Source organism: Pristis pectinata, chromosome 10 (genome assembly GCF_009764475.1).
Source record: "Pristis pectinata isolate sPriPec2 chromosome 10, sPriPec2.1.pri, whole genome shotgun sequence".
NCBI lineage: Eukaryota > Metazoa > Chordata > Chondrichthyes > Rhinopristiformes > Pristidae > Pristis > Pristis pectinata.
In genome coordinates, this window is record NC_067414.1 from 377,922 (window position 1) to 450,010 (window position 72,089).

Sequence of the window (72,089 nt, forward strand, 5' to 3'; positions counted from 1 at the left end):
GGTAAATTTTTATGGCTTTATGTCTTGCACTGTACTGCTGCCGCAAAACAACAAATTTCATGACATATGTCAATGATAATAAACCTGATTCTGATTCTTATCTGTGGGCAAGCCAATTCCAAATTCATGCAGCCAAGTTTCTATGTATCTCATTCCTCATTACTTTCTGGATGCGCCCACCATGGGGAACTGTGACAAACACTTTACTAAAATCCATGTACACTTCATCCACTGCTCTACCTTCATCAATTTTATTTTGTCACCTCCTTGAAAAACTCAATTAGGCTTGTGAGGTACGACCTGCCCCTCACAAAGCCATGCTGACTATCCCTAATAAGACTATGCTTCTCCAAGCGCTTGTAAATCTTGTCCCTAAGAATCCTTTCCAATAGCTTGCCCACCACAGACGTAAGACTCACTGGTCTATAATTCCCAGGATCATCCCCATTACCTTTCTTGAACAGGGGAACCTTTGCCATCCTCCAATCCTTTGGTACCTCTCCTCTGGCCAGATTATCGTCAACACCCCAGCAGTCTCTTCCCTCGCTTCCTGTAGTAACCTGGGGTATATTGCGTCTGGCCCCGGGGATTTATTTATCCTCATGTTTTTTAGAAGCTCCAACACTGCTTCATTCTTAACCTCAATGCTCCAGCACATTAGCCTGTTTTACGCTGACCTACATTCATCTGAGTCCCTCTCCCTGGTGAACATTGGAGCAAAATATTCATTAAAGACCTCCCCTACCTCCTCTGCCTCCAGGACATTGTTTCCCCCTTTATCCCTGAGTGGTCCTACCTTCACTCTTGTCATCTTTCTGTTCCTCACATACCTGTAGAACATCTTGGGGGTTTTCCTAGTCCTACTCATCAAGGGCTTTTCACTTCCCCTTCTAGCTCTCCTAAGTCCCTTCTTAATGCTCCTTCCTCAAGAGCCCTGCCTGAGTTTTGCTTCCTAAACCTGAAGTCTGCTTCCTTCTTCCTCTTGACTGACTGTTCCATCTCTCGTCAACCACAGTTCCTTCGCCCCACCATCCTTTCCCCGTCTCAGTGGGACAAACCGATCCAGAACCCCATGCAAATGGTCCCTAAACAACCTCCACATTTCTGCTGTGCATTTCTCTGAGAACATCTGTTCCCAATTTACGCTCCCAAGATCCTGCCTAATGCCAGTGTAATTAGCCCTCCCCCAATTAAATACTTTCCCATATCATCTGCGCCTATCCTTGTCCATGGCTGTGCTAAAGGTCAGGGAGTTATGGTCACTATCCCACGATGTCTTGTACTCTTGACATGTGCTACCCCACTCCTTTTGAAGAAGGGTCAGTTATCCACACAGAAGGTATACAGTACTGTGTCTTCCATTATATTCAATGACATTTCCACTTGCATGGTGGCCCTCATTAACTTATGGATGCACAGTTATAAGCTGATTCATCTGTTTTCAATTGATCCTACTTTCCACAGTGTAGTGTGGAATAACAGTGTTCCCACAATGTTCTCAATGTGCATACTGAATTTGATCTTCACAAGGACTTCAAGTGTCCTCTGCGTCTCCAAAGAGGACTCCGTTTCTTTATCCACTGCTGCCAAGCACAATCACACCTGTGACGGGTGGATTATTTCTTCATCTTAAGTGCTTGCTGCAGCCCAGACTGACACATTGGCTGAGGATGCAGCAATATGTAACAGTGACAGACTTTGAGAACTTCCATTCTGTACTTGTGCAGTGGTCAAACTGGAGAAATGTCCTTATTCATCAGGTGAAGGAGTGCATTAGATGGTAGTCAGCATGTGGTTTCATTGTCTATGTTGGTCCTGATGTCATGAAAAGCCATGGGATTGGAGTTTGATGTTTTTATGGCCACTCCATTTGGATTTATAGTCATGAAGTCACAGAGTCATGAAGGCCCTTTGGCACAACTGGTCTATGCATTCATGCTATCTATGTTCCTCATGATTTTACACACCTGTAAGATCACCCCTGATTCTCCTGTGCTCCAATGAATAAAGTCTCAATCCCCAACCTCTCTCCATAGCTCAGTCCCAGCAACATACTGGCAAATCTCCTCTGCATTCCCTCCAGCTTAATGGCATCTTACAATGTGATTGTATTCTCCTGTGGACATCCCCTTGAATGATTACAGAGTAATTGAGTCATAGAGTACTACAGCACAGAAACAGGTTCTTCAGCCCATCTAGTTCATGCCAGTCTGGTTTTCTGCCTAGTCCCATCTACCTGCACCCAGACCATAACCCTCCAAACCCCTCCCATCCATGTACCTATCCAAACCTCCCTTAAATATTACAATTGAACCCGCATCCTCCACTTCTGCTGGCAGCTCGTTCCACACTCACACCACCCTCTGAGTGAAGTAGTTTCCCCTCAGATTCCCCTTAAATACTTCACCTTTCACCCAAAACCTATGACCTCTAGTTCTAGTCTCACCCAACCGGGGGGGGAAGCCTACATGCATACACCCTATCTATAACCCTCATAATTTTGTATACCTCTGTAAGATCTCCCTCCATAAGGTTATAGTTCCATAAGGTTATAACCTCTATAAGGTTACAGACAAATGAGCACAGAGACAGACCCTTCGGTCCACTGAGTTGGCACAGATCATCAACCACCCGTTCACGCTTATCCTACATTAATCCTATTTTTAATTCTCCCCACATTCCCATCAATTCCCTCCAGATTCTACCCCTCACCTACATACTAGAGGCAATTTACTGTGGCCAATTAACCTACTGACCTGTGCATCCTTGGGATGTGGGAAGAAACTGGAGCTTAAAGACAATCTCTTGATTGTTGGGCAGAAACCTAATGCAAATTCTATTGGGCCAGATGTGAATTTTGTTGCACAATGATTTGATGCCTGTTACATCACCTGTAATGTGCTGTTATGTTCTATGTGCTATGTTCAAATTGTCTATAAAGTTTGACTCTTGCTTTCCTTGCTGGTGAATCGGTAGCCTAATTCCGTGGGTTCGGTCGAGTTGGTAAATGACTGGAGGCACATACGGGCTGGACAGTGCAAGGATGTCAGGTGTCCTTCCCCTATAGGGCATGACTGATCCTCCTTTGTCTTTATGAAACCAGAGTAGACCTTCTGGCCCTCAAACCCTTTCCAATGTTCAGTGACACTGTGTCTGATCTTTTACCTTTGTGTTATGTCCCTTTATTACCATATCTATAACCCCTGGATCCCCATAATATCTAAAAATCTGTCAATATCTGTCTTTAATATTGGCAACAAAAAAATCCCCTGCAATATTTTTGGGCAAAGAATGTCAGATTGACCAGCCACTTTTGTCTCAGTTTTGTCCCAGATGGCCAGCCCATTGCTTTGAGACGGTGACACTTGGTACTCAACGCTCCAGCCAGAACAAACACTAATGCCGCATCTATCCTATCAAACCCCACGTGGCCTGACTGTTCCACGGCCACTTGATACTGCTATTTCTAGAGATCACCAGATTTCCTTCCCAACTGTATACAAAGTTCCAAGCTACATTAATGAAATCTGCACTCCCATCCCTTGGATTAATGTAAACATGAGAAGGACTGGAGTTGCTGGAAATCTGGAACAACACACAAAATACTGGAGAACCATAGAACCATAGAACAATACAGCACAATACAGGCCCTTCGGCCCACCATGTTGTGCCCCCTTCAAACCACACCTAAGACTATCTAGCCCCTTCCTCCCACATATCCTTCTATCTTAAATTCCTCCATATGCTTATCTAACAATCTCTTGAACTTGACCAACGTATCAGCCTCCACCACCACCCCAGACAGCACATTCCATGCACCAACCACTCTCTGGGTGAAAAACCTCCCTCTGACATCTCCCTTGAACTTCCCACCCATTACCTTAAAGCCATGTCCTCTTGTTCTGAGTATTGGTGCCCTGGGAAAGAGGCGCTGGCTGTCCACTCTATCTATTCCTCTTAATATTTTGTACATCTCTATCATGTCTCCCCTCATTCTCCTTCCCTCCAATGAGTAAAGCCTGAGCTCCCTTAGTCTCTCCTCATAATCCATACTCTCTCAACCAGGCAGCATCCTGGTAAGTCTCCTCTGCACCCTTTCTAATGCCTCCACATCCTTCCTAGAATGAAGTGACCAGAACTGGACACAGTACTCCAAGTGTGGTCTAACCAGAGTTTTGTAAAGCTGCATCATTACTTCTCAGCTCTTAAACTCGATCCCACAACTTATGAAAGCTAACATCCCATAACCTGTTAGGCAACTTTCAGGGATCCGTGGATATGAACCCCGAGATCCCCCTGCTCCTCCACACTACCCAGAATCCTGACATTAACCTTGTGCTCCGCCTTGGAGTTTGTCCTTCCAAAGTGTACCACCTCACACTTCTCTGGATTGAACTCCATCTGCCACTTCTCAGCCCAGCTCTGCATCCTATCAATATCCCTCTGTAAGCTTCGACAACCCTCCACACTATCCACAACATCAATGATCTTTGTGTCATCCGCAAACTTGCTAATCCACCCATCTACATTTCATTCCAAATCATTGATATATGTATGTCACAAACAACAGAGATCCCAGCATCAAACCTTGCGGGACACCATTGGTCACGGACCTCCATCAAGAATAACATCCTTCCACCCCTACTCTCTGTCTTCTATGGCCTGCCAGTTCTGAATCCAAACTTGCAACTCACTCTGGATCCCATGCATCTTTATCTTCTGAATCAGCCTACCTTTGTAAATGCCTTACTAAAGTGCACCGAGATAATGTCCTCTGCCTTACCCTCATCAAGCACCTTACTAAAGCCCACGTAAATAACGTCCACTACCTTATCCTTATCACCTCCTCAAAAAACTCAATCAAGATTTGTAAATTATTTTTGGAATCGTTTCCAACTCTCTTTTGGTAGTTGGGTGGGAACTTGGGTTATTATTGACTTTTGGCAACTTAGAATATTAAAAACAATCGAAATAGCAACAAAACTGCTCTGGCAAGATTAGTGAAAGGAGGTTTCTTCAAAACACTCAAACTGGATCCGAAGTTTTTTCTAACCAGCCAACCCTAATAACTGGTCTCCATGGTCCAATGCAAAAATTTGGCTCAGTGGGCTGCCTGGCATAAAACTTGTCAAGATCCCTCTGGCGAGTCTTGTCCTTCTTGAACTGCTGTTGGGGAAGCAATATTTCAGAATCCACAAACAAAAAAAGTCCTTTTAATGAGCCAATAGCATCACATTTGCTTTGTTCTGTTGCCAAAATGTTATTAGTCACCTGAACAGAGCAAAGTTCCTTGCCGTTGGGTGTAATTATTTTTGTTTCACTGTTACTTGTTTTATACGTTTGTGAATCCAACTCTTACCTGCCAGATGGTATTACTGCACTTGTGTTTGTCAGCTGGGCTGTAAAAATGATATATTTCTTTTCCAATTGATAATCTACACAACAGCTTTTGTTTAAACTCTACTAGCATGTGGAATTTTGATCTTAAATTAGAAACACCGTCAATAACATCCATGTTTAAATATTTTTTAATGCATTTCACTGCAGACCAGAACTGAAAGTACACTTTGGCTTGATAATGACTTGTTTTCAACCTGCTTTTATTGCACATATTATTCAACAGTCTATGTTTTCTGGCTCAGCAATTTTAAGTCAATAGATGGGAGAATTTTGTGGGACATTATCATTACTATTTCCTTGTAGGTTATTACCTGGAACCTTTCCTTATGCGTTTAACGCAACAGGAAGCCTGACCAGCAATTGTGCCAAATATCACATAATTTTCCTGATTTAACTTCGTGCTCATGTTTTCATTCGATCTCATTTAAATAATGCAAAACATAAAAACTGAACAACAATTTGGAACAACACACAAAATGCTGGAGGAACTCAGCAGGTCAGGCAGCATCTGTGGAAGGAAACTGACAGTAAATATTTCAAGTTGAGGACCCTTCATCTGAACTGAAATATAGAGGGGAGATAGTATAAAGAGGTGAGGGGGAAGGGGTGGAGGAAGAGCTGGCAGGTGATAGGTGGATACAGGTGAGGGGGATGATAGGCAGGTGAGGTAGGGGGAGAATGGGAATGGTGTAAGAAGCTGGGAGATGATAAGTGGAAGTGACAAAGGGCTGAAGAAGAGAATCTGATAGGAGAGGACAGTGGACCATGGACTAAAGGGAAGGAGGTGGGGAGGAGAACTAGAGGGAGGAGTGTGTGGGTGATGGGCAGATTGAGAGAGTGGGGGAGGGGAAAGATAAGGGGTAACATGGCATTTGGAATTTTTGTTCTTGTATTCCATGGCACACTTGAATGTAGTAACCTGGTGCCATTGATACAGCTGTAAAGATTTATCGTAAGACTGTTGAATTCACCAACTGTGAGTGACCCATTTTTAGGAAATTGTACAGGATTTTAAGAGAACCATTTAGACCCATTTGCTCATTTCACTTGCTTTTGAAACAGTTTCTCAGTAAGTTTGTTTTTAATATTTAAGAGCTTCTAAAATAAACTTATTCGTGTCCTTACACTTAAACTAGAAGCTTCATTGAAAAGCTATTTTGAAGCAGTTGATTGACACTGGTGATTAATTGCTGAAGGAGATGTGGCCTGTTTGGGCCTGCCTTCCAGCAGATTTGCTTTAAAGTAGTGAAGGGGTTTGCAGAAATGTTGTTTGCACTGGTTGTGATTCATCCTTTAAATTTCCCAACGTTTTGCATTTGTCTGGATGTCACATAGAAACATAGAAAACCTACAGCACAATTCAGGTCCTTCGGCCCACAAAGCTGTGCCGAACATGTCCCTACCTCAGACATTACTAGGCTTACCCATAGCCCTCTATTTTTCTTAGCTCCATGTACCTATCCAACAGTCTCTTAAAAGACCCTACCGTATCCGCCTCCACCACCGTTGCAGGCAGCCCATTCCATGCACTCACCACTCTCTGAGTAGAAAAACTTACCCCTGACATCTCCTCTGTACCTAGTCCCCAGCACCTTAAACCTATGTCCTCTTATGGCAACCATTTCAGCCCTGGGAAAAAGCCTCTGACCATTCACATGCTTAATGCATCTCATTATCTTATACACCTCTATCAGGTCACCTCTCATCCTCTGTCACTCCAAGGAGGAAAGGCCGAGAACCCTCAACCTGTTTTCATAAGGCATGCTCCCCAATCCAGGCAGCATCCTTGTAAATCTCCTCTGCACCCTTTCTATGGCTTCCACATCCTTTCTGTAGTGAGGTGACCAGAACTGAGCACAGTACTCCAAGTGGGGTCTGACCAGGGTCCTATATAGCTGCAACATTACCTCTCGGCTCCTAAATTCAATTCCCCGATTGATGAAGAACAATACGCCAAATGTCTTCTTAACCACAGAGTCAACCTGTGTAGCTGCTTTGAGCGTCCAAGCCACATTTTGCTAGAAAGCACCATAAGAAACAGACTCATAGAGTCACACAGCATGGAAACGGGCCTTTGGCCCAACTCGACCGTGGCAACCATGGTGGCTACTTGAGCTCATCCCATTTGCCTGCGTTTGGCCCATATCCCTCCGAACCTTTCCTATCCATGTACCCGCCTGGGTGTCTTTTAAGAACAGTCCAAGGATACTCAATCTCTATTCACAGGACAAACTAGCCATTCCTGGAAAAAGTCTGGTGAACCTTCACCACACTCCCTCTTGGAGATGTCCATCCTCTCTTAGGTAAGGAGATCAAACTGTCCATATTACTCCAGGTGTGATCTCGCCAAGGCACAGAGTCGTTTACCCTTGTGTTCAAATCCTCCTGTAATGATGGCCAAGCTGCCATTCGCCATTCCAACCATGTGGTGCAGCGATAGGATAACTTTCAGTGATTGACACATTAAGGAGTTTGCCATTCATCCCTTTGTGTTTGCTTTCCCATTTATGAAAGTCATGGTTAACCTTTTACCTCAGCAATACTTCCATCATAATTCCTTATTCCTTGATTCAAAAAATCTTTATTTTGAATATGCTCTGTGATTAAGCCTCCACTTCGTCTTGGGTAGAGTATTTCAAAGATTCACTGCTGCCCTGAAAAGAATTCCTTCTCATCTCAGAGCTGAATGACCAATCCCTTACTCGAGATCATGATGCCTGGTTCTTGACATCCCAGTCAGTGGAAACTAGGCCAGGCTCCTCATGAACATTGTATGTGTCAATGAGGTGATGATTCATTCTTCTAAACTCCAGAAAGTACAGGCTGACCCTGCTTAATGTCTCCACATACAGCACTTCTGCCATCCCAGGAAACATCCCTGCATTCCCTTCATCCTCTCCGAGCAGGAGCAAGCCATTGGATAAAGCAGTAGCCAGCAAGAGAAAGTTCAGTAATCAGGATAGCTTGGGGCACAATAATGTCAGGGAAAGGAATACTTGGTTAAACTGAATGAAACACCCAATGATGCTGGAGGAACTCAGCAGGCCAGGCAGCATCCGTGGAGAAAAGCAGGCGGTCAACGTTTCGGGTCAGGACCCTTCTTCAGGACTGGAGATAGGAAAAGGGGAAGCCCAATACATAGGAGGGAAAAGCAGACCAGTGATAGGTGGACAAAAGAGGGGAGGCAGGGTGGGCAAAAGGTAGTGATAGGTAGATGCAGGTAAGAGACAGTGATAGGCAGGTGCGGGGGAGGAGGGGAGAGCAGATCTGCATCTCCCCATAGCAAGTCACTTCAACTCCCCCTCCCACTCCATCACTGATATGTCAGTCCTCGGCCTCTCCCACTGCCAGGAGAATTCCAAGCGCAAACTGGAGGAACAGCACCTCATTTTCCATCTTGGAACCTTGCAGCCTAATGGCATGAACCATAGAACCATAGAACACTACAGTACAGAAAACAGGCCATTCGGACCTTCTAGTCTGTGCTGAAACGGTCTTACGCTAGTCCCATTTACCTGCACCCAGTCCATAACCCTCCAGACCTCTCCCGTCCATGTATCTATCCAATTTGTTCTTAAAATTCAAGAGTGAGCACGCATTTACCACATCAGATGGCAGCCCATTCCATACTCCCACCACTCTTTGAGTGAGGAAGTTCCCCCTAATGTTCCCCCTAAACTATTCCCCTTTCACCCTAAAGCCATGTCCTCTCGTACTTATCTCTCCTAATCTGGGTGGAAATTGCCTACTCGCCTCGACTCTGTCTATACCCCAATAATTTTGTAAACCTCTATCAAATCTCCCCTCATTCTTCTGCGCTCCAAAGAATAAAGTCCTAACCTGTTCAAACTTTCCCTGTAACTCGACTCCTGAAGACCCGGCAACATTCTAGTAAATCTCCTCTGCACTCTTTCAATCTTACAAATATCCTTCCTATAGTTAGGTGACCAGAACTGCACACAATACTCCAAATTTGGCCTCACCAATGTCTGATACAACCTCACCATAACATCCCAACTCCTATACTCAATATTTTGATTTATGAATGCCAGGATGCCAAAAGCCCTCTTTACAATCCTGTCTACCTGTGACGCCACTTTCAGGGAATTATGTATCTGAACTCCCAGATCCCTTTGTTCCTCCGCACTCCTCAGTGCCCTACCATTTACTGTGTATGTCCTCCCTTGATTTGTCCTTCCAACATGCAACACCTCATACTTGTCTGCATTAAATTCCATCTGCCATTTCCTGGCCCATTCTTCCAGTTGGTTCAGATCCCTCTGCAAGCTTTGAAAGCCTTCCTCGCTGTCCACAACGCCTCCAATCATAGTATCATCAGCAAACTTGCTGATCCAATTTACCACATTATCATCTAGATCTTTGATATAGACAACAAACAACAATGGCCCCAGCACAGATCCCTGAGGCACACCACTAGTCACAGGCCTCCAGTCTGAGAAACAATCGTCCACTACCACTTTCTGTCTTCTCCCACACAGCCAATTTCGAATCCAGTTCACAACCTTTCCATGGATACCTAGTGTCTGAACCTTCTGAACTAACCTTCTATGTGGGACCTTGTCAAAGGCCCTACTAAAGTCCATGTAGACAACATCCACAGCCGTTCTTTCATCTACTTTCTTGGTAACCTCCTCAAAAAACTCTACAAGATTCGTTAAACACGATCTACCACGCACAAAGCCATGCTGACTATCCTTAATCAGCCCTTGGCTATCCAAATACTTGTATATCCGATCTCTCAGAACACCTTCCAATTTGTGACTCAGAACATTGAATTCTCCCACTTTAAGTAAGCCCCATCCCCTCCCCACCCACTATACCTCTTCTTTTCTAGCCTATCTCGCTTTTTTTTACCCCCCTTTTTTCCTCCTTACCTTTGACCCATCCCTCGGTGGATCTGCTCTCCTCTCCTCCCCTGCACCTGTCTATCACTGTCTTTTACCTGTATCTACCTATCATCACCTTGTACCCACCCCCCTCTCCTCTTTTGTCCATCTATCACTGCTCTGTTCTTCCCTCCTATATATTGAGCTTCTCCTTTTCCTATCTTCAGTCCTGCGGAAGGGTCCTGACCTGAAACGTTGACCACCTGCTTTTCTCCACGGATGCTGCCTGACCTGCTGAGTTCCTCCAGCATCATCACGCTTTTCTTCTGGAGTCCAGCATCTGCAGTCCTTTGTTTTTCTTTGTTAAACTACATTTATCTCAATGCACGAGGTTTAACAGGTAAGGCGGATGAACTCAGAGTGTGGATTGTCTCTGAGGACTGGGAGGTTATAGCCATAACAGAAACGTGGCTGAGAGAAGGGCAGGACAGTTGGCTCAATGTTCCAGGATACAGATGCCACAGGTGTGGCAGGAGGTACAGGTAAGCGAGGAGGTGTGCCTTTTTGATTAGGGAGGAAGTAACAGCAGAACTTAGAGATGACATCCTTGTGGGATCATCCAGTGAGGATATATGGGTAGAACTTCGAAACAAGAAGGGGAAGGTCACTTGTGTAGCCATTAGTGTAACGCTTTACAGTGCCAGCGACACGGGTTCAATTCTGGCCAATGTCTGTAAAGAGTTTGTTCATTCTCCCCGTGACTGCGTGGGTTTCCTCCGGATGCTCTGGTTTCCTCCCTCATTCCAAAGACGTACAGGTTAGTAAGTTGTGGGCATGCTATGTTGGCGCCGGAAGCGTGGCGACACTTGTGGGCTGCCCCAGAACACTCTACGCAAAAGATGCATTTCACTGTGTGTTTCGATGTACATGTGACTAATAGAGATATCTTATCTTATCATATCTGAGTGGGGCTGTATTATAGACCCCTCAATAATCAGCAGGAACTTGAGGGGCAGGTGTGTAGAGAAATTGCTCAGAGTTGTAAGAATAATAAAGTTGCATTGGTGGGAGACTTTAATTTCCCAGGCATTGGCTGGACTACCCAGAGTGTTAAAGGGCTGGATGGGGTGGAATTTGTGAAATGTGTCCAGGAAGGTTTCCTGAATGAATATAGAGAGGGCCCTCCTCGGGAGGGTGCAATACTTAACCTTCTCCTAGGGAATGAGGCAGGGCAGGTAACAGAAGTGGCAGTTAGGGAGCACTTTGGCTCCAGTGACCATAATACTGTTAGTTTTAAGACAGTGTTGGAAAAGGACAGGACAGGGACACAGGTTAGGGTCCTACACAGGAACAGGGCTAATTTTGGGGGAATTAGGCAGGATCTAGCAGAGGTCGATTGAGTGAGCCTGTTTGAAGGGAAAGGAATGAATAATGAGCGGGAGGCTTTTAAAAGTGTGATATCAAGAGTCCAGGAGCAACATGTTCCTGTCAGGGTGAAGGGTAAACCTAGCAAGTTTAGGGAACCCTGGCTGATGAGAGATAGTGAGGCTTTGGTCAAGAAAAAGAAGGAAGCATAGGTTTAGGAGATCGGGGACGAGTGAATCCCTTGAAAACTGAGAAGATTAAGAATACTCTTGAGAGGGAAATCAGGAGGGCAAGGAGAGGGTATGAGATGGATCTGGCAGATAAGGTTAAAGAAAATCCCAAGAGGTTCTACAGTGATATAAAGAGCAAAAGAGAGGCCAGGGACAGAGTAGGTTCCCTTAGAGATCAGCAGGGCCGCCTGTGTCTCGAGCCACAGGAGATGGGTGGGATTTTTAACAAATATTTCTCCTCAGTGTTTACTGAGGAGAAAATCATGGTTGCTCAAGAGATAAGGGAAACAAATGGTGATGTTTTGGAGGACACTTGTATTACCAGGGAGGAGGTATTTTCAGCCTTATAGAGCATTAATCATAGAATCATAGAACAGTACAGCACAATACAGGCCCTTCGGTCCACAATGTTGTGTCAACCTTTAAACCTCGCCTTAGTCTATCTAATCCCTCCCTCCCACATATCCCTCTATTTTAAATTCCTCCATGTGCTTATCTAGCAACCTCTTGAATTTGACCAATGTCAAGAGATTCTTCAGAAAGCTATCAGGGATGATAAGAGGCAACACCGACTCAAAATAGAGTCCCTGACCAGCCATCAGTTATGGCAGGGCTTACATGCCATAACAGACTACAAGACGAAGTCGGGCTGCATAGCTAACAATAGCACATCCCTTCCAGATGAACTTAACGCATTCTATGTGCGTTTTGAACAGAAGGGAAGTGGATTGTCACCATCCACCCTGACAGCCACCAGTAAAGAACACTACAGCACAGAAAACAGGCCATTTGGCCCTGTCATCACAGATGAACCTGTCATCACAGTGGAGGACGTAAGGTCAGTCTTCCGGAGAGTGAACACAAGGAAAGCATCTGGCCCAGATGATGCCCCTGGCCGTGTGCTCAGATCTTGTGCTGATCAGCTGGCAGAAGTATTTGCGGACATATTCAACCTCTCCCTGCTTCAATCTCAGGTTCCCTCCTGTATTGAGAAGACCACCATCATCCCAGTACCAAAGAAAAGCAAGGTAACATGCCTCAATGACTACCGACCAATGGCTCTGACATCCACCATTATGAAGTGCTTTGAGAGGTTGGTCATGGCACACATCAACTCCAGCCTACCAGATAGCCTGGACCCATTGCAATTTACCTATCGCCGAAACTGGTCTACAGCGGATGCCATCTCCCTGGCCCTACACTCAGCTCTGGAGCATCTGGACAGTAAAGATATCTACGTTAGAATATTGTTTATTGACTACAGCTCTGCTTTCAATACAATAATTCCAAGCAAGCTTGTCACCAAACTCCGAGACCTAGGACTCAACAACTCCCTCTGTAACTGGATCCTTGACTTTCTATCCAACAGACCGCAATCAGTGAAGATAGGCAGCAATACCTCCAGCATGATTATTCTCAACACTGGTGTCCCACAAAGCTGTGTCCTCAGCCCTTTACTCTACTCCCTATACACTCCTGACTGTGTGTCCAGATTCTGCTCTAACTCCATCTACAAGCTTGCAGATGATACCACTGTTGTAGGCCGTATCTCAAATAGCGATGAGTCGGAGTACAGGAAGGAGATAGATAGCTTAGTGGAATGGTGTCATGACAACAACCTTGCCCTCAATGTCAACAAAACTAAAGAGCTGGTCATTGACTTCAGGAAAGGGGGCGGTGTACATGTACCTGTCCACATCAATGGTGCTGAGGTCGAGAAGCTTCAGGTTCCTGGGAGTGAACATCACCAACAGCCTGTCCTGGACAAACCATGTAGGAGCCACGGCCAAGAAAGCTCACCAGCGCCTCTACTTCCTCAGGAGGCTAAAGAAATTTGGTTTGTCCCCTCTGACTCTCACCAACTTTTACAGATGCAGCATAGAAAGCATCCTATCTGGATGTATCACGGCTTGGTACGGCAACTGCTCTGCCCAGGACCGCAAGAAACTGCAGAGAGTTGTGGATGCTGCCCAGCGCATTACAGACACCAGCCTCCCCTCCTTTAACTCTCACTGTCTTGGTGTAGCAGCCAGCATAATTAAAGACTCCACCCACCCGGGTCATTCTCTCTTCTGTCCTCTTCCATCGGGTAGAAGATACAGGAGCCTGAAGGCACGAATCACCAGACTTAAGGAAAGATTCTACCCCACTGTGATAAGACTATTGAACGGTTCCCTTATACAATGAGATGGACTATGACCTCATGATCTACCTTGCTGTGACCTCGCACCTTATTGCACTGCACTTTCTCTGTTGCTGTGACACTTTACTCTGTACTGTTATTGTTTTTACCTGTACTACATCAATGCACTCTGTACTGACTCAATGTAACTGCACTGTGACATGAATTGACCTGTACAATCAGTTTGTAAGACAAGCTTTTCACTGTACCTCGGTACAAGTGACAATAATAAACCAATACCAATACCAATGTACCTGCCTCCACCACCGCCCCAGGCAGCGCATACCATGTCCCAACCACTCTCTGGGTAAAAAACTTCCCTCTGATATCTCGCTTGAACTTACCACCCATTATTTTAAAGCCATGCCCTCTCTGTATTGAGCATTGGTGCCCTGGGAAAGAGGCGCTGGCTGTCCACCCTATCTATTCCTCTTAATATTTTGTACACCTCTATCATGTCTCCCCTCATCCTCCTTCCCTCCAAAGAGTAAAGCCTGAGTTCCCTTAGTCTCTCCTCATAATCCATACTCTCTAAACCAGGCAGCATCCTGGTAAATCTCCTCTGCACCCTTTCCAACGCTTCCACATCCTTCCTATAATGAGGCTACCAGAACTGGACACAGTACTCTAAGTGTGATCTAACCAGAGTTTTGTGGAGCTGCATCATTGCTGCGTGGCTCTTAAACTCGATGCTACGACTTATGTATGCTAACATCCCATAAACTTTCTTAACTACCCTATCCACTTGTGAGGCAACTTTCAGGGATCTGTGGATATTAACCCCCAGATCCCTCTGCTCCTCCACACTGCCCAGAATTCTGCCATTAACTTTGTACTCTGCCTTGGAGTTTGTCCTTCCAAAGTGTACTACCTCACACTTCTTTGGATTGAACTCTGTCTGTCACTTGTCAGCCCAGCTCTGCATCCTATCAATGTCCCTCTGCAATCTTCAACAGCCCTCCACACTATCCACAACATCACCAACCTTTGTGTCATCTGCAAACTTGCCAACCCACCCTTCTACCCCCTCATCCAAGTCATTAATAAAAATCACGAAAAGTGGAGGTCCCAGAACGGATCCCTTTGGGACACCACTGCTCACAGCCCTCCAGTCTGAATGTACTCCCTCCACGACAACCCTCTGCTTTCTACAGGCAACCCAATTCTGAATCCACACGGCCAAGCCTCCCTGGATCCCATGATCTCTGTCCTTCTGAAGAAGCCTTCCATGTGCCTTACTAAAATCCATAAAGACCACATCTACTACACTACCCCCATCAATCTTCCTGGTCACATCCTCAAAGAAAGTGGATAAATTCCCAGGGCCTGACCAAGTGCATCCTTGGACTTTGTGTGAGGCTAAAGTGGAAATTTTTGGGGTCCTTTTGGAGATTTTTGCTTCATCATTAGCCACTGGTAAAGTTCCAGAAGACTGAAATTTGGATTCTGTTGTTTAAGGAAGGGAGCAAGGAAAAGCCAGGGAACTATAGGCTGGTCAGCCTGTCATCAGCAGTGGGGAAGTTACTGGAGGGAATTCTGAGGGACAGGATCTACCAGCATTTGGATAGACAGTCTTATTAGGACATTTCAACAAGGCTTTGTGCATAGAAAGTTGTGCTTGACGAACTTTTTAGAGTATTTGAAGAGATAACCAAAAGGTAGATGAGGGTAGGGTGGTGGACGTTGTCTATTTGGACTTTAGTAAGGCCTTTGACAAGGTCCTGCAATGGTAGGCTGGTCTGGTAGATGAGGTCCAATGGAATCCAGGGAGAGCTAGTTAGGTGGATTCAAAATTGGCTCAGAGGTAGGAAGCAGAGGGTGGTGGTTGAAGATCATTTCTCAGAATGGAGGTCAGTGGCTAGTGGTGTGCCGCAGGGGTCAGTGTTGCGATCCATGTTATTCATTATTCATATAAATGATTTGGATGCAAATGGACAAGACTTGATCAGTAGGTTTGCAGATGACACAAAATTAGGAGGTGTTGTTGATAGTGAAGAAGGTTATCGCAGATTACGGGGGGGTCTTGATCAGTTAGGGAAGTGGACCGAGGAGCGGCAAATGGATTTCAATACAGATAAGTGTGAGGTGATGCATTTTGGAAAGTCAAACCAGCGTAGTACTTATACTATGAATGGTAGGGCACCAGGGAGTGTAATGGAACAGAGGGACCTCGGAGTACAAGTGCATAGTTTGTTGAAAGCAGCATCACAGGTGTTTAGCACAGTGGCCTTCATCAGTCAAGGCATTGAGTGTAGGAGTTGGGACATTATGTTGCAGTTGTATAAGTTGTTGGTGAGGCAGCACTTGGAGCACTGTGTACAGTTTTGGTCACCCTGTTATAGGAAAGACGCGGTTAAACTGGAAAGAATGCAGAAAGGATGTTACCAGAACTAGAGGGCCTGAGTTATAGGGAGAGGTTGGCCAGGCTAGGTCTTTATTTCTTGGAACGTAGGAGAATGAGGGGCGACCTTATGGAAGTTTAGAAAATCATGAGGAGCATAGATAAGGTGGACGGTAACAATCTTTTCCCCAGAGTAGGGGAGACCAAACCTAGGAAGCATAGGTTTAGGGTGAGAGGGGAAATATTTAAAAGGGATCTGAGGGGCAACTTTTACACGCAGAGGGTGGTAAGTATATGGAACGAGCTGCCAGAGGAAGTGGTTGAGGCGGGTACAATGGTATCATTTAAGAAGCACTGGGATAGGTACATGGAGGGGAGGGGTTTCACAAGATCACAAGACAAGGGAGCAGAAGCAGGCCATTCGGCCCATTGAGTCTGCTCCAAGGAAAAGGGAAAAAAAGAAATGAGAAATGGGGAATGGGGAAAAACAAAACCTATTCTAATCCCAGTTTCCGGTCTTATCCCCATATCCCTTGATACCCTGACTATTTACCATAGAACCATAGAACCACACAGCACAAAACAGGCCCTTCGGCCCACCATGTTGTGCCGTCCATCAAACCACCCTCACACTATCTAAACCTTTCCTCCCACATATCCCTCTATCTCACATTCCTCCATGTGCCTATCCAACAAACTCTTGAACCTGTCCAATGTATCTGCCTCCACCACCACCCCAGGCAGTGCATTCCATGCACCAACCACTCTCTGGGTGAAAAACCTCCCCTGACATCTCCCCTGAACCTGCCACCCATAAGCTTAAAGCCATGCCCTCTCGTCTTGAGCATTGGCACCCTGGGAAGGAGGCACTGACTGTCTACTCTATCTATTCCTCTAAATATTTTATATACCTCTATCATGTCTCCTCTCATCCTCCTCCTTTCCAGTGAATAAAGCCCTAGCACCTTAAGCCTGTGCTCATATTCCATACGCTCTAATCCAGGCAGCATCCTGGTAAATCTCCTCTGCACCCTCTCCAACGCTTCCACATCCTTCCTATGATGCGGCGACCGAAACTGAACACAGTACTCTAAGTGTGGTCTAACTAGAGTTTTGTAAAGCTGCATCATCACTTCGTGGATCTTAAACTCAATCCCACGACTTATGAAAGCTAACATAGGCCTTCTTAACTGCTCTATCCACCTGTGAGACAACTTTCAGTGAACTGTGAATATGAACCCCCAGATCCCTCTGCTCCTCTACACTGCCAAGTACCTTGCCATTTACCTTGTACTCTGCCCTGGAGTTTGTCCTTCCAAAGTGTACCACCTCACACTTCTCTGGATTGAACTCCATCTGCCACTTCTCAGCCCAGCTCTGCATCCTATCAATATCCCTCTGTAAGCTCCGACAGCCCTCCACACTATCCACAACACCACCGATCTTAGTGTCGTCCGCAAACTTACTAACCCAGCCTTCCACCCCCTCATCTTAGTCATCTATAAATATCACAAAAAGTAGAGGTCCCAGAACCGATCCCTGAGGGACACCACTAGTCACTGCCCTCCAATCCGAGGGCACTCCTTCCACCACAACCCTCTGCTTTCTACAGGCAAGCCAATTCCTAATCCACACAGCCAAGCTTCCCTGGATCCCTTGGCCTCTGACCTTCTGAAGAAGCCTACCATGAGGTACCTTATCAAACGCCTTACTAAAATCCATATAGACCACATCCACCGCACTACCCTCATCAATCTTCCTGGTCACCTCCTCAAAGAACTCTATCAGGCTTGTGAGGCAAGATCTTCCCTTCACAAAGCCATGCTGGCTGTCCCTAATCAGTCCATTATTCTCCAGGTGTTCATAGATCCTATCCCTTAGAATCCTTTCTAACAGCTTACCCACCACAAACGTAAGGCTCACCGGTCTGTAGTTCCCTGGACTATCCCTACTACCTTTTTTGAACAAGGGACAACATTCGCCAGATATCTATCTATCTCCTCCTTGAATGCCCCCACTGATCTGGCCTCCACTGCTGTATGTGGCAAGCAGTTCCACAAATTCACCACCCTCTGGCTAAAGAAATTTCTCCTCGTCTCTGTTTTGAAACTGTACCCTCTAATTCTAAGATTGTGCCCTCTGGTCCTGGACTCACCCACCAAGGGAAACAACCTAGCCACATCGACTCTATCCTTTCCTATCAACATTTTAAATGTCGCTATGAGGTCCCCTCTCATTCTTCTGTACTCCAGTGAGTACAGTCCAAGAGAGAGGGATATGGGCCGAATGCAGGAAATTGGGACTAGATGGGTGGGCCACATGGTTGGCATGGACTGGTTGGGCCGAAGGGCGTGTATCAGTGCTGTATTGCTCAATGACTCTGTGACTCTTTGAGATTTATACACACAATTCCAGATGCAGTCTTACTGGTGTCCTTCAATCTTTCAATCCTTTCCGTACAATTGTGTGCAGTTGTGGTCACCCCCTTACAGGAAGGATGTGGAGAGGGAGCAGAAGAGGTTCACCAGAATGCTGCCCAGATAACATGGCAGGTGCTATAAGGAGAGGTTGGACAAACTTGGGTTATTTTCTTTGGAGCCTCAGAGGTAGAGGGGAGACCTAACAGAGGTTTATAAAATTATGAGAGATGTAGATGGAGTAGACAATACGTATCATTTTCCCAGTATTCCCAAATACTGGAGGACATGCATTTAAGCTGAGAGGGGAAAAGTTTAAAGGAGATGCGTGGGGCAAGATTTTTACACGAAGGGTGGTGGGTGCCTGGAGCAGGCTGCCAGGGGTGGTAATGGAGGCAGATCTGATAATGGTGTTTAAGAGGCTGTTGGACAGACACATGAACAGGCAGGGAGTGGAGGGATATGGACCATGAAAAGGCAGAAACGATTTGTTTAATTTGACATTGTGTTCAGCACAGAGATCTTGGGTTGAAGGGCCTGTTCTTGTCCTGTACTGTTCTATGCCGGGTCCTGTATAAAAGGAGCAAACTATTTCACTTTTGCAATAAAGGTCAATGTACCATTTGCCTTCCTCATTGTTTCGTGTATCAGGGCAACTAGGTCTTCTCAACACCAAACCCTTCAGCCTTTCACCTTTTCAAATATACTCTGTCTTTCTAATTTTTGTCTAGCAGTGGACGATCTTACATTTCCCACATTAATTTCCACCTGCCATGCTTTAGGGTAAGGATTAGGGTCGCCCACTCCTGCAGATACTTCTCTGTTTCGCCCAAGAACCCATGTTGTCATCCAGCTATGAGATAATGCAAATTTCCCTCACCCAAATCGTCAGGGTAGATTGTGAACAGCTGGGTTTCCAGCACTGATTCCTGCTGTGGTCACTACCTCCCAGCCCAAAACTGACCAATTTATTTGATCCTCTGTTTTCTCTCTGTTATCTCTGCTAGTACATTAGCATTGGTACCACATGCTCTAATTTTGTTGAATAATCTTCTCCTAAATTATTTGGACATACAGAAGGCATTTAATAAAGGCACCTTATTAAATGCTTTGTTTACATCCAAATGCACCATATTCACTGATTCTCCCACATCTGTTCTGCTAGTTACAATCTCACAAAATTGTAACAGAGCTGATAAATATCATTTTCCTTTGATAAATTCAAGTTGACTCGACCCTATCCTATTATTATTTTCCAAGTGCCTTTTCACTATTTCCTTAATCATAGATTCCCAATAAACTGAGTGGAAATTCAACTACTTTTATTTTGTAAATAGAAACTGTGACATTCCTAAATAGGTAAATTGGTTTATTATTTTCAAATGTAGTGAGGCACAGCGAAAATCTTTGTTTTGCATGCCATCCATCCACACCATTTCATCACATCAGTACATTGAGGTAGTACAAAGGAAAACAAAAAAAGCATGCAGAATAAAGTGTTACAGTTACAGAGAAAGTGCAGTGCAGGCAGACAATAAAGTGCAAGGGCCATGACAAGGTAGATTGTGAGGTCGAGAGTCCATCTTATCGTACAAGGGAACCGTTCAATAGTCTGATAACAGCGGGGCAGAAGCTGTCCTTGAGCCTGGTGGGACGTGTTTCAGGGTCTTGTATCCTTCTACATCAACAAGATGCACTGCAGCAACTTGCCTAGACTTCTTCGACAACAGCTCCCAAACCTGCAAGCTCTATCACCCACAATAACACAGCCTCCAAGTGGAAGGATAAACCTCCTGAACCACATGGCATTCAGATTTGGAAATATATTGTCATAAACTTCGCCATCATCATGTCAAAGTTCTAGTGTTCTACAGTTAATTGTGTTGTCAGAATACCACAAACACACAGACTGGAATGGCTCAAAGAAAACACTTTATCACTATGTTTAAGGCACAAGGGATGGCCTTTCTAGTAACACCACAATTTCTAAATTAATAATGAAAATATGTCCTGCTCAAGTATATCACAATTTTTCTTCAGACCTAATTGCTTATGACAAAATGGGAACCCCTACCTTTCCATTTCAGTTTTTTGTCTCATCAGACTCCCAATCTCATCACTTTTGTGGACCATAAATATAAGACTGGGAGGAGAAATTTTGAGATTTATGAGTTATGTAGAGGGGACCAATCCTAAAATATTTTGCACACACCAGCTTCTGTGTTGTCCAAGAGGCCTGCAAAATGAGGTGCAAATGGGAAACTAGTTTAAAATTCACTGTTGCATCTCAGGCTTCCCAATGGGATGGGAAACTTGATAATGGAATCACCTTGAACTATCATAGTTATGTATGTTGTTCAGCATTCTTGTTTTGTCCAATACTGCAGCAGTTCGACTCTGTTCTCTAGAAAGTCTTCACCCTCTTGCTGGCCCAATTTATGATGTCTCCCTTCTGTCTTGAATGTAGATTGTCACTGACCTTTCTAATTTTGTGAACCTCATCTCCATCCCAAATGTCCGAGTCTGCCTCCAAGAAGTCTTGATCTGGTTGGAGTTTTCATCCATGTTCGGTTTCCCTGCTTTCCAGAAAGGAGCATATTTGAGAACCAAGTTCAAGTTCAAACTTATTGTCATGGGCATACTTACCCAGGGTATAAATTCTGTGAAAATTAACTTTTTGCAGCATCATAACAGTATGATACAAACATGACAAACACAAATTAACATGAACCTGAATTAACATAAACTATACATAACTTACATGACAAAGTAAACATAACAACACCAGTGCAAGTTGAGGGAAATCCAGTCTGAGGTAATGTTGGGTTTTTTCAGGTGGGTTCAGGAACCTGACGGCAGTGGGGAAGAAGTTGTTGTTGAACCTTGAGGTGTGGGTCTTCAGGCTCCTGTACCTCCTGCCTGATGGCAGCATCGAGAAGAGGGCACGGCCCGGATGGTGGGGGTCCCTGATGATGGATGTTGCCTTCCTGAGACAATGCTTCTTATTGCTCTCCGTAACCTCTTGCGTTCCTGTGCATTGGAGTGTCCACACCAGATCGTGATGCAACCTGTCAGAAGGCTTTCCACTGACCTGCCCGAAACTCCTAAACTTCTAAAAATGTCTGCATTGTGCAGCCAACTAAGTTGGATGCTTAGCTTTAGCTACTGAGGACTAACATGGTGATTGTCAAGGAATCTGAATGGTGATAGTAAATGCCATGATGTTGATGGTAGATGGATAAGGAGGAGAGCTGATTCCAAAAGAATGGACTTATTTTAGTGATATTTTTCTGGTGGTGAAGAAGAATATTTTTTCATCATCCTACGAGGAGCTCTGAAAATTTTCCAGATCATTATCTAATAATTAGTGAGAGAAAACTGAATATTTGGGGTAGAAATATTTACATGTAATATCTGGTACAATAATTTGTCATCATATGATCATGCTTAACAAGAAAAAATTCATTATAAATTTAATTCGAATGTGTCAAGTATAATGCAAACAAATGTTTCATTCTGTGTCAACACACAGCACCGATTATAATCTAAGTAATCATAAGGGCTTTGAATGAATTCAGCAATCAATAATTGACCTAGATTGTGACATGATGTATGCTTATGTTACACACACAGCAGAACGTTAATGGGTCATATCCACACATATTTATGTGATGGCTGCTCTGCTTGATTTAAACCTTTCAGCTGTTTATTGCATTTGAAGATTTCCTTTCTATGAGACTCTCATATTCAGGAAGAATCTTGCATCTGCCAGAACCTGCCTATTTTGTGTGTCGTATATTTTCAAAGAAGCAGCAATATGTCAACATGTCACAATGGAAAAGACCCAATGGAAAACTTTGTGAGAGTTCGGAAAGCAGGACACTAACATTGTACTGTCAGTTTATTGAAGGATCACCCAAAATGGTTTCAACAAAATTTGCTTCCATTTTTTCTCAGGAAATGAAATGTGTAACATTAAAGAATAGACTAAACTGCCTAATAGTTCAGTACTTAATTTGCAGAGGGCCTAGCAACCAGAGGGCCTGAGTTACAGGGAGAGGTTGGCCAGGCAAGGTCTTTATTCCTTGAAACATAGGAGAATTAGGGGTGATCTTAAAGAAATACTTAAAATTATAAGAGGCATAGATAAGGTGGGCCGTAACAGTCTTTGACCCAGGGTAGGGGAGTCCAAAACTAGAGGGTATAGGTTCAGGGTGAGAGGGGAAAGGTTTAAAAGGAACCTGAGGGTCAACTTTTTCACAGAAGATGGTGAGTATATGGAACAAGCTGCCAGAGGAAGTGGGTGAGGCAGGTACAATAGTATCATTTAAGAAACGCTTGGATAGGTACATGGAGGGGTGGGCTTGGATGGATATGGGGGGAACAGAGGAAATTGGGACTAGCTGGGTGGGCACCGTTGTCGGAATGGACTGGTTGGCCCGAAGGGCCTGTATCTATGCTGTATTGCTCTGTGACCCTATGTTATAACATAATTTATTCATTAAACTGTACCTTCTGTGTGCCATCAGTCATGTTTTTAAGGGGCAGGCATGGTAGTGTAGCGGTTAGCGTAACATTATTACAGCACCAGCGACCCGGGTTCAATTTGCTGCTGTCTGCAAAGAGTTTGTACATTCTCCCTGTCACAGCGTGGGTTTCCTCGGGTGCTCCTGTTTCATCTCAAGTTCCAAAGATGTAGGGGTTAGGAAGTTTCTGCGGCATGCTATGTTGTGCCGGAAGCGTGGCAACACTTGAGGGCTGTCCCCAGAACACTCTACGCAAAAGATGTCCTTAAGTCTGGTGTATGTGTCCTCAGGCTCCTTTATCTTCTACCCGATTAGAAGAGGAGGGAAGAGAGAATGTCCTGGGTGGGTGGGGTCTTTGATTATGCTCGCTGCTACACCAAGACAGCAAGAGGTAAAGACAGTGTGTTTGATGCACATGTGACTAATAAAGAATTCTTATCTTATCCTTTTTAATTGAAGGCCTAAGCTAGCCCCATAGCTGAGAATAATGTAGGATGTTTTACTCAGTGATCTCACTGTGTTGTGAAGACAGATACATAACCTGACTTCAACAGCGATGAGTCGGAGTACAGGAAGGAGATAGGAGCTTAGTGGAATGGTGTCATGACAACAACCTTGCCCTCAATGTCAACAAGACAAAGAGCTGGTCATTGATTTCAGGAAAGGGGGCGGTGTACATGCACCTGTCAACATCAATGGTTCTGAGGTCAAGAGGGTTGAGAGCTTCAAGTTCCTCGAAGTGAACATCACCAACAGCCTGTCCTGGTCAAATCACATAGATGCCAGGGCCAAGAAAGCTCACCAGTGCCTCTACTTCCTCAGGAGGCTAAAGAAATTTGGTTTGTCCCCTTTGACTCTCACCAACTTTTACCGATGCACCATAGAAAACATCCTATCTGGATGTATCATGGCTTGGTACGGCAACAGATCTGCCCAGGACTGCAAGAAACTGCAGAGAAGAGAGTTGTGGACACAGCCCAGCGCATCACAGACATCAGCCTCCCCCCCTTGGACTCTGTCTTTACCTCTTGCTGTCTTGGTGTAGCAGCGAGCATAATCAAAGACCCTACCTTCCCGGGACATTCTCTCTTCCCTCCTCTTCTATCGGGTAGAAGATAAAGGAGCCTGAGGACACATACCACCAGACTTAAGGACAGCTTCTATCCCACTGTGATAAGACTATTGAATGGTTCCCTTATACAATGAGATGGACTATGACCCCATGATCTATCTTGTTGTGACTTTGCACCTTATTACACTGCACTCTGTAGCTGTGACACTTTATTCCGTACTGTTATTGTTCTTACATGTACTACATCAATGGACTGTGTACTAACTCGGTGTAACTGCATTGTGTAATGAATTGACCTGTACGATCAGTATGCAAGACAAGCTTTTCACTGTACCTCGGTACAAGTGACAACAATAAACCAATTCCAATACTAAGCATGCAATTTCTTGGGCTGCATCACAAACTTAAGGCAAGCCAAATTTTGTAATAACCACAATCGTCTGGAGGACCTCAACAGGTCGATCAGCATCTGTGGGAGGAATGGAATTGTGATGTTCTGGGTCGAGACCCCCACATAACTCGAGTTTCACCTTGCAGAGACAGGAGTTGGAGCTGGATTTGGAGTGGGACCTATGAAAAGAGGTGAGTCTCTCAGTGTGAGCTTGTGAGTTTCACCTTGCAGGAATCTTCATGAGGCACATTTGCAAATTGTTACCAGTTGATTGGCTGATTAACAGCAGCAAATAAAAGGAAGGGGGCGGTGGTTGTAAATAGAGTAGCCATTGTGTGAGGGTGGTGTTGTTATTATTATAATAATAATAATAATAATAATAATAATAATAATAATAATAGTGGTGGTGTTAACTGAGACTTTGGCTCAAGAGGCATTGGTGACAAGAGGTGAAAGTAAGTCTCTGGTGATTTTCTTTCTTGCTTTTGTGTTCCTTTAGTGCCAGGCCAGAGTGGTTAGAATGGCTCCAGGGCCTGTGGTGTGTTCAGCTTGTGGGATTTCTGTGAGACATCTAGTCTCCCTAATAACTATATCTGCATGAGATGCATCCAGCTGCAGCTCCTTGCAGACTGTGTTAGGGAACTGGAGCTGCAGCTGGATGACCTTTGTGTGGCTTCTATGGGAGAATGTGTCCTGTATAGATGAGAACAACAGGAAGGCAGTCACTCTGAAGCTGCAAGAGGCAGGTAGCTGGGTGACTGTCAGGAGAAGGATGGTGAATAAGCAAATACCTTAGAGTACCCCTGTGGCTGTTCCCCTCAATAACAGGTATATTGCTTTAGGTACTGTTGGGGGGATGACTTACTAGAAGAAAGCTGCAGTGACCAGGTCTCTAGCACTGAGCCTGGTTGTGTGGTGCAGAAGGGGAGAGGAGGAGTGTGGTAGTGATAGGGGATTCCATAGTATGGGGGGGCAGACAGGAGATTCTGTGGATGTGATGGAGATTCCTGGATGGTATGTTGCTTCTTGGTGCTGGGGTTGGGATGTCTCTATTGGGTCCATAACATTCTGAAGGGGGAGGGTGAACAGACAGAGGTCATAATACATTCCTACCAATGATGTGAGTAGGAAGTTAGATGAGGTGCTGAAGAAGGAATATAGGGAGCTAGGTAGGAAACTGAAAAGCTGGACCTCAAGGGTAGTAATCTCTGGATTGCTGCCTGTGCCATGTGCCAGGGAGGGTAAGAATAGGATGACTTGGCAGATGAATGTGTGGCTGAGGAGTTGGTGCAGGAATGGTTTACACCTGAATTGGAGGGGGACCAATATTCTTGTGGCCAGGTTTGCTGGAAACTGTTGGGGATGGTTTTAAACTTTCCTAAGGGGATAGGATCCTGAGTGATGGGTCAAAATTTGGTTCATTTAGTGTACAAGTAGATGCAGAGTGTAGGAAGACTGAGGAAGGATAGGCAGTTGAAAGGGCAAAATTGTAATTAGTTGGATGGGCTAAAGTGTGTCTACTTTAATGTGAAAAGTATCAGGAACAAGGGTGATGAACTTAGAGCATGGGCAAGTATGTGGAACTATGATGTGGTGGCCATTATAAAGACTTGGTTGTCACAAGGGCAGGAGTAGCTGCTGGATATTCTGGGGTTTAGATGCTTCAAAAGGGACAGGGGTGGAGGTAAGAGGTGGGGGAGCAGCTTTGCTGATCAGGGACAGTATCATTCCCTGTAGAAAGGGAGGATGTCCTGGAGGGATTGTTTACTGAGTCAGTGTTTGGAAGTCAGAAACAGGAAGAGAGCGATCACTCTATTGGGAGTATTCTACAGACCACTCCGGCCCCCACCCTCCATGTCAGAAGAGACACTGAGGAGAAGATAAGGAGGCAGATTTTGGGAAGGTGCAAAAATAATAGGGCTGTTAGGGGTGATTTTTTTTTAACTTCCCTAATATTGATTTGCACCTCCTTAGTGTAAAAGGGAGAGTTGGGATGGAGCTTGTTTGGTGTGTACTGGAAGGATTCCTGACACAGTATGTGGACAGGCTAACTAGAGGAGAGGATGTACTGGACCTTTGACTGCACAATGAGCCTGATTAGGTTTCAGACCTTTCAGTGGGAGAGCATTCTGGAAATAGTGACCATAACTCCTTGACCTTTACCATAGCCTTTGAGAGGGATAGGAGCTTATGATATGGAAAGTGTTTAATTTAGTGAGGGGTCATTATGATCCTATTAGGAAGGAACTTAGGAGTGCAAATTGGGAACAGATGTTCTTGAAGTGCACAGCAGAAATAGAAGTTGTTTAGGAAGCACTTGCATGGGGTTCTGGACAAGCTTGTCCCACTGAGGTAGGATAAGGATGGTAGAGTGAAGGAACCATCTTTTACAAGAGGTGTAGAATATCTTGTCAAGAAGAAAAGCTTAGCTAGGTTTAGAAATCATGGATCAAACAGGGTTCTGGAGAGTTACAATGTTGCCAGGAGGGAGCTTAAGAATGGACTTGAGAACTAGAAGGGGGCACGAGAAGGCCTTGGCAAGTAGGATTAAGGAAAACCCCAAGGTCTTCTACACCTATGTGAAGAATAGGAGGATGATGAGAGTAAGGGTGGGACCAACCAGGGATAAGAGGGAACATGTACCTGGAGTCAGAAGAGGGAGGGTGGGTCCTTAATGAATACTTTGCTTTGGTATTCACCAGAGAGTGACCTTGACATCTGAGGATGGTGTACAACAGGCTGATGTGCCAGGGCATCTTGACATGAGGAAAGAGGATGTGCTGGAACTTCTGAAAAACATTAGGATAGATAAGTCACTGGGGCTGGATGGGAGAAATCTGAGGTTAATATGGGAAGTGAGGGAAGAGATTGCTGCACCTTTGGTGATGATATTTGTCTTTACTGGCCACAGGAGTAGTGCCAGATGATTGCAGGGTGGCAAATGTCCTTCCTTTCTATGTAAGAAAGTAAGTAGGGATAACCCTGGAATTGCAGACTAGTGAGTCTTCAGTGGTGGGTAAATTACTGGAGAAGATTCTTAGAGACAGGAGTTATGGGCATTTGGAGAAGCATAGGCTGATCAGGGATGGTCAGTGTGGCTTTGTGACAAAGCACATTGATGAAGGGAGAGCAGTGGATGTGGTGTACATGGATTTTAGTAAGGCATTTGATGAGGTGTATTCAGAGTCAGGAGGCATGGGATCCAGGGCAACTTGACTGTGGATTCTGAATTGGCTTACCCATAGAAAACAGTGGTGGTAGATGGAGCATATTCTGCCTGGAGGTCAGTGACCAGTGGTGTTTCACAGGGATCTGTTCTGGGACCCCTGCTCTTTCATTATAAATGACTTGAATGAGGATGTGGAAGGGTGGGTTAGAAAGTTTGCTCATGATACAAAGGTTGGTGGTGGTGTGGATAGTGTAGGAGGTTGCTGTAGATTACAAGACATTGGTAGGATGCAGAGCTGGGCTGAGAAGTAGCAGATGGAGTTCAACCTGGAAAAGTGTGAAGTGATACACTTCAGGAGATTGAATTTGAAGGCAGAATACAAGTTTGATGGCAGGACTCTTAGCAGTGTGGAGGAACAGGGATCTTGGGGACCATGTCCATAGATCCCTCAAGTTGCCACACAGGTCAACAGGGTTGTTAAGAAGGCATATGGTGTGTTGGCCTTCATTAGTCAGGGTATTGAGTTCAAGAGCCGTGAGGTGATGTTGCAGCTCTATAGCACTCTGGTTAGACCACACTTGGAGTATTGTTCTGTTCTGGTCGCCTCACTATAGGAAGGATGTGGAAGCTTTAGGGAGGGTGCAGAGATTTACCAGGATGCTCCCTGGATTAGAGAATGTCTTGAGGATACAGTAGGATGAGCAAGTGAGGGCTTATTACTTTAGAGAGGAGGATGAGAGGTGACTTGATAGAGATGCACAAGATCACAGCATAGATCAAGTGGATAGTCAGACTTTTCCCAGGGTGACAATGGCTAACATGAGGGAGCATAATTTTAAGATGATTGGAGGAAGGTATAAGGGGGATGTTGGGTGTAAGTATTTGAGTGGTGGGTGTGTGGAATGCACTGCTGGCAGAGGTGGGGGCAGATACATTAGGGACACTTTAGAGACTCTTAGATAGACACATAAATGATAGAGAAATGGAGGGCTATGTGGGAGGGAAGGGTTAGATAGATAATGGAGCAGGATAAAATGTTGATGCAACATTGTGGGCTGAAGGGCCTGTACTGTGCTCTAATGTTCTACAAGATTTTGTTGCTCCATATTCCAGCATCTGCAGTCCCTTGTCTCTCAATTTTGTTATGCTCTTCTTTGGCTTTTCCAGCAATACTGGGATAAAAGCATGAAGACACTTTTAAAACCATGTGAATTTTAGTTTGTGAAAGTGAAGGAGAAAGTATGTTGAATAGCCAACATTGATTAGAACCATGTTGCAGCATTTGATGGTCTCAGTTTACACACCCTCTAAATATAATTATTCATAACATCAGTTCCAGTTTGTGATATAACTTTTTTAAAAGTATAATGAATAATATAATGTAAAATTATCAAACTAAGTTGTATAAAATGTGAACATTAAAAGTTTAAAATTTTAATGAACAGGAAGTGGCATTGACAGTTATTGGCTATAAAATAGTTCAATTCCTGACACTTCCTAAAAGTAAAGAGCAGATTAATAATCTTGTTACCTACTTAAAAAAATGAATTTAATTTTGAAACCAAGCAAGAGCTATAATTATCATCTGTTTTGTAGATGAAATATTTTCAATTTCAGACAATTGAGACTTGGCAAGGGAGTGAAGTTGGAAGAAAAGGATGTTAAGATCAATCAAAATGCAATCTCTGATCTTGACAAAAATGTTTACTGAGTTGCAGATCTCTAGTGCTTTGCTTCACTTGTTCTGCCAATCTGTGAAATATGGTGTAAGGTTTGCCAAAAGGTTGAGGGATCTTAAGCCCATTTAGGATGCAATGGAATTTCAAAACAATTTTTTTAAAAAAACAAACATTTTATACTTGTTTCTTCTGACCTAATGCAGAAAACTTAATAGTGTTGATTTAATTTACGAAATCCTCAAACAACAAAGGAGTAACCTTCAAGATATTACAGGATTTCTACCAAATGGACTTTCTTGTCAAAGGCATAAGAATGGTTAATTATGCCCCCACATCCACTATTGGTGTGCTGCAATGAGCACTGATGTGTTAGGTCTGGGCAATATAGAGCTAAACTTTATGCTATCACCTCTTTCCCTCCTTTCATACCTCACTATGCCAGATTAGTTTAATAAATTGTTTGAGAAAATTACCCATTTGATCAGATGCCAGATGACTGCTGTGCTATTTTTCAGTGAGTCCAATTTTCAAATCTGGGATTTTTTACCAATGTTCACAGAAAATATTTTGTGACTTTTACAATGGTTTAATGAACTCTTGAAGATAACATGCTTAAATATTAATATTTAAACTATATCACAGGAGAAGTCCTAATACTGGGTAAAAATATACTTCAAGAAATTATTTCAGTAAGTTTTTGCTTGTTAAACCCTGAAGTGTTCATGTAATAGATGCCTTTGTTCAAAGTGCAGATGACATAAATTATGACAGTCATTGCAATAAACAAGAGAAATGTTTGATCTTCTGAATCAAAGGAAGGGAGATGGTGATAAGGCAAAGCTGAATGCCTTGGGGTAGTTGGTTAAATAAACTTTACTTGTCCATCAAATTGATGACCAACCCCTGTTGTAAACATGAGAAACATAGTCCCCTTTCTCCCAATGCAGCTTGGTGATTCAGTCTAATGTAGTTCAAGGAGGTAGACAGATGTACTCATGGAACTGCAATATGTTTCAGTAGATTATGTACCTGTCAACTCAAAGCCTTTCTGTTTCTTCACACTCAATCAGTCAACACCCTTCCATAACATCTTGCACTGTCTGTGTTAATGGGGTTAACATAAGTTGGGTAACAAGAGATGCCATGCATAAACTTTAGCATATGCCAGTGAGGCTGAAACAAACCAGGAATGCTAGAAACTTGGCAGATCAAGCAGCATCTGTGGAGAGAAGCAGAGTTGATGTTTCAGGTCAAAGACACTGTCAGAACTGAGAGAAAATGAAAGCAAGTTCTAAACTGGCAAGAAGAGAGATTACAGTTTGATTTGAAATGGTAACTCTGATTCTTTGTTTTTAGATTTACAACATCAACAGTTTCTTTTATTGATTTTTTTTTATTTCCAGAGATGAAATGAGCAATCTTTATAGTAGGAGTTTAGTTTACTCGTATTGAGGGACATGGGTGGTAGTAGGGAATTTTTCCCATTGCAGAGGCTTCTGAAACCAGAGGATGGGGTTAGGGACAGAAGCTTTAGAGGGGATCTGAGGAAGAACTTGTCCACTTAGATTGTGACTGGAATCAGACTCTACTGCTTGAAGGGTTGAGATACAAGGACTGCAGATGTGATGGAAAAGATGAGCAACCAAGTTCCCTTCTGTCAATATCTTGGACCTATCCTGGTGTGGATAGGTGATTGTTCAAGTTTGTTATGCCCAGGGTATAAATGCCAAGAAAATCAGCTTTTTGCAGCAGCAGCACAACATTACAAGACACAGACAAACATAAGTTAACACATTTAAATTAACACATGTAGACATCCTTGTCTACATTGTGCAGAGGAGATTTACAAGGGTGTTGCCTGGATTGAGGAGCATACCTTATGAAAACAGGTTGACTGAACTCTGCCTTCTCTCCTTGGAGCGACGGAGGATGAGGGGGGACCTGAGACGTGTATAAGAGGCATTGATCGTGTGGATAGTCAGAGGCTTTTCCCAGGGCTGCAATGGTGGCCACAAGAGGACACAAGTTTAAGGTGCTGGGGAGTAGGTATAGAGGAGATGTCAGGGGTAAGTTTTTTTTTAAACTGGTGGGTGTGTGGAATGGGCTGCTGGCAAAGGTGGTGGCGGTGGATACGATAGGGTCCTTTAAGAGACTTTTGAATAGGTACATGGAGCTTGGAAAAATGGAGGGCTATGGGTAAGCCTAGTAACTTCTAAGGTGGGGACTTGTTCAGTACAGCTTTGTGGGCCGAAGGGCCTGAATTGTGTTGTAGGTTTTCTGTTTCTATACAGAACTTGAATGACAAAATAAACAATGACATTAGTGCAAGATGAGGGAAATATAGTCACCAATAGCATTAGGGTTTTCCAGGTTGTTTCATGAACTGCTCCTGTACCTCCTGCCTTAGCACATAGATGCAACCATAGAAGGGGAATCAGCACCTCTAATTTCTTAAAAGCTTGAGATTTGGCATGTAATTGAAGACTCTGACAAACTTCTACAGATGTACAGTGGAAAGCATCCTGACTGGTTGTCCCACTGTCTGATGTGGAAACTCCAATACACAGGAACTTGAGGCTACAGAGTGGTGGACTCAGCCAGTTCCATCATGGGTACAGCTCTCCCCACCAAGGACATCTGCAAGAGGCAATGTCTCAGATGGCAACATCAATCATCAGGGACCCCACCATCTGGGCCGTGCCCTCTTCTCGATGCTGCCATCAAGCAGGAGGTACAGGAGCCTGAAGACCCACACCTCAAGGTTCAACAACAGCTTCTTCCCCACTGTCAGGTTCTTGAACCCACCTGAAAAACCTTAATGCTACCTTGGACTAGATTTCCCTTAATTTGCACTAATGTTTATTTTTAATTTTGTCATGTATGTTCTGTATAATTTGTTAATTTAAATTTGTTAACTTGTGTTTGTCTGACTTGTAATGCACTGTGCTGCTGCTGCGAAAAGCTATTTTTCACGGCATTTATACCCTGGGTATGTCTGCTTGTGACAATAAACTTGAATTTGAACAAATTTGACATTGAATAAACTTGACCTTTTGCATGGCCACAGATGGGGACAGGAGCAGACAATATGGGAAAGTTTTTAATTGGGGGAGGGTCAATTACAGTAGTATTAGGCAGGATCTTGGGAGTGTAAATTGGGAACAGATGTTCTCAGAAATGCACAGAAGAAATTTGGAGGCTGTTCAGGGACCACTTGTCCTGGATAGGTTTGTCCCACTGAGACAGGGAAAGGACAGTTGGGTAAAGGAACCATGGTTGACAACAAAGTTGAATCATTTAGTCAAGAGGAAGAAGGAAGCATACTTGAGCTTTAGGAAGCAAAAATCAGGCAGGGCTCTTGAGGATTATAAGGTAGCCAGAAAGGAGCTTAAGGGACTCGAGAGCTAGAAGGAGACATGAGAAGACCTTAGTGAGTAGAATTAAGAAAGTCTAAGGTGTTTATACACATGAGGAACAGTAGGATAACCAGAGTGAGGGTAGGACACTTGGATGAAGGGGGCAAAATGTGACTGGAGACAGAAGAAGAGCTAGGGGAGGTCCTTGATGAATACTTTGCTTCAGTGCTCACCAGGATGAGAGATTTTGAGAATGTGAAGTCAGTGTAGAACAGGCTCATGTACTGGAGCATGTTGAGGTAAAGTTGGAGCTTCTGGAAAAACATTAGATAAGTCCCTGGGACTGAATGGGATATACCCCAGGTTATTATGGGAGGAGAGGAAAGAGATTGCTGGGGTGCTTAATGATATTTGCAACTGCACTGGCCATAGGAGTGGTACCAGAGGATTGGAGGATGGCTAATGTTCCCTTATTCAAGAAAGATAATTGGGATAATCCTGGGAATTATAGACCAGTGAGTCTTATGTCATTGGTGGGCAAGCTCTTGGCGTGGATTCTTATGGACAGGATTTGTGAGCATTTGGAGAAGCATTGTCTTATTAGGGATAATCAGTATTGCTTTGTGATAGGCAGGTTGTTCCTCATGAGTCCAACTGAGTTTTTCGAGAAGGTGAGAAAACACAGATGAAGATAGAGTGGTGGCTGTGGTATATATAAACTTTAGTTAAGCGTTTGACAAGGTTCCCATGGTAGGCTCATCCAGAAGGTCATGAGGCATGAGATCCATGGAGACTTGGCTGCGTGGATTCAGAATTAGCTCACATACAGAAGGCAGAGGGTGGTAGTAGATGGAGAATATGCTGCCCAGAGGTCGGTGACCAGTGGTGTTCCACAGGGATCTGTTCTGGGACCCCTGCTCTTTGTGATTTTTTAAAATATATAAATGACTTGGATGAGGACGTGGAAGGATGGGTTAGTAAGTTTGCAGATGACGTGAAGGTTGGAGGTGTTGTGGATAGTGTAGAAGGTTGTCATACATTATAACAGGATATAGACAGGATTCCCAGTTGGGCAGAGAAGTGGCAGATGGAGTTCAATCTGGAAAAATGTGAAGTGACGCACTTTGGAAGAATGAACATGAAAGCGGAGTACAAGGTTAATGGCAGGATTTTGGACAGTGTGCAGGAACAGAGGGATCTTAGGGTCCAAATCCATGGATCCCTCAAAGTTGTTTTCTAAGTTAATACAACAAGAAATGTCCCAATTTGTCCTCTGAGCCAGAAGAAGAGCAGGCAAGCCTAACTTGATGGTTTTGACACTGTCATGACGTTAAGTTGTTTTTGTCATGGAAGGCTGAGGAATATTTTTTGCATTATCAAGACTGTGGCTATGTTGCAAGGCATTGATGATTCCAACATTCACTGATATCCTCTTAAGCACATCATGTTTGCTGATTTAATACACAAAAAGTGCTGGAGAAATTCAGCAGGTCAGGCAGCATCCAGGACAGAAAAGTTTCCAGTCCTGATGAAGGGTCTCGGACCGAAATGTCAACTATTTCCCTCCATGGATGCTGCCTGACCTGCTGAGTTCCTGCAGTGTTTTTCGTGTATTGCTCCAGATTCCAACATCTACAGAATTTCTTGTATCTCCATGTTTGCTGATTTACTGTGCTGTGACGGAGATGCTTTACAAGACAAGAACATGGGTTACTTGTGTTGAAGGTACATTGTCTGTTACTGGCTGATCTCTTTAATAGATTCTGCAATGCTTTTGTTTGAAATAATCAGGGTATTATGATGAGCAGATATTGTCATTTTCACTGCTTTAGACTTGCTTTGTGGATTGAGGAGATGGAAAGATCTGTTAGTCCAAAGGTGAATGTAAATAACATATCACTGGAAGCTGCTAATTGCAGCCAATTAAAGCTTCGTGAAGATCTGGAAAACCTTTAATGAAACAGTAAACATTGGCAGTGCAAAGGTAAAGTTTCCCAAAAAATATCAAGATAAGATAAGATATTTACTTATTAGTCACATGTACATCGAAACAGTGAAATATGTATTTTTGTCTTACTGAAAATGTGCTGGGGGCAGTCTGCAAGTGTCACCACTCTTCCAGTGTCAACGTAGCATGCCCACAGCTCCTAACCTGTATGTCTTTGGAATGTGGGAGGAAACGGGGAGAATGTACAGACTCTACAGACAGCGGCCGGAATTGGACCCGGGTCACTGGCGCTGTAATAGTGTTACGCTAATTGTTACACTACCATGCCACTCCAGAGTATTGTGAACTATTTGAACATGTTGGTTTATATAATATAAATGTGAGCTTTGCTTAGAAGTAAATGCAAGAATTTTATTACCATTTAAACGAGTTGTTGTGGAATCACAGGATTAATACATTTGTACCATCATGCTGCAGTATTTGGCTTTGAAAAGTCAGGGGTTAAATATCAGAACATTGAGCAACATGGGGTATGATATGGAGTTAACACTTTTTCTAAGATTAAAACCAGAAAGCAGAGGTGCTTTGATGTGTTATTTGTAATAAATCATACTAATCCTTAACTGAAACTGTCTTCATATCATAAGGCACTGGTGGAGAACATGATTTGCATTTTAAAAAACAATACTTTAGTATTTAATTTAATATTCTGGAAAATTCCAGATGGAACAGAGAAGAACACAGCACAGGAACAGGCTCGACAGCCCACAATGTTGTGCTGAGCTAATTAAGCTAATGTTGTCTAATTAAACTAATCCCTTCTGCCTGCACAGTGTCCATATCCCTCCAATCTCTGTATATTCATGTGCCTGTCTAAGAGCCTCTTAAATATCTCTGTTGTATCTGCCTCCACCACTACCACTGGCAGCACATTCCAGACACCCACCATACTCTGTGTATATATAAAAAAATACTTGCCCTGCACATCTCCTTAGAATTTAACCCCTCTCATCTTAAATGCATTTCCTCTAGTATTAGACATCTCAACTCTGGGAAAAAGATACTGGCTATCTATGCCTCTCATAATTTTATAAACTTCTGTCAGGTCTCCCCTCAGCCTCCAGAGAAAACAACCCAAGTTTTTCCAACCTCTAATCCAGACAACGTCCTGGTGAACCTCTTCTGCACCCTCTCCAAAACCTCCATATTCTTCCTATAATGGGGTGATCAGAATTGAATTCAATACTCCAAATGTAGCCTAACCAGAGTTTTATAAAGGTGCAGCAGAACTTCCTGACTCTTGAGCTCATTGCCTCAAACAATAAAAGCAATTATGCCGTATGCCCTTTTTACCTCCCTGTCAACTTGTGTAGCCACTTTCATGGAGCTATGGACTTGGACCCCAAGATCCATCTGGACATTAACGCTGTTACAGGTCCTTCCGTTAACTGTGTATTTTTCCCATGCATTTGACCTCCCAAAGTGCAACACCTAACACTTGGCCAGATTAAACTCCATCTGCCATTTCTCTGCCCATATCTGCAACTGATCTATGTCCCGCTGTATCCTTTGTCAGTCTTCTACACTATCCACAACACCACCAATCTTTAGTAATGTAGTTAAAACTTTTGGTAAAGGCACAGGTCAGATAAAGTGATTAATCTTCCAAATTAAATCTAATGGCCAATGTTGGATAAGTACGTAGATAAGAAAGGTTTAGAGGAATATGGGCCAAACATGGGCAAATGGGTACCATGGTTGGCATGGATGAGTTGGGCCGAAAGGGCATGTTTCCATGCTGTATTACTCCATGACTCTGTGGTCCCTGCAGTATTAGATGATCAGATTTAGAACATAGAACATTACAGCACAGGACAGGCCCTTCAGCCCACAATGTTGTGCCGACGTTTTATCCTGCTCTAAGATCTATCTAACCCTTCCCTCCGACGTAGCCCCCTATTTTTTTTCTATCACTCGTGTCTTTCTAAGAGTCTCTTAAATGTCCCAAATGTATCTGCCCCCACAACCTCTGCCGGCAGTGCGTTCCACGCACCCACCACTCTCTGTGTAAAAAAAAACTTACCCCTGACATCCCCCTTATACCTTCCTCCCATCACCTTAAAATTATGTCCCCTCGCGTGAGCCATTGTTGCCCCGGGAAAAAGTCTCTGACTGTCCACTCGATCTATGCCTCTTGTCATCTTGTACACCTCTGTCAAGTCACCTCTCATCCTCCTCCTTTCCAAAGAGAAAAGCTCCAGCTCACTCAACGTATCCTCATAGACATCCTCATAAACAAAGCAATTTTAAAACCACCAAGAAATTTAGCCAACAGAAAGTTTGTGGAGGGCTGTAGGCAAAAGGATATAAAGTACAAAGTCAATGATTTGTTTCTTTAGTAACAATATAAGTTATTGTTTTGATACCTTCATTGCATGGATGAGTAGTGGGAAACCTTAAATTGGTTCTGATGAAGGGCGACTGCTGAGATTTTAAATGTACTTTGTGTGACTGCAGGAAGAATGGAAGGACAAATGGCTACTGATGCTGTGGTAGAGTGGCTTCTCAAAGGGGATTCGAAGAAATTCCAGAAAACAGTCAATCATCTAAAGGATCCAGAGGTGCAGCTACCCCGCTCATGTTGACCAGGCTGTTGGTGAAGATGCAATCTGTGATCAGTTGGCAGAATATTGTAAAACTACTTAAGGGTGTTCCAAAGAACAAGTACAAAGAAAATTCATGTGAGTCCAGCAGTGATTGGTTTTGTGATCTATCTAGCAGCCATGTAACAATGATAAAGCTCCTGCCTTTCTTTCTGTCTTTTAAACTGCTAAAAATCCAGAAGGAATGTCAAAGTAAAGGATTTTATTTTTTTAAAGTGAGCTGTCTGTGGCTGGTAAGGTGCGGGATTGGGCGCAGGAGGAGCGGGTAAAGGAAATGTGTTTGATTTTGGCACCAAGTTATAATATCAAACAAAGCTGAACATGAAGTAAGACCTCCTTCATTTTGCCCCAACTGTGCATTTAATGTAGACTCACACCCACCTTCCCTGTGCCTCCTCACCACCCTTTGAACTTAACTTCCCACTCCGCCCATCTGTGTGCTTCTCTTGGATGCAAATTTGGGTTATCTGAAATTCACTTTGAGCCCTGACAATCTGCTCCAAGTTGCGATCATCTTGCCAGCAGTCTGTACTGGATTTCAGTTCAAATCTTCTCATCAAAATGGAAAAAAATGGTTTCTGGACGATGAACAATTTTATGATGTGTTCATAAATGCATGGTGTTATTGACTTTCTTAAATCTGATATCAGCTGGTAAAATGTATGGATCTTTGTGCTCAGGTGCCATTATTATATTTGTGAAATCAGGCTATTTATCAAAATAGCAGAAGTTGTGCAGCAGTTCACTGCGTTGGTTTGGTTCTGATCAAGATGCTTGCTGGGAGTTTGTGGGTGAATGCATCGTGTGCCAGCCTGTTTACTATCTTCTGCTTTTTGAAGGATACCATGAGTGCTGCAGTGCTTACCCTTTGTTTTCTACTCTTCTGTTTTGAAGGCTGTGGAGTACTTTGAGATTACAGATCTATGAGGATGTTAGCTTTCAATCACTTCCTCACTCTTCGTGTTGAACAGTTGACATTGTCTGCCCATTGCCATTAGGTCCCTCACCAGAGTTTGATTCTTTCATTATCTACCATCCACTTGTGCATTTCACACTAGGAGTCACAAAAACGCAATCACAGACTGAATCCTCATGCCCTTTCTACTTTGTTCTCCAATTGTCTGCTTGTCTCCAGGTTCATTAAGGCCAGATCCAAGGCATTCAACCTGGGATCTTTCTGCCCTTCATCAGGTATCACCTCCAAATATGGCTGGGAGAGCATCCTTGAATGCTGACCTTCTCAATGCACATCTCATATCCCTGTGGCCATTTTGTGTCACCAGATTACTGAGGCCTGCACATTTTCCATGTGATTGCTTGGGTTTTCTCTGGTGCTCCCATTTCCTCCCACATTACAAACATGTGCTGGCAGGTTGTGTGGCTACTGTCAACTGACCCGAGTGTAGGTTGTTGGTGGGAGTGTCGGGGTAAGTGGATTAGTATGTGAAAGATTTATGATGATGTTGCCAGGACTCGAGGGACTGAGTTATGGAGAGGGGTTGGGTAGGATAGGACTTTATTCCATTGAACATAAGAGATTGAGGGTTGATTTTATAGAGGTGCGTAAAATCATGAGGGGCACAAATAGGGTGAATGCACATCGCCTTTTTCCCAGAGTTGGTGAATCAAGAACTAAAGGGCACAGGTGAGAGGGGAAAGAATTAAAAGAAACCTGAGGGGCAACTTTTTCACACAGAGGGTGGTGTGTATATGGAACAAACTGTCAGAAGCAGTGGTTGGGGCAGGTACAATAACAATGTTTAAGACATTTGGACAAGTATCTGGATAGGAAAAGTTTAGAGGGATGTGGGCCAAACACAGGCAAACAGGATTAGTTTAGATGGGCATCTTGGTCAACATGGACCAGTTGGGCCAAAAGGCCTGTTTCCATGCTGTATGACTCTATTAGAATCAAACCTGGGTCACTGGAGCTGTGAGGCAGCTGCACTGACCACCCTACTGCCCTGATGCCCATGGCATTCCAACTTCAGCTTGAGCTGAAGCTTGATACGTACGTGGCCACACCAGGGTCTGGTGCCCCCTGCTCCTTTAAACACCTTCTACCGTTTCTCCATAGCTCTTTCATTCCTCATCTCTTCTTTCTCAAAACATCCCCCATCTGTTACATCTCAACTGTCATTATTGTAAGTCATTGCAAAATTCAGTTCTTCTTTCCTTTCTGCCCGAGGTCTTATCCCAAAGTAATTCTCAATATCAATTCCCCCAAAGATATCTGGAACATAGAACATGGAACAGCACGGGAACAAGCCTTTCGGCCCACCATTCTGTTGAGCTAATTAAGCGAATGACACGTAATCCCTTCTGCCTGCACATGGTCCATATCCCTCCATTCTCTGCACATCCATGTGCCTATTTAAGAGCTTCTTAAACATCTCTATTGTATCTGCCTCCACCACCACCCCTGATAGTGCATTCCAGGCACCCACCACTCTCTGTGCATAAAAAAAACCTTCCCCCACACATCTCCTTTGAACTTTCCCCCCTTACCTTAAATGCATGTCCTCTAGTATTTGACATTTTGACCCTGGGAAAAAGATTCTGACAGTCTACCCTGTCTATGCTTCTCAAAATTTTATAAACTTCTATCAGGTTTCCCCTCAGCATCTGCAAGCATGGCACCTTTACCATCCTATCAACTTGTGCGGCCAGAGATTTCCCCCAACATCTTTGCCCACATCCTTGATCATGTCATCCCCTGTGGACCTTCAAGTCCAGTGACCTCAAATACTGATAAGGTCTTATATAACTTTGTGTGTCATGCTATGGTTTAGTTGGTGCTGTGATGAGAGTTTCTGCCTCCATGTTTTCTAGCACTGAGAGCACTAAGCTTCAGATTCCCATTATAACTTAGATGGGAAAAAAAAGCATTTGACTTATAATAATTTTATCTCATACCTGAAGCCTTTAATGCCCTTGTCCATAATTAATTATCAGTCAACATCATAAAGCAGATGAATACGTTTACATTGCTTTGTGAAACTTGGTCAGGCATGCTGCTACAGAAATGCACTTGTCCACTTTTAAGTCTGAGATGTCCAATTCCACTCTTTCCTGCATCCTTCCCTGGGTAGCAATTTCCCTAAGTCATTACAATTTCACTTTTCAAGTTACAGTCACTGGCATCTGGCTTTTCATTCTTCAGCATAGTTGTTGCAACTGCCAGTTAATTCAACAATGATATTCATGGCCCTCCTGCTCCCTGTTCACCATCAGAGCCTTTACTCGCACATTATGAATGTTTCCCAAGTTATGGCCTCCATAGGCCATACAAAGATAGGTGGAGGAACAGGTCGTGTTGCAGAGCCAGGTTGGGAGAGTGGGCAAAGAAGTGGTAGATGGAATACAGCGTAGGGAAGTGTGGGGTTGTGCACTTTGGTAGGAAGAAGAAAGGTGCAGACTATTTTCTAAATGAAGAGAGAATTCAGAAATCAGAGGAGAAAAGGGACTTAGGAGTCCCTAAAGGTTAACTTGCAGGTTGAGTTGGTAGTAAGGAAGACAAATGCATAGTTAGCATTCATTTCGAGAGGACTAGAATATAAAAGCAAGGATGTACTGCTGAGGCTTTATAAGGCCTGTGCTCGATGGAGTTCAGAAGGATGAGGGGGGATCTCATTGAAAATGATAATGTAAGATAAGATAAGATTTCTTTATTAGTCATATGTACATTGAAACACACAGTGAGATGTGTCTTTTGCGTAGAGTGTTTTGGGAGCAGCCCACAAGTATCGCCACACTTCCGGCGCCAACATAGCATGCCCACAACTTCCTAACCTTTAAGCCTTTTGAATGTGGGAGGAAACCAGAGCACCCAGAGGAAACCCATGCAGACATAGGGAGAACGTACAAACTCCTTACAGACAGCGGCAGGAATTGAACCCAGGTTGCTGACGCTGTAATAGTATTACTCTAACTGCTACACTACCGTGCCTGCCCAGATACTGAAAGGCCTGGATAAAGTGGATGTGGGGAGGACGTTTACATCAGTAAGAGAGTCCAGAATCCAGGGACACAACATCAGAATAAAGGGATGTCCCATTAAAACTGAAATGAGGAGGAATTTTTTCAGCCAGAGGGTGGTGAATCTGTGGAATTCGTTATCACAGAGGGCTGTGGAGGCCAAGTCTTTGGGTGTTTTTAAGGCAGAGATTGATAGGTTCTTAATTGGTAAGGGGGGGTTAAGGGTTACAGGGAGAAGGTGGGAGCATGGGATTGAACAAAAAAAATCGGCCATAATTAAATAGCAGAGCAGACTCGGTGGACCAAATGGCCTAATATTATTCCTATGTCTTATGGTCTTGTGGTAAAGAAGTATCCCATTACAGATACCTTGTTTTTTTGAAATAAACTTCCCTGATTTGTATTTGTTAATTTTGTAAATAACTGACCAAGATAAACACAGATTAATGCATCTGCAGATTATTGCATATGGACATAGAACATTACAGCACAGTACAGGCCCTTCGGCCCACAATGTTGTGCCGACATTTTATCCTGCTCTAAGATCGATCTAACCCTTCCCTTCCCTCCCACACAGCCCCCCATTCCTCTATCATTCATGTGGCTATCGAAGAATCTCTTGAATGTCCCTAATGTATCTGCCCCCACCACCTCTGCCGGCAGTGCGTCCCACGCACCCACCACTCTGTGTAAAAAAAAAAAAAAAAAAAAAAAAAACCTCTGACATCACCCCCGTACCTTCCACCAATCACCTTAAAATTATGAACCCTTGTGTTAGCCATTTTTGACCCTGGGAAAAAGTCTCTGTCCACTCAATTATGCCTCTTATCATCTTGCACACCTCTATCAAGTCACCTCTCATCCTCCTACTCTCCAAAGAGAAAAGCCCTTGCTCACTCAACCTATCTTCATAAGACATGCTCTCCAATCTGGGCAGCATCCTGGTAAATCTCCTCTGCACCCTCTCTAAAGCTTCCACATCCTTCCTATAATGAGGCGACCAGAACTGAACACAATACTCCAAGTGTGGTCTAACCAGAGCTCTATAGAGCTGCAACATTACCTGGCAGCTCTTGAACTCAATACCCTGACAAATGAAGGCCAATACACCATATGCCTTCTCAACAACCCTACCAACCTTGAGGGATCTATGGACATGGACCCCAAGATCCCCCTGTTCATCCACAGTGCTGAGTCCTGCCATTAACCTTGTATTCTGCCTTCAAATGTGATCTTCCAAAGTGTATCACTTCACAGTTTTCCAGGTTGAACACCATGAATACTGAAAGGCCAGGATAGAGTGGATGTAGAGAGGATGTTTCCATCAGTAGGAGAGTCTAGGATCTGAGGGTACAGCCTCAGAATAAAGGGACATCCCTTTAGAACTGAGATGAGGAGGAATTTCTTTAGCCAGAGGGTGGTGAATCTGTGGAATTCATTGCCACAGAGGACAGAGAAGCCCAAGTCATTGGGCGTATTTAAGGCAGAGATTGATAAGTTCTTGATTGGTAAGGGGGTTAAGGGTTACGGGGAGGAGGCGAGAGAATGGGGTTGAGAAAAATATTACCCATGATTGAATGGCAGAGCAGACTTGATAGGCCAAATGGCCTAATTCTGCTCCTATGTCTTATGGTCTTGTGGTCTTTCTTTCAGGTCCAACGGGCCATGGGTTGACTATATCTGAAGCATACTTTATGCTTTGGAGTTTTATGCAAACAAGTGTGAGGTGCTGCACCATAGGAGGTCTAATGCAAGGGGAAAGTGTACAGTTAATGGCAGGACCCTTAACAGCATTGGTGTGCAGAAGAATCTTGGGGTCCAAGTCCATAGCTCCCTGAAAGTGACTGCACAGGTCATGCTTACCTTTATTAGTTAAGGCACTGAGTTCAAGAGTCAGGAAGTTATACTGTAGCTATACAAAACTTTGCTGAGGCCACATTTGGAGTATTGCATGCAGATCTGGTCACCCCAGTACAGGAAGGATGTGGAGACTGTGGAGAGGGTGCAGAAGAGGTTCACCAGGATGCTGCCTGGATTAGAGGGCCAAAGAGAGGTTGGACAAACTTGGGTTGTTTTCTCTGGATCGTTGGAGGCTGAGGGGAGACCTGATAGAACTTTATAAGATTATGAGAGCAATAGACAGAGTAGACAGTTAGAATCTTTCTCCCAGGGTAGAAATGTCAAACACTAGAGAACATGCATTTAAGGTGAGAGGGGGGAAGTTTAAAGGAGACACAAGAAACAGCAGACGCTTGAATCTGGAGCAACAAACAATCTGCTGGAGGAACTCAGTGGGGTTGGGCTCGGCCCGCTGAGTCCCTCCAGCAGATTGTTTGTTGAAAGGAGATGTGTGGGGCAAGTGTTTGTACACAGAGAATGGTGGGTGCCTGGAATGGGCTGCCAGGGGAAGTGGTGAATCAGATACGAGGCTGTTTAATGGACACATGAACAGGCAGGGAAAGAAGGGATGTGGATTGTGTGCAGACGGAAGAGATTTAGTTTAATTTGACATTGTGTTTGGCGCAGACCTTTTGAGTCAAAGGGTCTATTCCTGTGCTGTACCGTTCGATGTCATGACATTTTCCACTCCTACAACCCATTGCCATCTGAATAACAACTCCTCTGAGTCTGAATTTCTCCTTCCATCTGTGGCCTTGTCCAGCATCCAGGCTCCATGCCCTGAAACATTTCACAGGTTTGTCCTTCAAAACAACCCCTGACTAAGTTGTTGACTGCTCCTCTGCATGTCTCCATCAGGGCTTGGCTATTCTTGATGCATTGTGACATGCCTTGGTTTTCTTTTATAAAATAATACCAATATGTAAATAGTACATGTAATTGTTGACTGCTGCTATTTATAATTTACCTCTACAAATGGACATGGTCCCTTTCTCCCCTGTTTCTATCAGCCATGGATTCAATGTTTCAACGAACTGTGTTTCTTTTATTTTTTTGCTAGGGCTTTATTCACTGGAAAGGAGGAGGATGAGAGGAGACATGATAGAGGTATATAAAATATTGAGAGGAATAGATAGAGTAGACAGTCAGCGCCTCCTTCCCAGGGCACCAATGCTCAAGACGAGAGGTCATGGCTTTAAGGTTATGGGTGGGAGGTTCAGGGGAGATGTCAGGGGGAGGTTTTTCACCCAGAGAGTGGTTGGTGCATGGAATGCACTGCCTGGGGTGGTGGTGGAGGCAGATACATTGGACAGGTTCAAGAGTTTGTTGGATAGGCACATGGAGGAATGTGAGATAGAGGGATATGCGGGAGGAAAGGGTTAGATAGTGTGAGGGTGGTTTGATGGATGGCACAACATGGTGGGCCAAAGGGCCTGTTTTGTGCTGTATGGTTCTATGTTTGTTGGTGAGATATTTACTTGTAAATTAGCTCTTCCACAAGCATTGTTACTTTTAGAGAAAGGTATATTTGAGAGCAGACAGAGAGGGGATATTGCGCCAAGCAGCATAATGCTGTTTTCTTGAATATACTGATATGTCGACAAGATATCCATTATTATATCTGTTACGTCTACTAAATATTCACAATATAACAATGCATTGGGTCTACAAATGCATTTTATGCTTTTTACTGCATTTTTCAAGTAATCATAACTTGAATTCTCAAATTTCCTTGATGATATTTCAATATAATGGAACAGAATGACCTAGGAGTGCAAGTGCATAGTTTGCTAAAAGCAGCATCACAGGTAGACAGGGTGGTGAAGAAGACATTTGACATACTGGCCTTCAGTCAGGGCATTGACCAGTGGAGTTGGGAAATTATGATCCAATGATATAAGACATTGGTGAGACTGCACTTGGAGTATTATGTACAGTCTTGGTCAACCTGTTATAGGAAAAACGTTATTAAACTAGAAAGAGTGCAGAAAAGATTTACCAGGATATTGCCTGGACTTGGGGGTCTGAGTTACAAGGAGAGGTTGTGTAGATTTGGACTTTATTCCTTGGAAAGTAGGAGATTGAGGGGTGACCTGATAGAGGTATATAAGATCATGAGGGGCACAGACAGGGTGAAAACACATCGTCTTTTTCCCAGGGAGGGGATGTTAAAAACCAGAGGTCATAGGTTTAAGATCAGAGACAAGAGATTTAAAAGGGACATCAGGAGCAGCTTCTTCACACAAAGGGTGGTGTGTATTTGGAATGAGCTGCCAGAAATAGCGGTTGAGGCAGGCACATTAGCAAAATTTAAAAGCCATCTGGATAAGTACATGGATAGGAGAGGTTTAGAGGGCTATGGGCCAAAGCGGGCAGATGGGACTAGCTTGCAGGGTGGCATGGACGAGTTGGGCCAAAGGGCCTGCTTCCATGCTATATGACTCTAATAAGCAGAGATTTTTGATGTAATTCAGGAAATTCTCATATCTGAAATGCAGATTACATAAGGAAGGTGAAACTTTTTTTCCCTCTCAAAGATGAACAATTGAAGCTTAGGGTGTTATTTACTGAGCTATTTAATCATCAGCTCCAGGTGGAGTAATTTTTTGAGCTTCCCCAACATGAGTTCACAATCTAGTAGGATTTTACACAAGTGTAATTTAATTATCTACCTGGGACGTGGATTTGTGGCTTACGTTAATTACATGTGTCGCTAATCCTGCCTCTTCCTGAGAATCTTTTGATCGATCTTCATTTAGTTCTGCTCTTTCCCTTCTTAAGTTAAACTCTTACTCTCTGGCCTCTCTCCAAATTCAAGGCCCACATTTCTCATTTAGAGTCATAGAGACATACAGCACAGAAACAGACCCTTCGGCCTAACGCATCCATGTCGACTGTGTTGCCCTGCGAACTAGTCCCATCTGCCCGCATTTGGCCCAAAGCCCTCTAAATCTCTCCTATCCATGTACTTATCTTGATGGCTAAATGTTGCTAATGTGCCCACCTCAACCACAAGGTGGACTATGACCTATGACCTCATGATCTACCTTGTTGTGACCTTGCACCTTATTGCATTGCACTTTCTCTGTAGCTGTGACACTTTACTCTGTACTGTTATTGTTTTTACCTGTACTACATCAATGCACTCTGTACTAACTTAATGTAAGTGCACTGTGTAATGAATTGACCTGTAAGATCGGTTTGTAAGACAAGTTTTTCACTGCACCTTAGTACAAGTGACAATAATAAACCAATACCAATATCTTTGTGTGAAGAAGCTGCCCCTGATGTTCCTTTTAAATCTCTTGCCTCTGATCTCAAACCTGTGACATCTTATTTTTAGCACCCCCTTCCTGGGAAAAAGATGATGTGCTTTCACCTGTCTATGCCCCTCATGATCTTATATACCTCTATCAGGTCACCCCTCAATCTCCTACGTTTCAGGGAATAAAGTCCTATGTTAGAACAAGTAAATATTTGTTTTTTTTTCCAATCTTCTTTCACCTACCCTTGTTGTCCCATTACAGGAAGGATGTGGAGGCTTTGGAGAGGATGCAGAAGAGGTTCACCAGGATGCTGCCTGGATTAGAGGGCATGAGCTATAAGGAGAGGTTGGACAAACTTGGGTTGTTTTCTCTGGAGCATCAGAGGCTGAGGGGAGACCTGAGAGAGGTCTTATTTTACACAGAGTGGTGGGTGCCTGGAACGGGCTGTGGTGGGTAGTGGTGGAGGCAGATATGATAGTGGCAGTTACGAGACTATTAGAGAGACACATGAACATGCAGGGAATGGAGGGATATGGATCGTGTGCAGGCAGAAGGGATTTGTTTAATTCAGCATCATGTTCGGCACAACATTCTTTGTTCTTCGTTCTATGTTCTACTCCAGAGAGCCCCAATTCCTCTGACTGGATCAGTATTTCATTCACATTTTTTGGAAGGAGCATTAGTGATAGCTCAAGGAATAAAACATGCTGAAGACTCTGAGTTGTGATCAGTTGATACCAGGCTTTGGAATTATGTAGATATAGGAGCTTTGACTATTCACATCCAAGGAGACATCCTTTACAGGTAAGAGACAAGATTGTAAATGTTGATTTCAATATGGTCAGAAACAGATGAGCAAATACAATGGTGTATTTTATGTTTCAGTAAAAATGAACAAAACCAGTGGTGTATTCAATAAACAAAACTTGCAGCAGGGAGGTAGCAAACAAAAAAGCTTTATCTGTCCTTTGGCCTGGTCAGAAACATCTCCCCACCCCCAGTGTCTCTGCTCCCATCACTGTGGTCAATAAACACAGAGGAGAAGAACGAGGCATCGTTACTTTGCTTGGCCTGTGGAGTCGGATTAATTTTCCACAAACGCACTAAAGTAATGAAAGTTCAACACCACAAGACTGAGGAGATAAGAGAGAGAAAACAGTGTTTTACACTTACACATTTGGATTTAGAACTGTTTAGGATGATTATTCTGTAGTAAATTTGTTCACCCAGATAGTTCGCACTGCAAGATTAGAAACAGAAAACCTACAGCACAATTCAGGTCCTTCAGTCCACAAAGCTGTGACGAACATGTCCCTACCCTAGAAATTACTAGGCTTATCCACAGCCCTCTATTTTTCTCATTTCCATGTACCTATCCAACAGTCCCTTGAAAGACCCTATTGTATCCGCCTCCACCACCGTTGCCGGCAGCCCATTCCACGCACTAACCACTCTCTGAGTAAAAAACTTACCCCTGACATCTCCTCTATATCTACTCCCCAGCACCTTAAACCTATGTCCTCTTGTGGCCACCATTTCAGCCCTGGGGAAAAGCCTCTGACTGTCCACCCGATCAATGCCTCTCATCATCTTATACACCTCTATCAGGTCCCCCCCATCCTCCTCCACTCCAAGGAGAAAAGGCAGAGCTCCCTCAACCTGCTTTCATAAGGCACGCTCCGCATTCCAGGCAGCATCCTTGTAAATCTCCTCTGCACCCTCTCTATGGCTTCCCCATCCTTCCTGTAGTGAGGCGACCAGAACTGAGCACAGTACTCCAAGTGGAATTGTTGTTTATTGAGTCCAAGTTCACAATTATTGTTGTCACAGGCATACATACACAGGGTATAAATGCCATAGCAATTTGCTTTTTTGCAGCAGCAACACAGTATGTTACAAGACAAGGACAAATCTAAGTTACCATATCTCTGTTTCAATTACTCCCCTGGGAAAAAGGAGTGATTTCTATTCGCATCAATAAATTTTTTTTAGAAAACTAATAGTACCTTTATCTTTGAATTTTCCCTATGATTCTACACATGAAAACATTTACCCTTATGGTTTGGGAACAATTATCAGTAGCCAGCTTGTCTCAGTCAGTAGCTCCCAGTCAGCAGAACAGTGACTAAAGGCTCAGGCAGCAGGCCTGGATAAGTGCTACACATACTAATGCAGCAGCTGCCAGTTCCCTCATAACACACGTCAAACACATTGTCTTTGAGGTGCATTGTGAAATGGGGGTGTTTTGACTGATCTTGCCCTTGGATCATGCTTCTTCTTTCAGTGTTCCCCTGGGTGCAATCTCCCAGTGGGAGAATTGGCTCCCAATACTCAGTTCAATGTAAGTCATATGCCAGCTCTGGCCCAGAATGGACTTGATAGTAGGTGAGGCTCCATCCCCAGACACATCAGCTGTCAAAACCATTAAATGCCCAGTAGCAGAATGATGTGAACGGATTTGATCAATGTTATTGTCTATGTGTCTTACAAAATTCTTAATATTTCAGTAGTGTAGGTGAAATGCTATGGAGATATTCAATGATCAAATCAAGATAATCATCTGCTTTTTCTTGAGAAAACAAGTTTTAATGACCATTTAATGAGCTTTGCCTTGTTTAAAGAAACATGATGATCTATCCTGGGCCCAGCACATAGATGCAATCACAAGGAAAGCGCACCAGCATCTTTACTTAGAAGGTTAAGGAAGTTCAGCTTGTCACTGAACTTCCTAACAAACTTCTACAGATCTACTGTTAAAAGTATCCTGACTGGTTGCATCAGGGTCTGGGACAGCAATCCGAATGCGCAGTAACGTAAAAAGCTGCAGAGAGCAGTAGACTCTGCCCGATACATCACGGGCACATTCATCCCCACCGTCAGTAGTATCTACAGGAGGCACTGTCTCAAGAAGGCAACATCTATCATCAAAGATCCTCACCATCCAGGCCATGCCATCTTCTTGCAGCTACCATCAGGTAGGAGGTAGAGAAGCCTGAAGTCCCACACCACTAGGTTCAGGAACAGTTACTTCTCTTCAACCATTCGGTTCTTGAACCAACCGGCACAACCCTAATCACTACCTCAGTAAAGCAACACTGTGACCACTTTGATCACTTTGCACTAAAATAGATTTTTTTTTGTTATAATTGTTTTTTTTTGTAAAAATTGTGTATAATTTATGCTTGTGAATGCTGCTTATCTGATGCTATGTGCCTGTGATGTTGCTGCAAGTAAGTTTTTCATTGCACCTGTGCACACATGTACTTGTGCAGATGACAATAAACCCAACTTTGACTTTGACATGTGATGGCATCTGGTGCCATTTCATTAAGTTTGAATTAGTTTTAAATAACTTAGCCAAGGGTATATGAAGTTCACTTGCATCAATCTCTGTTAGGATGGTAGAGCGGCTTGGTGAAATTACTGTGAGTCCAGGCGCTTGTTCTTGGTTGTTACCCAAAGAAATTTGGTGCCTTGACACAAGGTGGGGTGAAGTCCATTCGCGTTTATTGTCATGTGCACGAGTACAGTGAGGTATATGCACAGTGAAAAAATTGCTTGCAGCAGCATCACAGGCACATAGGTACAGACAACACATAGAAAATAAATGATACAGGACAGTGAAGAAGGAAAAGACTGTGTCTTTTCGCACTCTCTTGTTTTGCACTATCAGAGACAAGCCCACTGTTGTGCAAGATGTGGTCTGTAGTGGTATTGGTTTATTCTTGTCACTTGTACCGAGGTACAGTGAAAAACTTGTCTTACAAACCGATCGTACAGGTCAATTCATTACACAGTGCAGTTACATTGGGTTAGTACAGAGTGCATTGATGTAGTACAGGTAAAAACAATAACAGTACAAAGTGTCACAGCTACAAAGAAAGTGCAGTGCAATAAGGTGCAAGGTCAAAGGTAGATCATGAGGTCAGAGTCCATCTCATTGTATAAGGGAACTGTTCAATAGTCTTATCACAGTAGGGTAGAAGCTGTCCTTAAGTCTGGTGGTACATGCCCTCAGGCTCCTGTATCTTCTACTCAATGGAAGAGGAGAGAAGAGAGAATGTCCTGGGTGGGTGGGGTCTTTGATTATGCTGGCTGCTACACCAAGACAACGAGAGGTAAAGACAGAGTCCAAGGAGGGGAGGCTGGTGTCTGTAATGTGCTGGGCAGTGTCCACAACTCCCTGCAGCTTCTTGCGGTCTTGGGCAAAGCAGTTGCCATACCAAGCTATGGTACATCCAGATAGGATGCTTTCTACGGTGCATCGGTAAAAGTGAGAGTCGAAGGGGACAAACCAAATTTCTTTAGCCTCCTGAGGAAGTAGAGGCGCTGGTGAGCTTTCTTGGCCGTGGCATCAACATAATTTGACCAGGACAGGTTGTTGATGTTCACTCCCAGGAACCTGAAGCCCTCAACACTCTCGACCTCAGCACCATTGATGTACACAGGTGCATGTATGTTGCCCCCTTTCCTGAAGTCAATGACCAGCTCTTTAGTTTTGTTGACATTGAGGGCAAGGTTGTTGTCATGACACCATTCCACTAAGCTCTCTATCTCCTTCCTGTACTCCGACTCATCGCTGTTTGAGATACGGCCTACAACGGTGGTATCATCTGCAAACTTGTAGATGGAGTTAGAGCAGAATCTGGCCCCACAGTCAGGAGTGTATAGGGAGTAGAGTAGAGGGCTGAGGATGCAACCTTGTGGGGCACCAGTTTTGAGAATAATCATGCCAGAGGTATTGCTGCCTATCCTCACTGATTACAGTCTGTTTATTAGAAAGTCAAGGATCCAGTTACAGAGGGAGGTGTTGAGTCCTAGGTCTCGGAGTTCGGTGACAAGCTTGCTTGGAATTATTGTATTGAAGGTAGAGCTGTAGTCAATAAACAATAGTCTAACGTAAGTGTTCTTACTGTCCAGATGCTCCAGAGCTGAGTGAAGGGCCAGGGAGCTGGCATCTGCTGTAGACCTGTTTCGCCGGTAGGCGAATTGCAATGGGTCCAGGTTGTCTGGTAGGCTGGAGTGATGCGTGCCATGATCAACCTCTCAAAGCACTTCATGATGGTGGATGTCAAAGCCACTGGTCGGTAGTCATTGAAGCATGTTACCTTGCTTTTCTTTGGTACTGGGATGATAGTGGTCTTCTTAAAACAGGTGGGAACCTGAGATTGAAGCAGGGAGAGGTTGAAAATGTCCACAAATACTTCTGCCAGCTGATCAGCACAAGATCTGAGCACATGGCCCGGGACACTATCTGTACCAGGTGCTTTCCTCGTGTTCACTCTCCAGAAGACTGATCTTATATCCTCCACTGTGATCACAGGTTCAGCTGCGTTGGTGACTGTCAGGGTGGATGGTGACAATCCACTTCCCTTTTCTTCAAAACGCATTAAGAATGTGTTAAGTTCATCAGGAAGGGATGTGCTGTTGTTAGCTATGCAGCCCAACTTCGTCTTGTAGCCTGTTATGGCATGTAAGCCTTGTCATAACTGGCGGCTGGTCAGGGACTCGATTTTGAGTTGGTATTGTCTCTTGGCATCCCTGATAGCTTTTCGAAGGTCATACCTCGATTCCTTGTACAGATCAGGATCACCAGATTTGTGTGCAGCTGTCCTCTCCTTCAGTAGGGAGTTGATCTCCTGGTTCATCCATGGTTTCCTGTTTGGGAACACCTGTATTGTCTTCCTTGGTACACAGTCCTCCACACACTTGCTGATAAAGTCTGTGATGGTGGTTCCATACTCATCAAGTCTGGCAGCTGAGTCTTTGAACATGGACCAGTCCACTGTCTCAAAGCAGTCACGCAGAAGCTCATCTGCTTCCTCAGACCAGCACTGCATGACTCTCCATACCGGATCCTCCTGTTTCAGTTTCTGTTTGTATGAAGAGAGAAGCAGCACAGTCTGGTGATCTGATTTTCCAAAGTGAGGACGAGAGGTGGCTCAGAAGGCATCTTTGACGGTTGTATAGCAGTGGTCAAGGGTTTTGGTGCCCCTGGTGGAGCAGGAGATGTGCTGATAGTATTTTGGTAACACACTCTTGAGGTTGGCCTGATTGAAGTCCCCTGCGATGATGAAGCGGGCCTCAGGGTATCCTGTCTCAAGGTTGTTGACCATGGAGTAAAGCTCATTGAGTGCAGGCTTCATGTCCGTCTGTGGTGGGATGTAGACTGCCATCAGGATAGCTGAAGTGAACTCCCTTGCCAGGTAGAATGGTCGACACTTCACCATTAGATATTCCAGGCTGGGAGAGCAGGAGCTGTTCTGTTGCTGAGGTAGGGTTAGGGTTGTGCAGGTCGGTTCAGGAAACTGATGGTTGTAGAAAAGTAGCTGTTCCTGAACCTGGTGGTGTGGGTCTTCAGGCTTCTGTACCTCCTGCCCGATGGTAGCAGCGAGAAGAGGGCATGACCCAGCTGGTGGGGATTTTTGATGATGGATGTCGCCTTCTTGAGGCTTAATCTCCTTAAGCTTTGGCAATGGCAAGGGAAGGACAAAGGCTACAGGTGGCATTGTCCTGGTCTCTACAAAGTGCTGGTTCCATCCATTCAACATGGACTCTGCTTATTTCAAAAGGTTTTTGATCTCCTGTTGGAATTGCTGGAGAATTTCATTCAAATTTACTTTATGGCATTTGGCAAATGTATATCACCTCTTATTCTTTTTAACTATTAATCAAGTGCAGCACATGAAGTTAACTAATTATTGAGCTCCATGTGCAAGAGCTTAAAAAATGTCATTGGCACCAGGTTTTCATACTCGTAATTGGTTTATTATGGTCACATCTAACGAGATACTGTGAAAGGCTTTTGTTCTGTGTGCCATCCATACGGATGATGCCATATATTAGCACATCGAGGCAGTACAAAAGGAAAAACAATAACAGGATGCAGAATGTAGTGTTATGGTTACGGAGAAAGTGCAGTGCAGGCAGACAATAAGGTGCAAGGGCCACAGTGAGGTAGATTGAGAGATAAGATAAGATATCTTTATTAGTCACATGTACATGGAAACATAGAGTGAAATGCATCTTTTGCGTCGAGTGTTCTGGGGACAGCCCGCAAGTGTCGCCACTCTTCCGGTGCCAACATTGCATGCCACACAACTCCTAACCTGTACGTCTTTGGAATGTGAGAGGAAACCACAGCACCCGGAGGAAACCCACACAGACACAGGGAGAACGTACAAACTCCTTACAAACAGCGGCTGGAATTGAACCCCGGTCACTGGCGCTGTAACAGCATTATGCTAACTGCTACATTGTCATTCAAGAGTCTGATAACTGTGGGATAGAAGCTGTCCTTGAGCTCAGTGGTGCGTGTTGTCGAGTTTTTGTATCTGCTGCCTAATGGGTGGAGAGAAGAGAGAATATCTGAGGTGGGAGGGGTCTTTGATTATGTCGGCTGCTTCCCCGAGGCAGCAGGAAGTGTAGACGGAGTCTATGGAGAGGAGGCTGGTTTGTGTGATAGACTGGGCTGTGTCCACAACTGTCTGTGCTATCCTACCTTCACTTTCAACCCCTCACCTCTGGGGTGGGATTAACTGTTGCTTCACAAACTATTCAAACCTAGACTCTAATTTGATGCAAAACCCTGGGATTATCTGAATCTCATACCTAAGCCCTACCTCTTTCTCCGAGATGATTCGGGTGTATGAGATTAGAATCATAAGAAGTTGTATGAGTTTTATGTTACAATATTTGTCTATTTGCATTGCAACATTTTTTATTGCTTTAACATAATACCAACATTATCAATTTATTTAAATATATATCAACACACTCTTAATACTGTATATTTTAGTTCATTTATTGGATAATTATAAATGTGTCTTGAACTAGTTGCTATTTTTAAACAATTTTTAATAATGGAATTAATAGACATTTTGCTCATCAGTTCCAAAAATCTGATGAATCTGGTTGATTACCAAAAGCTTGGACTTTGAATCAACCTAAAGCATTAATTCTGTTTCTCTCTCAACATATCATGGGATTATTTTCTGTTTTTATTTGAAATTTTCAGTACATTTAATATTTTGCTGTTGAAGGTTTAATAATCCCATGACATTTTATTTCTATTTCTTCAACAACCGATCCAATTTATCCCATTTGTACTTCAATGTCCTTTGTAAGGAATATGTAGTGTCTGTAGGCTCTTTGGTCTCACTGCCTGTAAGGCAAATATCAGGAGTAAAGTAACAACTAAATATAATTCACTGAAGTTAGTAAACTCTTAACTAACACTGGTGGCCACTCCAATGAAGTATCATACTACTTGGTACCTTTACAGTATAATCAATACAGAACAAAATGTCCAGAACGTCATCACTGCTCTGAAGGAGCATTTAAGCAATCAGTTCTTAGTAGCCAATGAAGTTTTGTTTGAGGGGCCTTGATGACGTTGTTGGTGAGGTTAATGTTCTCGAACATGTTAATATGAAGAGAGAGGATGTGTTGGAGCTGTTAGAAAATATTAGGACATAAGTCCACGGGCCTGACGGAATATTCCCCAGGCTGCTCCATGAGCACGAGGTGAGGGAGGAGATTGCTGAGCCTTTGGCTAGGATCTTTGAGTCCTCGTTGTCCACGGGAATGGTAACAGAGGATCAGAGGGTGGCAAATGTTGTCCCCTTATTCAAAAAGGTAGTAGGGATAGTCCAGGGAATTATAGATCAGTGAGCCTTGCGTCTTTGGTGGGCAAGCTGTTGGAAAGGATTCTTAGAGATAAGATCTATGGCATTTCGAGAATCATGGTCTGATCAGGGACAACCAGCATGGCTTTGTGAAGGGCACATCATTCTCACAAGCCTGATAGTGTTCTTTGAGGAGGTGATCAGACAGGTTGATGAGGGTAGTGCAGTAGATGTGGTCTACATGGATTTTAGTAAGGCGTTTGACAAGGTTCCACATGGTAGGCTTCTTCAGAAGGTCAGAGGGCATGAGATCCAGGGAAGCTGGGCCATGTGGATTCAGAATTGGTTTGCCTGTAGAAAGCAGAGGGTTGTGGTGGAGGGAGTGCATTCAGATTGGAGGGCTGTGACTAGCGGTGTCCCATAAGGATCGGTTCTGGGACCTCTGCTTTTCATGATTTTTATTAATGACTTGGATGTGGGGGTAGAAGGGTGGGTTGGCAAGTTTGCAGATGACACAAAGGTTGGTGGTGTTGTGGATAGTATAGAGGAATGTTGAAGATTGCAGAGGGACATTGATAGGATTCAGAGCTGGACTGAGAATTGGCAGATGGAGTTCAATCCGGAGAAGTGTGAGGCGGTACACTTTGGAAGGACAAACTCCAAGGCAGAGTACAAAGTTAATGGCAGGATTCTGGACAGTGTAGAGGAGCAGAAGGATCTGGGGGTTCATATCCGCAGATCACTGAAAGTTGTCTTACGGGTAGATAGGGTAGTTAAGAAAGCTTATTGGGTGTTAGCTTTCATAAGTTGAGGGATCGAGTTTAAGAGCCGTGAGGTAATGAAGCAGCTCTATAAAACTCTGGTTAGACCACACTTAGAGTACTGTGTCCAGTTCTGGTCGCCTCATTATAGGAAGGATGTGGAAAGGGTGCAGAGGAGATTTACCAGGATGCTGCCTAGTTTAGAGAGTATGGATTATGAGAAGAGACTAAGGGAGCTCAGGCTTTACTCTTTGGAGAGAAGGAGGATGAGAGGAGACATGACAGAGGTGTACAAAATATTAAGAGGAATAGATACAGTGGACGGCCAGTGCCTCTTTCCCAGGGCACCAATGCTGAATATAAGAGGGCATGGCTTTAAGGTAATGGGTGGGAATTTCAAGGGAGATATCAGAGGAAGATTTTTTACCCAGAGAGTGGTTGGGGCATGGAATGCGCTGCCTGGGGTGGTGGTGGAGGCAGGTACATTGGTCAAATTCAAGAGGTTACTAGATAAGCATATGGAGGAATTTAAGATGGGAATATGGGGGATATGTGGGAGGAAGGGGTTAGATAGTCTTAGGCAAGGTTTAAAGGTCGGCACAACATTGTGGCCGAAGGGTCTGTATTGTGCTGTACTGTTCTATGTTCTAACTACTGCAAAATTCAGTAACTCACAAGGCCCAAAGATTTGTGTGTTACTAAATGGGGCATGTGTACTTAAAATTTCCCTTTGCACAATCCACAGTCGCAGAGTGCCCAAAGAAATTGGTAAATCTGGGTTGAGGACCAGGCCAGGGGATCATGGGAAAGATTACGAACTGGACAAGGGAAGTGAGGGTTAGTGTGCAGTGAGGGTGGGGATGGGAAGCTGAGTCAGGACTAACTAATGGGCAGAGGGTTGGGCACGGTGCAGTTGCCAAGGACCAGTAGGGGAAAGCATTGATAGAAGATGGGACTGCTAGCTTGGGAAGAGGTTTTAAGTCAGAGTTGTGATTTGTTGTCACTGGGAAAGCTTGGTAAAAAATGCTGGTTGGAGGGAATGATGTGGATTAATAGTTCAAGGTACCTGATCAAAAACCAGGGACTTTGTGCAACCAAAGCTTGTTTATTTTTTCTCTCTTCTGTGTGATATACACTTGGAATTGAACATTGGAGCACACAAAAATTTGATAACAATCTAGTTTCTAGGTAAACGTTTCTCTTGCTCTATGTCCTAAATCTCCCGCAGTTAATCTTGTATCTGTGTTCTTGTTCTAAAAAAAATTAATCACTGGAAAAAGTCTGTGTTTATCTGCTATCTGCCAAGTCTTCATAACTTTAGACACTTCTAACCAATAACCCATTAACCTCAGAAGTTCCAATGGCATTGATGCTAGTTTTTTTGCCATATTTGTTTGTATTTGTCTTTTGCTGTATCACAGTTTTCTACTGGGGCTACGTTGTACAATTCTTATTGTTATAGAACAGAAACGAGACAAAATGAGGACAAGGGAAAAGCTCTTAGATTCAAGAGAAACTCAAGGTTAGAAATATACTGAGACCATGTAAAATAAATGAGGAAAGACTTGAGTTCCAAACAAAAGGAAAGAGAGCACAGGAAACAATGCATACTAATAGCCAGGTCCCCTTACAGGAAGGATGTGGAGGCTTTGGAGAGGGTGCAGAGAAGGTTCACCAGGATGCTGCCTGGAATAGAGGGCATGTGCTAGAGGGGAGAGATTGGACAAACTTGGGCTGTTTTCTCTGGAGTGTTGGAGGCTGAGGGGAGACCTGACAGAGGTTTATTATGTTAGGAGAGGGTAGACAGCGGTGTCCTTTTCCCAGAGATGAAAGGTCTTATACATTTCAGAAACAGCTTCTTCCCCTCTGCCATCAGATTTCTGAACAGTCCATGAACTCATTAGCACTACCTTGTTATTCCTCTTTTGCACTATTTATTTATTTTTGTAACTTATAGCAATTTCTAAGTCTTGCACTGTACTGCTGCTGAAAAACAACAAATTTCAAACACGAGTCAGTGATAATAAACCTGATTCTGTTTCTACCAAAGGCCATTTGTTTAAGACAAGAGGGGTTAAGTTCAAAGGAGATGAGCAGGGCAAGTTTTTTTACACACAGAGTGATGGGTGCCTGGAATGTGCTGCCAGGATTGGTGATGGTGGAGGTGATGATAAGAGGTGTTTAAGAGGCTCTTAGGTAGGCACATGAATATGCAGAGAATGGAGGGACGTGGACACTGTGCAGGCAGAGGGATTAGGTGTCATTAGCTTAATTAGTTCGGCACAACATGATGGGCCGAAGGGCCTGTTTCTGTGCCGTATGTATGTTCTGGAAGGGGAATGCCACCAGCCATTCTTTTTCCCTGGCTCTAGGTCCATATATTCCCAGTGAAGCGCAAACCCTTCCAACCGTATATCCCATCATATAGGCAGCTGAACAATCCCTACTGTGCAAAGCTGTGATAACTAGCTGAGGCCTGTCCCTGGCTGGAAGGATGTCAAAGCTGTCAAACTGCTTAAACGTTTTAGATCTTTTGACAATCCTGAACATTCAAAAACTATGAAAAATCAATCATACTATTAAACAAAATAATTATTCAAATTGCAAACAACACTTTAAAGCAATTTAAAGTCATTTGTTGACTTCAATAGTACACTTCCAGGAACGTGGCTGTCCAGTCCTTTCCATCGAGATGAATGAAGTTACTGAACCAAGTCTGACTTCTAGACACAATTGGGAAATCAGCAGTGAGCATCTCTTGGAAACTTGGGGACATCTGCACCTGAACTCTCTGCCAAGTACTTAGGGAAAATCCTGGCAGTTATATGCAATACCGCTGGCATTTATCCGAGGGATATCGGGAGATGTTATGAGACTGACAACTAACTTATTCAGAACTTATGACATGAACTGTAAGGGTGATATTATTTATATTTACACAGTAAGGCTTTTCTGATTTGAGATGTATTTTTGTGTTCTCATTGGTTGGTAGAGTCAGAGGATTATCCAGCATGGAAACAGGCCCTTTGCTCCAACTCATCTGAGCTAACCAATTTGCCTTTCTGAACTTGTCTCATCTGTCTGTATTTGACCCTTTCTTATCCATGAGCCCTGTCCAAATGTTTTTTAAATGTTGTGATTATACCCACCTCTACCATTTCCATATACTGACCACCCTCTGTATGGAAAAACTTGCCCTTCAGGTCCCCTTTAAATCTTCCCCTCTCACCTTCAAGCTGTGCCCTCCAGTTTTGGACTTCCCTACCCTGGGAGACTGTGACCATCCACCTTATCTACACCTCTCATGATTTAATAAACCTCTATAATGTCACCCCTCAGCTTCCTACACTACAGGAAAAACAGTCCCGGCCTTTCCAGCCTCTCCTTATAAAACCCTCCAGTCCTGGTGACATCTTTGAGAATTTTTTCTGCACCTGTTCCACCTTAATGACATCCTTCCAATAGCTGGGTGACCAGAGCTGCACAAAAGCTGTCTTTCAGATGAAAATATCTGGACTCAAATAAATTCAGCATGCTTAATTATTAAGTTTGTTTTAACTTGTGCCATACTTTAGTGTGAGTATACTATCTTGCATTATTCAGTAATTTAGTCAATTTTCTACCATAGTGTGACAGAGGTTATCATCATCTCAATGATTGATGCCTTAGTAAGTGGATTATTTGTTTATTTTTTGACTCTTTACATGTATGTATTTGTGAATATAGATAAGTGTGTAAGAATATAGGTCGTGTGCTCTGTATGCAGTATGTGGGAAGTCAGGGACAACACACTAGTCCCTGACGACTACACCTGTAAAAGGTGCATTCAGCTGCAGCTCCTGGCACACCGAGTTAGGGAGCTGGAGCAGGAGCTGGATGAACTCCAGATCATTCGTGAGGCAGAAATAGACAGGAGTTTCAGGGAGATAGTCACCACTAAAAGTCAGGAGGCAGGTAGCTGGGTGACTGTCAGGAATGGGAAGGGATATTGACTGAAAGAGCAGAGCACACCTGTGGCCGTTCCCATCAACAATAAGTATACCGTTTTGGATACTGCTGGTGGAGACGACCTACCAGGGACAAGTTGCAGTGGTCGCGTCTCTGGCACCGAGGTGGGACCCTCGGCTCAGAAAGGAAGGAGGGTAAAGAGGAGAGCAGTAGTGATAGGGGATTCGATAATTAGGGGGACAGATAGGAGATTCTGTGGGAGAGATTGAGAATCCCGGATGGTCTGTTGCCTCCCTGGTGCCAGGGTCCGCGATATCTCAGATCGAGTTCTCGATATTCTCAGGAGGGAGGGTGAACAGCCAGATGTCATGGTCCACGTAGGGACCAAGGACGTGGATAGGAAAGAGGAGGAGGTCCTGCAAAGAGTATAGAGAATTAGGTGCAAAGTTGAAGGACAGGACCTCCAATGTTGCAATCTCAGGATTGCTACCAGTGCCACGAGCTAGTGAGGCGAGAAATAGGAGGATCATGCAGCTAAATGCGTGGCTAAGAAATTGGTGCAGGAGGGAGGGCTTCATGTTTCTAGACAATTGGGCTTTGTTCCAGGGGAGGTGGGACCTGTTCCGATGGGACGATTTGCACCTGAACTGGAGGGGGACTAACATACTTGTGGGTAGGTTTTCTAGTGCTGCTCCAGGGGGTTTAAACTAGATTTGCAGGGGGAGGGGAACCAGAGTGTTAGAGCAGATAGTGAGGTGGAGGAGGAGAAAGGTCATGCGAGGACTGCAGGTATTGACAGAAATCAAAGGTTTGTACGTGATAGAGATGTTCTCAGGTGCATCTATTTCAATGCAAGAAGTATTGTAGGTAAGGCAGATGAGCTTAGGGTGTGGATTGGCACATGGGATTACAACATTATTGCTATTAGTAAAACTTGGATGCAGGAGGGGCAGGACTGGCAGCTTAATGTTCCGGGGTTCCATTGTTTCAGATGTGATAGAGGGGGAGGGATGAAAGGGGGAGGAGCTGCATTACTGGTCAGGGAAAATATCACAGCTGTGCGTAGACAGGACAGCCTGGTGGGCTCATCTAGAGAGGTCATATGGGTGGAGCTGAGGAACAGGAAAGGTGTGACCACACTAATAGGGTTGTATTATAGACGGCCCAATAGTCAGAGAATTGGAGGAACAAATCTGTAGAGAGATAGCAGACCGATGTAAGAAACAGAAAGTTGTAATAGTTGGGGATTTTAACTTTCCACATATTGACTGGGACTCCCATACTGTGAAAGGGCTGGATGGCTTGGAATTTGTCAAATGTGTTCAGGAAAGTTTTCTAAATCAATATAGAGAGGTACCAACGAGAGAGAATGCAATACTTGATCTCCTGTTAAGGAACCAGACAGGTCAGGTGACAGAAGTATGTGTAGCTGAACATTTTGGGTCCAGTGACCATAATGTCATTAGTTTCAAGTTAATCATGGATAAGGACACGTCTGGTCCTCGGGTTGAGGTTCTAAATTGGAGAAAGGCCAATTTTGTGGAAATGAGAAAGGATGTAGGAAGAGTGGATTGGAATAAGTTGTTTTCTGGCAAGGATGTGTTCAGTAAGTGGAAGGCCTTCGAAGGTGAAATTTTGAGAGTGCAGAGTTTGCACGTTCCTGCCAGGATTAAAGGCAAAGTTAACAAGCATAGGGAACCTTGGTTTTCAAGGGATATTGGTGAGCTGGTTAAGAAAAAGAGAGAGGTGTATAGCAGGTATAGGCAACTAGGAACAAATGAGGTACTTGAAGTATAGAAAAAGTAAGAAAATACTAAAAAAGGAAATCAGGAAGGTAAAAAGAAGACATGAGGTTGCTTTGGCAGATAATGTGAAGGTAAACCTGAAGGGTTTCTACAAGTATATGAAGAATAAAAAGATAGTAAGGGACAAAATTGGTCCCCTACAAGATCAGAGTGGTCGTCTTTGTGTGGAACCTCAGGAGATGGGGAGATCTTAAACAGTTTTTTTGCATCAGTATTTACTCAGGAAACCGGCATCGTGGATATGGAAGGAAGGGAAACAGGCAATAGTGTCATGGAACATATGGAGATTAAAGAGGAGGAGGTGCTTGCTGCTTTACAGCAAATAAAGGTAGATAAATCCCTCGGACCTGCTAAGATATTTCCTCAGACCTTGAGAGAGACCAGTGTAGAAATTGCAAGGGCCCTGGCAGATATATTTAAAATGTCCTTAGCCACGGGTGCAGTGCCGGAGGACTGGAGGGTGGCTCATGTTGTTCCGTTGTTTAAAAAAGGATCTAAAAGTAAGCCAGGTAATTACAGGCCAGTGAGCCTGACATCAGTAGTGGGTAAATTATTGGAAGGTGTTCTGAGAGATCGGATATACAAGTATTTGGATAACCAAGGGCTGATTAGGGATAGTCAGCATGGCTTTGTGTGTGGTAGATCGTGTTTAACGAATCCTGTAGAGTTTTTTGAGGAGGTTACCAAGAAAGTAGATGAAGGTAAAGCTGTGGATGTTGTCTACATGGACCTTAGTAAGGCCTTTGACAAGGTCCCACATGGGAGGTTAGTTCAGAAGGTTCAGTCACTAGGTATCCATGGAAAGGTGGTAAACTGGATTCGAAATTGGCTGTGTGGGAGAAGACAGAGTGGTAGCGGATGATTGTTTCTCAGACTGGAGGCCTGTGACTAGTGGTGTGCCTCAGGGATCTATGCTGAGGCCATTGTTGTTTGTTGTCTATATCAATGATCTAGATGATAATGTGGTAAATTGGATCAGCAAGTTTGCTGATGATACTAAGATTGGAGGCGTTGTGGACGGCGAGGGAGGCTTTCAAAGCTTGCAGAGGGATCTGAACCAACTGGAAGAATGGGCCAGAAAATGGTAGATGGAATTTAATGCAGAAAAGTGTGAGGTTGTTGCATTTTGGAAGGACAAATCAAGGGAGAACATACACAGTAAATGGTAGGGCACTGAGGAGTGCGGAGGAACAAAGGGATCTGGGAGTTCAGATACATAATTCCCTGAAAGTGGTGTCACAGTTAGACAGGGTTGTAAAGAAGGCATTTGGCATCCTGGTTTTCTTAAATCAAAGTATTGAGTATAAGAGTTAGGATGTTATGGTGAGGTTGTATAAGATATTGGTGAGGCCAAATTTGGAGTATTGTGTGCAGTTCTGGTCACCTAACTATGGGAAGGATATTTGTAAGATTGAAAGTGCAGAGGAGATATACTAGAATGTTGCCGGGTCTTCAGGAGTTGTTAAAGGAAAAGATTGAACAGGTTCGGACTTTATTCCTTGGACCACAGAAGAATGAGGGGAGATTTGATAGAGGTTTACAAAATTCTGAGGGACATAGAGTTAATGGGAGTAGGCTCTTTCCACCTAGATTAGGAGAGATAAGTACGAGGGGTCATGGCTTTAGGGTGAAAGGGGAAAGGTTTAGGGGGAATATTAGGGGGAACTTCACTCAGAGTGATGGGAATATGGACCGGGCTGCCATCTGATGTAGTAAATGCATGCTCACTCTTGAGTTTTAAGAATAAATTGGATAGGTACGTGGACGGGAGAGGTCTGGAGGGATATGGACTGGGTGCAGGTAAATGGGACTAGCAGAATACCGTTTCAGAGCAGACTAGAAGGGCTGAATGGCCTGTTTCCTGTGTTGTAGTGTTCTATGGTTCAAACACTATTTTATGAAAATACTCCATTACTCTGCATTACACTTTTGTGTAAAATGTCTTGTCTTCTACAACTCTCATGTCTTTAAATTATTTCTTGCCCTTAAACAAAATTATTTTGCAAATAAATAAGGAGTTTACTTACTATAAGAATATGGTGCTACTTCGTAATCATCCTGAACAGGAACCGCAATAAATGAGATGTTCGTTTTTAGTTTGAGTGAATGCTATGGCATGACTTACCACTTTGTTATAATATCCATAACAAACAATGTTAATTCAAAGTAAACCTTCAGAATAATTATTTGCCTAATATATTGCATTGCTGCCGTAAATAAAAGGAAGTCCTGTGTGTATTGAATGGAATGGATGAAATTGCCACGGTATTTTGTGCAGTGATGAACTGGTCACCATACACTTGTATCTTTAAAATTGTTCCTGTTCACAAGAATAGTTCACAGGTTCCCTTTTTCATGTGAAGTCAAGGTACGTTTATCGTCATGTGCACAACTATATTGAGGTACAGGTACAGTGGAAAACTTGCAGCAGCATCACAGGCATGTAAGTACAGACAACACAGGATATACTGTAATTTTCCATAAATTATACAAGCCAATGAAGAGAGAGAGGAAAAAAAAACTGCAAAAACAAGACATCAGTGCAAAAAGCAAAGACACAAGCAGAGACGAGTCCACGGCAGTGCAAGAGGTGATCTGTAGTGTTCTGTTGCTGAGGTAGGGTTAGGGTTGTGCAGGTCGGTTCAAGACGTGATGCTTATAGGAAAGTAGCTGTTCCTGAACCTGGTGGTGTGGGACTTCAGGCTTCTGTATCTCCTGCCCGAGGGTATCTGTGAGAAGAGGGCATAACCCAGATGTTGGGGAACCTTGAAGATAGATGTTGCCTTCTTCAGGCATGCTCCGCATTCCAGGAAGCATCCTTGTAAATCTCCTCTGCACCCTCTCTCTGACTTCCACATCCTTCCTGCAGTGAGGCGACCAGAACTGAGCTCAGTACTCCAAGTGGGGTCTGACCAGGGTCCTATTTTGTTGCAACAATACTTCCCGGCTCCTAAATTCAATTCCCCGATTGATGAAGGATAATACACCATATGCCTTCTGACCAACAGAGTCAACCTGTGCAGCTGCTTTGAGTGTCCTATGGACTCGGACCCCAAGATCCCTCTGATCCTCCACACTGCCAAGAGTCCTACCATTAATACTATACTCTGCCATCATATTTGACCTACCAAAATGAACCACTTCACACTTATCTGGGTTGAACTGCATCTGCCACTTCTCAGCCCAACTTTGCATCATATCTATGTCCCACTGTAACCTCTGACAGCCCTCCAAACTATCCACAACACCACTAACCTTCGTGTCATCAGCAAACTTACTAACCTATCCCTCCACTTCCTCATCCAGGTCATTTATAAAAGTCACAAAGAGTAAGCGTCCCAGAACAGATCCCTGAGGTACACCACTGGTCACTGACCTCCATGCAGAATACGACCCTTCAACCACTACTCTTTGCCTTCTGTGGGCCAGCCAGTTCTGGATCCACACTGCAATGTCCCCTTGGATCCCATGCCTCCTTACTTTCTCAATAAGCCTTGCATGGAGTACCTTATCAAACGCTTTGCTGAAATCCATATACACTACATCTACTGCTCTCCCTTCATCGATGTGTTTAGTCACATCCTCAAAAAATTCAATCAGGTTCATAAGGCAGGATCTGCCCTTGACACAAAGTCATGCTGACTATTCCTAATCATATTATACCTCTCCAAATGTTCATAAATCCTGCCTCTCAGGATCTTCTCCATCAGCTTACTAACCACTGAGGTGAGACTCACTGGTCTATAATTTCCTGGGCTATCTCTACTCCCTTTCTTGAATAAGGGAACAACATCTGCTACCCTACAATCTTCTGGAACCTCTCCTGTCTCCATCAATAATGCAAAGATCATCGTCAGAGGCTCCGCAATCTCCTCCCTCGCCTCCCACAGCAGCCTGGGGTACATCTCATCCGGTGCCGGCGACTTATCCAACTTGATGCTTTCCAATAGTTTCAGCACCTCCTCTTTCTTAATATCTACATGCACAAGCTTTTCAGCCTGCTGCAAGTCCCCACTACAATCCCCCAGATCTTTTTCCATAGTGAATACTGATGTAAAGTACTCATTAAGTACCTCCGCTATTTATTTCTGGATCCATACACACTTTCCCACTGCTGGAACTGATGGGCCCTATTCTTTCACGTCTTATCCTCTTGCTCTTCACATACTTGTAGAATGCCTTGGGGGTTTTCCTTAATCCTGCCTGCCAAGGCCTTCTCATGTCCCCTTCTGGCTCTCCTAATTTCCTTCTTAAGCTCCTTTCTGTTAGCCTTATACTCTTTCAGATCTCTAACATTACCTCGCTCTCTGTACCTTTTGTAAGCTTTTCTTTTCCTTTTAGTTGACTGCTGTAAAATATCCTTTGTGTGTCGGGGAGTTGTAAAATCTAGGGGGAGTTGATGAGAGCATGGGATTAGTGTAACTCGATGGTCAGTGATCAGCATGGACTCAGTGGGCCAAAGGACCTGTTTCCGTGTTTCCTGTATCAATGGAGAAGGACAGGCACAGATTCCTCCATCACGAATACTGGAGTATTTTGACAGCTGGATCAGGGAGGGATGAGGTTAGACTCAGGAGAAGGTCATCTCAGGAACTGAGAGCAATACAGAGAAGGCACTTTGTGTCACAAGTTCTTCAGGATCTGTTCTGAAATACTATTGGGTTATACTTTCTCTGCAACGAAAGGTGCATCACATTATCACTTAGTGTTTTGTGGAACTGGACATAAAGGGTTAAATTTCTGGTTTGAGCAAACTGAACACAATGTTATAGTCATAGTGTCACACAGCACAGCAACATGTCCATTGGCCCAACTCGTCTGTGCCGACCAAGATGTCCATCTAAATGAGTCCTATTTGCCTGCGTTTGACCCGTATCCCTCTAAACCTTTCCCATCCATGTACCTGTCCAACTGTCTTTTAAACATTGTTATTGTACTTGCCTCAATCACTTTCTCTGGCAGCTCGTTTCATATACCCACTACCCTCTGTGTTGAGAAGTTGCCCCTCAGTTCCCTATTAAATCTTTCTCCTCTTACCTTAAACCTATGTCTCTAGTTTTTGATTCACCAACTCTGGGGGGGAAAAAGACTATGTACATTCACCATATCTATGCCCTTATGATTTTATACACCTCTGTAAGGGTCGCCCCTCAGTCTCCTATGTTCCAATGAATAAAGTCCAATCCTGCCCAATCTTTCCCTATAACTCAGGCCCTTGAGTCCTGGCAACATTCTCATAAATATTCTTTGCACTTTTTGCAGTTTAATGATGTCTTTCTTTTCAAAGGGTAACCAAAACTGAAAACAATACTCCAAGTACAGCATCACCAACATCTTGTACAACTGCAATGTAACATCCCAACTCCTGCACTCAGTGTGCTGACCAATGAAGGCTAGCATGCCAAAGTGTGCTGACCAATGACGGCCAGCATGCCAAATACCTTCACCACCCTGCCTACCTGAGATGTCACTTTCAGGGAAGTATGTGCTTGTACTCCTCGGTTTCTCTATTCTACAACACTCCCTGGGGCCTTACTGTTGTCATAATGTGATTTTATTTTTTATTAGTCAGTGAGTTCTTGACCATAACCTCTTGTATTTGCATCATTTTGGGTTGTTCTCCAGGGATATTGCCTTTACTGGGGTGGAGAATGAGCAAAGCAGCCCTCTGAGACCCAAGGACACATTTCTGCTGTTTGACAGGAAAACGGGAAGCCCAGTATACTGGGGGGAGAAACAGAGCAGTGATGGGTGGACATGAGAGGCGTAGATGGGGTGGACAAGCAATATCTTTTTCCCATTATTGTACGAGCCAATACCAGAGGGCATGCATTAAGATGAGAGGGGGTGAGACATGAGGGGTAGGTTTTTTATTGAGGGAGGGGTGGATGCCTGGACTGCATTGCCTGATAGGGTGTTGGAGGCACATTCATTGGGGGCTTTCAAGAGGGGCTTGGATGGGCACATGAATGAGAGGAAAATGGAGGGATATGGGCGTTCTGCAGGTAGGAGGGAATAGCCATGTCGGCACAACATTGTGGGCTGAAGGGCCTGTTCTGTGCTGTACTGTTCTATGTTCTATAACAGAGGGGAGGCGGGATGGGCACAAGATGGTGATGGGTAGATACAGGTAAGAGGTAGTGATAGGCAGGTGTGGGGGAGGAGGGGAGAGCAGATCCACTGGGGGATGGGTCACAGGTAAGGAGACAGGCAGCATGGGGGGAGTGACTAGGAAAGGGAACAAAAGAAGAGGCAAAGTGGTGGGGGGGGATTTACTTAAAGTGGGAGAATTCGATGTTCAGGCCGTCAGGCTGCAAGGTTCCGAGATGGAAAATGAGGGGCTGTTCCTCCAGTTTGCATTTGGAATTCTCCCGGCAGTGGGGGAGGCCGAGGACTGACACATCTTTGATGGTGTGGGAGGGGGAGTTGAAGTGACCGGCAACGGGGAGAAGCAGATCACTGTTACGGTCCTCACATTTCATCCTACCAGCCTACGTATCCAACGCATCATTCTCTGCCCCTTCTGCCATCTCCAACGGGACCCCAACACCAAGCATATCTTCCCCTCCCCACCCCTTTCTGCCTTTCGCAGGGACCGCTCTCTCCATGACTCCCGAGTTCACTCCTCCCCCCCCCATCCATCCCGACTTTCCACTGCCCCTGCCACAGATGTAACACCTGCCCCTACACCACCTCCATCCAGGGACGCAAACAGTCCTTTCAGGTGAGACAGAGATTTACCTGCACCTCCCCTAATATCATCTACTGCATTTGGTGCTCCAGGTGCGGCCTCCTCTACACTGGTGAGACCAAACGCAGACTAGGTGACCATTTCGCAGAACACCTGCGCTCTGTCCATAACCGTGATCTGCAATCTCCCTGTTGCTAGTCACTTCATCTTCCCCTCCCACACTATCACTGATATGTCAGTCCTTGGCATCCTCCACAGCCAGGAGAATTCCAAGCACAAACTGGAAGAACAGCACCTTATTTTCCGTCTTGGGACCTTGCAGCCTAATGGCATAAACATTGAATTCTCCCACTTTAAGAAAACTAACCCCACCCCCCACCTCTTCTTTTCTTCCCTTTCCTAGCCCATCTCTCTTCTCTCCTTGCCATTTTTCTCTCGCCTTTTCCTCTCCTCTCCTCCCCCCATTCCACCTGCCTCCATACCTGTGACCCATCCCCCGGTGGATCTGCTCTCCCCTCCTCCCCCGTAACTGTCTATCACTATCTCTTACCTGAATCTACCTATCGCTACCCTGTGCCCACCTCATCTCCCCTCTTTTGTCCACCTCTCACTGCTCTGTTTCTCCCCCCATATATTGGGCTTCCCCTTTTCCTATCTTCAGTCCTGAAGAAGCGTCCTGACCCAAAATGTTGACCACCTGCTTTTCTCCACAGATGCTACCTGGCCTGCTGACTTGTTTTTTCATCTAGATTCCAGCATCTGCAGTCCTTTGTTTCTCTGCTGTTTGAATATCTTTTCTAATATATATTAGCCATATTGAAGATAATGGCAGGAGGTCCATTGGTATGAATTTGGACGGGAACATCGAGTTCCATTATCCTCTGCTCGCCTGATATAGAACATAGAACATCGAACAGTACAGCACAGAACAGACCCTTCGGCCCACAATGTTGTGCCAACATAGCTATTCCCTCTTACCTACAGAATGCTCACATCCTTCTATTTTCCTCTCATTCATGTGCTCATCCAAGCCCCTCTTAAAAGCCCCCAATGAACGTGCCTCCACCACCCTATCTGGCAATGCATTCCAGGCATCCACCACTCTCTCAGTAAAAAACATACCCCTCACATCTGTTCCAAACCTACCCCTCCCACCTTATTTCTTGTCCACCCTATCTATGCCTCTCATAATTTTAATACACCTCCAACAGATCACCCCTTAGCCTCTGCCACTCCAGAGAAAAGAGTCCAAGTTTGTACAGCCTCTCCTGATAACACGTCCTCTAATCAAGCAGCATCCGAGTAAACCTCCTCTGCACCCTCTCTAAAGCCTTGACATCCTTCCTATAGTGAGGTGACCAGAATTGCACATAATACTGTAAATGTGGCCTAACCAGTGTTCTATAGAGATTCAATAAAACTTCTTGACTCCTATACTCAATACCTCGATTAATAAATGCAAGCATTCAATAAGCCTTTTTAACCACCCTGTCTACGTGTGTAGCCACTTTCAATGAGTCATGGACTTGCACCCCAAGGTCTCTCTGCTCTTCAACACTGTTAAGGGTCTTGCCCTGAAGAGTGTACTGCCTCTTGACATTAGTCCAACCAAGGTGCAACACCTCACGTTTATCCAATTTAAACTCCATCTGCCATTTCTCTGCCCACATCCGCAGCTGATCTATATCACACTGTATCCATCGCCAGTCTTCTCCACTATTCACAACTCCACCAATCTTGGTATCATCTGCAAGCTTACTAACCCACCCATCAACATCCTCATCCAGGTCATTTTTGTACATCACAAACAGCAGAGGTCCTAGCAGAGATCCCTGCGGAACACCACTACTCACAGGCCTCCAGCCGGAATATGTCCCTTTAACCACCACCCTTTGTCTTCTACAAGCAAGCCAGTTCTGGATCCACACAGCCAATTCTCCACTGACCACATGCATCCAAAATTTCTTGATTAACCAATGATGTGGGACCTTTCAAATGCCTTACTGAAATTCATATAGATGACATGCACAGCTGCATGTCTGCATCCAAACATAGATTCCCTTCTTTATCCTTAAGTGGTCCTACCCTTTCCCTCGTTATCCTCTTATTCCTGAAGTAAGTATTGAATGCTTTCGGATTCTCCTTAATCCTACTTGCTAAGGACTTTTCATGGCCCCTCCTGGCTTTCCTAATTCCTTTCTTGTTCATTTCTAGCTTCTCTATAGCTCTCACGTGCTCTGTCTGATCCCAACTTCCGAAGCTCTACATACTTGTCCTCTTTCTTCTTGAATAAGTTCATTACTTCTCTGGACATCCAAGGTTCCCTTATTTTGCCATTCATATCTTTCCTTATAATCAAATCATAGAACACAGAAAACCTACAGCACAATTCAGGCCCTTCGGCCCACAAAGCTGTGCCGAACATGTCCCTACCCTAGAAATTACTAGGCTTACCCACGGCCCTCTATCCTACTCAGCTCCACGTACCTATCTAACAGTCTCCTGAAAGACCCTATCGTATCTGCCTCCACCACCGTTTCTGGCAGCCCATTCCACGCACTCACCACTCTGAGTAAGAAACTTACCCCTGACATCTCCTCTATACCTACTCCCCAGCACCTTAAACCTGTCCCCTCTTGTGGCAACCGTTTCAGCTCTGGGAAAATGACTATCCACACAATCAATGCCTCTCATCATCTTATACACCTCTATCAGGTCCCCCCGCCCCCATCCTCCGTCGCTCCAAGGAGAAAAGGCCGAATTCCCTCAACCTGTTTTCATAAGTCATGCTACCCAATCCTGGCAACATCTTTGTAAATCTCCCCTGCACCCTTCTATGGCTTCCACATCCTTTCTGTAGTGAGGTGACCAGAACTGAGCAGTACTCCAAGTGGGGTCTGACCAGGATCATATTTATCCTGTACCTTGTGTATTTGATCCTTAAACACTTTCCACAGGCTCAATGTGGACTTGCCAGCAAAAAGGTATTCCCCGTTTACTCTACCAAGTTCCTGCCTTATGCCTTCATGATCAGCACTGCTCCAATTTAAAACCCTCCTGCTAGCCCCATAACTATCTTTATCTATAGTTATCCTGCAAGTTAATGAGCTGTGGTCACTGTTCTCCAAATGCTCACCTGCTGGTAGGTGAGTCACCTGGCCAAGCTCATTACTCAACACCAGGTCCAGAATAGCCTCTCACATTGTTGGAGTGTCAAAATATTGATTTAGGAACCCCACATGGATACACTGAACAAATTCTGCCCCATCAACCCCCCCTTGTACTAAAAAGGTCCCAATCTATATTAGGGAAGTTGAAGTCTCCCATGACTACAACCCTGTAATTTTTTTACATATTTCCCTAAACTGTTTGTATATCTGTTCCTCAATGTCCCGGTGGTAATTGGAAGGTTTGTAGTGCACCCCCCAAGAGAGTGATTGCACCCTTCCTATTCCTGAATTCTACCATAGAACAATACAGCACAATACAGGCCCTTCGGCCCACTATGTTGTGCTGACCTTTAAGCCA